Source organism: Adiantum capillus-veneris, chromosome 15 (genome assembly GCF_014529385.1).
Source record: "Adiantum capillus-veneris isolate H3 chromosome 15, ASM1452938v2, whole genome shotgun sequence".
Lineage (NCBI taxonomy): Eukaryota > Viridiplantae > Streptophyta > Polypodiopsida > Polypodiales > Pteridaceae > Adiantum > Adiantum capillus-veneris.
Window position 1 is genome coordinate 69,810,626 of NC_140945.1, and position 72,089 is coordinate 69,882,714.

The 72,089-nt window shown below is 42.6% G+C and overlaps 1 pseudogene; it reads right to left on the reverse strand.

The window, feature by feature from the left end:
• Positions 1–19,985: 19,985 nt before the first annotated feature.
• On the reverse strand, positions 19,986–21,238 carry LOC147440849 (uncharacterized; annotated as a pseudogene).
• Positions 21,239–72,089: the final 50,851 nt, after the last annotated feature.

Here is a 72,089-nt window from a genome sequence, read left to right on the forward strand (position 1 = left end):
GTCAAGAGATGAATGTGGCTAACACGCCTTGTCAGTCAGAGATGCCTATTGCCAGGGATATATATGTTGATGCATGCTCCGTAGAGCTAGCAGGGCCCACTAGCATTGCATCGGCATTCGCTGGTCTCATGAATGAGATGATGATCTTGAGACCGGATATCGCAGCTGCAGTGGGAGCATTTGCAGTTGGGGTCGTTAGTCGTTTGTTAACTGATGATGGCATAGTGCACGAGGGAGATATGCAGGTATTGTGTACATACTTGCAGTACGTGTGCGGTACGTCTTGTGGTGTATGGACTTACACGGGAGCAGGACAGCCGGATGCACACGATCATAGCCAGCCAGTGGGCATCGGTTGAGAGCGTTTTTCTCTCACCTTTTGTAGTCTTTAGACTAGGTTCTCTTGCTTAAAGGCACAGTGGCCTTTAAGTGGGAGGTTGTTGGGGTATAGGCGCCTGTGCCTTGCCCTGCCGCCCAGATTCTGGGCGCCCACTGACTTGTATATCTTATACATAGCATAAGTGTATAGGGGGCTACTCACTGATTGAGTCTCCCCACTCATATCTGGCTATCGTGTGTCTCCTTCTCTCTCTCTCTCTCTCTCTCTCTCTCTCTCTCTCTCTCTCTCTCTCTCTCTCTCTCTTCGTCTGTGGTGCTCCCCGATCCCCTTTAGTCTCATGAATTTAATGCATTTCTGGCTAGTCATGGGATCAAACACCAATGTACAGTGCCTTATACACCTCAGCAAAATGGTGTAGCTGAGAGGTAAAATAGGTCACTTACGGAAATGGCACAATGTATGGTCAAAAAAGTCAAGCTTTACTGCATTCTTTTTGGTTTGAGGCCATCATGTGTGCCACTTATGTACTTAACAGGTGTCCTACAAAAGCTTTGCAATCTATTACTCCATATGAACCATGGCATGATAGAAAGCCTTCTATTAAGCACATGCATGTTTTTGGCTATTTGGCATATGCTTTGGGCCACAAACACAACACGGAAAATTGGATGATGAGGCTGTCACATGTATTTTTGCTAGTTATAGTGTTGAAAGCAAAGGTTACACGTTGAATCATCCGCAAATAAAGCGTATTCTGGTTTCATGGGATGTAGTGTTTGTGGAAGATTTTGTTTAGCCCTTGCTATCATGTACTAGAGATAGGAATGTAAGCTCACATGACATTTATGACAGTTTGTTGCCTCTTTTCGGTGGTGGAAGTTCGAATGTAAATTCCAATGAGACAAATGTACAGCCTATGGGGGTTCCCAAAAATGTTACAAATCAGCCTATTACTGATGCAGATGCACATGATGTACTTGATGAGGAAAGGGCTGAAATGAGCAGGCTAGAGGTATGCCAAAATGGCTGGTGCATGTTGGGGTCAGCCCAACTTGGGCGGACCAATGTGTGAACACCTTGTAAATCCCATTATAAAGGCTTATGATAACCTAATGAAAGGTCTCTTTTCACTGTACAATTTTGTGTGTTTCTGTGTGTGTGTGTGTGTGTGTGTGTGCCATGTCTATACGCGACTTTGTCCTCTTCTGTGCCAAGCTCAACAAGTGGTATTAGAGCTTTTGGGAAATTTTGAGAGCATGTAGTTGAGGAGGTCAAGAAGGGGCTTGTGAAGGAGTTGAGAAGCAAGTGATTGGACGGTGCAAAGCTTGGTGCAGAGGTAGCCAACGGAATAGCCCCAGCAGGGCTTGGGAGGCCTAAGGCCAACAAGAAAGACAACTATCCGCATAAGGGGCCAGTAGGATGCCCTCATGTGCAAGGGACTATTGAGGAGCTGATTGAACTAGGTTTAGACACTGCCCCGACCTGTGAATGTGATCGGCGGTAAGACCTTTCCGATGTAAAGCCCCATTCCTTGTAAATCATCACTCATGAGGTTAACGGGTAAGCCTAAACTTGAGGTTAGCTAGAGTATACCAAAAACTCTAGGGTTTGAGAGTAAACCAAAAACCCCGCATGATGGTAGCTCAGAAGTAGCACCAGGGTGTGAGAAAACCTAAAACTCACGGTTTGCGAGTATACCAAAACCACATTGTGTCATGAGAGTGAAGAAGTAAGTTCAAGGGAGTATTATGCCCAATTTGGCTGAAGGGGGCGATTGTTGGGGTCAGTCCAACTTGAGCGGACCAATGTGCGAACACCTTGTAAATGACATTGTAAGGCTTATGATAACCTAATGAAAGGTCTCTTTTCATTGCTCAGTTTTGTGTGGCTCTCTCTCTCTCTCTCTCTCTCTCTCTCTCTCTCTCTCTCTGCCCTGTCTATACGGGACTATGTATGCTTTCGTGCCAAGCTCAACAGTGCATACATTGTGTGACAGTAAATTGGATGCACCTTTGTCTAGTCGTACTCCTTCAAGATCTTTCCATGCATCTTATGCATCAAATTGTTATGCTTTGGACGTGTCTATCTTACATGATGTTGAGGAACCTCTCTCTTTTGATGAAGCACATAATTCAAAAAATTGGATGGCTACCATACAATCAGAACATGATGCACTTATAGAAAATGACACGTGGACTTTATGTGATTTGCCTCCTAGAAAAAAGGCCATTGGTACAAGGTGGGCTTACAAGTTGAAACGCAAGCCGGATGGTGAGGTTGATCGCCATAAGGCTCAACTTATTGCAAAAGGCTATGTGCATAAAAAAGGCATAGATTATGAAGAAGCTTTTGCTCCCACTTGTTGTATGACTACTATTCATTTTCTATGTGCATTGGAAGCTCATTTGGTTGGGATGTACATCAATCCGACATTGTTACTGCTTTCTTGAATGGTGACATATTTGAGGAAGTTTATGTAACGCAGCCTCACGATTTTGTCATGAAAGGACAAGAGGACAAAGTGTGCAGATGTAAGAAGGCTTTGTATGGGTTTAAGAAATGTCCTCATGCTTGGTATGAGAAAGCTGACCCTCATTTGCTCAAACAAGGCTTTCATAATAGTTAAACAGAAAGCACATTGTATGTAAAGCGTGAGGGTGATGTACTCCTCATTGTGGTTCTTTATATAGATGAGTTGTTGATGAGACATATTGCTGAATCTAAGGCTGATTTTAATTCTGCTTTCAAGATGAAAGATTTTGGGACTATTGCATCATTACTTGGGTATACAGTTTGAGAAGTGTGATGGTGGTATTGCTTTGTGTCAGAAAAGTTACATATAGAGACATTGCTATGTAAATTTGGACTTGAGGATTGCGAACCTATTGCCACTCCCATGGAAACAGGTTTGAAATTGAGTCTTCAGGACGTTGGTGATCCTGTTGATGTCACTCTTTACCAAACTGCTATTGGATGCCTCATTTATGTATGCAACATGAGGCTGGATATTCAGTTCGCACTCTCAAAGGCTAGCAGATTTATGCATAGCCCAGGGTCTAAGCATTGGCATGCTGTCAAGAGGATTTTTCGCTACCTTAGTGGCACTTTATATCTTGGCTTATTTTATCCCAAGGGGGGATCATTGCCGCCAGACTTACATGATTTTTTGGACTCAGATTGGGCTGGTTGTTTTGACACGCAAGTGTCCACAAGTGGTTTTTGTTTCATGCTTGGCATTTCATGTATATCATGGTTGAGCAAGAAGCAACCTACTATTGCCACTTTGAGTTAGGAGGTTGAGTACATGGCAGTCTTCACAACTACGGTTGAGTGTGTATGCCTCAGATGCCTTATGGCTGGTTTGGGTGTTGGACAAGACACTGCGAACACTATCTACATTGACAGTCAGAGTGCATAGGCAGTTGTGAGGAACCCAATTTTTCATGCTCTCACAAAGCACATTGAGGTGCATTACCACTATGTCAGGGAGATGCTCTCAACAAGAGAGATCAACTTGGCTTATGTGCCAACACAGGACAACCTTGCAGATCTTTTCACAAAGGCATTGTCTTGTGAGAAGTTTGAAACTTTCCGCAAATATTTGGTCTTACTCCCCTTTGTGGACTAATCATGTCCTCAAAGCATGGCACTTCCCTTCACTCATGTGTCAGCTCTCTTTCACCGCATCACTCCAGGGGTGATTTGTTAACATATACATGTGGTAGTGATGTGTGTTAACACACTAGGACCACGGGGCATTTTTTTCCTTTTTAGGAGGTTTTTTCCCCCGTGCATTGTATATACGCCCATCACTCTAGGGCTATCTATCTTTCCATTGCACACTAAGTAATATACTCTCATTTGTGTGCCCTGAGCTTCCTTCGTCTTCTCCAAGCATGTGTTTTCTTGCAACCCTAATTCCAACATCACTACCATGTTAAAAGATTTTGATAAGAATAGTAGGATTTTTGTAGAATCTTTAACCAACAGATACTCTCTAGGATGTCTTAGAAAAGCCATCCATAAAGTTATAGACACACAAATACTCAAGTGTATATGAATCTCTAGCTGAGGAAGAAAAATACTTGTAAGAGAAGACTAATAGCAACAACAATATTTTCGTTTGTAATTATTTTCATTAGGCTGGATTACTTTATAAATGCAATATAAATTTGGTTTTTTGTTAAATGGTGTTGCATTGAGTGAGAGTATTTAATTTAGATTACTGGAGTTTCATATAGATTTGAGAAATATTGTTGACCTTTATAGATATTTTGATTTCTTGTAAGATGTTAAATATTTTGGTTTTTTGTTAAATGGTACGTGTTGCATTGAGTGAGTATTTAATTTAGATTACTGGAGTTTCATATAGATTTGAGAAATATTGTTGACCTTTATGGATATTTTGATTTCTTGTAAGATGTTTCAAGTCTCAAGTCTTCCACCATGAAGAAATTCAACCAATATTTTGATTTCAGTTCAATCATTAATGGTTATTCTTATTAAAGTGGATCATAGCCTTTGTCAAGGTGTCCTCATTTGGGGATGTTGAATATATATCATTGGCAACATTTCACAAGTTGAGAAAGCTAAATTCTTGCTTTCCAACATGTTATTGTTTCCATACTATGCCTATGCCAAGCTTGAATTAGAGAGATGACAACTTGAGATGGAGGTGTCGATGCATAGGGCTTACTTATTATTGATTTGTGCTTCAGCATACATATATTGTAAACCCTTTGAGTTTCCACCTTTTTGAGTAGCGTTGACAAGTTTTTGGTATCAAATCTTCGTAAATATCCCTATTCATTAGCTATTGGTAGCTATTTCTTTGGTATTGCTCAAGATGATACCAATAGCTATCACCTTGTGAACTTAACTGTTAGATTGCGGATTTGATTTTTACTATGTAGCTCATTTGGATAGAGAAATTGTAAACATAAATTATAGATACATGCATTGTTTTTTTTTTTAATAGCACAACTCACAATTGTGAGTGAATTATATTGAACATCCCAAAAAATTACAAGGTCTTGTCATGCTCTATAATTACATTGGCTATCAGGGCAGCCACCCCCACCAACCCGCCGCCTCCTCCTCGATACACACGATCCATAAAGTTTTCTTGACGGCCAATATTTTCCCCCATTCCATCTGCTGACAACAAGGCACAAGTAGTCCTAGACCAATCCTCCGAGTGTTGCTTGAACCCGAGCGTCCAAATTAGCACTTTTCTTTCTTGAGTAATTTCTGTGAAGCTTGCCACCTCCAAAACTCCTTCAAACACACGGCGGTTCCTTGTCTGTCATACATTATGTAAGAAGAAGTATCTAACGATTTGAGTGATGATGAGGAGTTCAGGACTTCCTGAATTCTTGCCTCCAAGGTATAGGTCAGTCTTGGAAAAACTAATTTTCCATGTTCTTTGGCCCCACTTGCATATTTTCCCTGCGGGGCCTTTAATAGTTGGGTAGTCCATGAATATGGTCCAGATCTTCTCTAGCCATCTGCACCCCAAGCATCGATCTGACCCAGTCCCTCTCTCCTGAATCTTCACCCCCATCGATAGAGCACCCCAAATTACCTTCCATAGAAAGACCTTCATGTGTTGCGGAACCTTTGGCTTCCATATGTCCTCCATTACTTGCTCCCACCTTTCCTCTGGCCATTGCTTTTTCCACAGCTTGTTTAGGGGGCTAGACCAATTCTTCTTATGCATCATTGTCTGATAAATGCTTTTAGGATGGGGTTTTCTCTAAGAGACTGCTTCCAAGCCATTTCTAGGCATTCCAGTCAAACACCGAATCACAAATTGGCATCACTAAATTGTCAAGCTCCTTCATCTCTTTATGGACAAGCAAGACTTCCAAGCTATTGAGTTGGTACTGAGTAACCAAAAGGTCAATGGTTTTCCAACTCTTGTTATTATTGTCCCAGAAGTGCCCAAGTCGCTTCAGACCCTTATTATTCAGTTTCTTGGCCGTCTCAATCCAATAGGGAGTTTGCGGCGGATCTACAACTTTGGACAGCTGGGGGGACCAATGCAAAAGGGAGTTCTTGAAGTATGTGACTTCTTCCCCCCCACTTTAAGAGTCCTGCTGCTCTCTTGCATTTTCTTATCAATTCTCATGAGCTGCCCCCCAATCTTAAGGTAGACCACTCCGGGGCTAACAGTTTGTCATGAACCTCCACCCCTCTCTACTTTCCACCATCCGAGCCAAGTTTAGCTACTTCTATTATATCACTGACCATGACTACCCAAACTTGATCCTGTTTAGCCAGGGAAACAACAAACTTGGTGCAACAAGCTTCTTCATGGGTCACAGGGTTGAGAATTCTGACGCCTCCTTGATTCACCGGTTGAGCAACTGATTCCCACCCGGCCCATTGCCATGGCCTGGAGGATTTCGTGTTGTTTTTCCAGTGACACTTAGCCATCTTGAGAAGAGGGCTAGTGAAGGCAATGTAAGGAATCATAAAGGCATTCATTACTTTTATCCGACTTAGGAATGGGAGAAGAACATACTCCCACCTACTCATTTTTATTTTGATTTTTTTAATTTTTGTGACAATCTTCCCCGAACAGACAGAAGGGTCAAATGAGTCATTTTTCGATAGGGAGATCAGCCTTGACTTCTCTATATTGCACTGAGACCCCGAAGCTGTTGATAATATTTGTACAATCTCCAAAGATTTTCTAATGACCTGGGGGCACGCCTTCAAGAAGAGGAGAGAATCTTCTGCAAAAAGTTTTGCTAGGAGTTGGCTATTTCGTGGCAAAGCAAGGCCTTGAAACTCCCCTCGTTCCGCACTAGCTTCGAGCGTCATGAATAAAGGATGTGATCCTATGGAAAAAAGTAGGGGGCTAGAGGGCATCCCTGCTTAATAGACCTTTTGACCTCAAAAGAGCCCACAATTCTATCATTGAACGGGAGATCTGACTAGATTCCAGCCCCCAGTACGCGTACCATCTAACATAGGCAAGGCCCAAAGTCAAGAGCTTCCATGACGGCTTCTATATATGTCCATGTTATTCTATCATAAGCCTTGTCCATGTCCAACTATAGCAGAATGCACTCCTGCTTTGTGAAAGTTGCGAATTCGATGCCCACCATTGTTGTCAAGATGTTATCGTAAATAGGCCTTCCTTTTATGAACCCATGTTGATGGGGAGATATGATCTTGGTTAATAAGGGGGCTAGTCTGAGGGCTACTGCTTTAGCTATAATTTTGTAGGCCACCGACATCATCGTTATAGGGCACCAATATTTTAGTTGAGAACAACAGATCTGTTTTGGGATGGGTTTGATGAGCCTTGTCTTAACACTTACCTCCAACGACCCTTCGACCATGGCTTTATTGGCCAATCTTGTGATTGGGGCCTTGAGATCACCCCAAAATTCTCTATAGAATTCCACCGTCATCCATCCCAACGAGGGGACTTTTCCTTGCCAACGGCTTGCAATGCTAGTGAACGTTCATCTTCGGAGAATGCCCGTTCCAAGCAATTAGCTTCTCAGTGGGGAATTTCCTTCTTGACTCTGCAGTAAGGTCCCTCTAGCTTCTTCCACTTCTTGGGATTGGATCTTTGGCCGTCCAATGATTTGACTAAGATAGCTCAACATCAGACCAGCCATCTCATCCTGGTTATGAATTGCTATCCCTTTCTCATCATAGAGCGAGCAGATGTGGCTCCGGCTCTTCTTGATTTTTAAAGCCCTAAAAAACTGCGTTTGATTGGAGATTTCAGGCTGAAGGAAAGTCTCCCTCAAGAGAAGCCTAGCCTTTCTGATATCTTCTAACTGCTCATTAGCAAGGTTAGATTTGCCTTCGAGCTATCGTTTGTGCTCCTCCTCAGTAGCATGCCCATTGGCTTTTATGGAGGTAAGTAGCTGGACCTCCGCTATAAGATGCAGAAGGTGTACCTCCCTAGCTTTCTTGAACCGGGGGCCCGAGGTTTTGATTGCTTTCTGGATGCTCCGAGCAAAGAGGTCCCACGCATTGTGTTTGTGGAGGTCGACATCTTTTTTGAGCTTACCCAGTGCTTTCTTGGTTAGATTCCTGAAAAGAGGGTCTTTGAATAGGTGTGCCCCTGTTACTAACAGTTTTTTCTCACCTCTTGGGGTCTCCTCCTCCCCTTTATTCTTCTTAAAACGTATGTGCAGAGGAATGTGATCCAAAAGGTTTTTTGTTGGGACTACCTTCATCTCCATCAACGACGGTATCCAGTCAGCTTCATGTGAACAATAGCATTTGTCCAGCCTTGAGGCAGTGCGGGCATACTGGAGGCTTGTGTAGGTGAACCTGGGCATGCTATTCCATGGGCTGACTTCCCATAAGTCGATCATCACCCACTTTTCGCACAAACTTTGCCATTTAGACCTTTCCGAGCCAGCCAACATACTGGAGGATCGTGTTCTATCCCTGCTCTTTTCTATCATATTGAAGTCGCCAACCAACAACCACTCACCTTTAATAGGAGTATCTCTAAGATGCATCCACAATTTAGCTCTTTCTTTTGCATTGCAAGGGCCATACACATTCACAACGGTGAAGGGATGCCCTTTCCATCTGATTCTAATCCCAAGATTCTGCTGGATGGGTGGTTAAGGACCAGCTTCGGCTCCAATTCTCTGTCCGCAATGCTGAGGACACAACTGAAACCATTACTTCTTTCTCCATAGAATACCAGTTTATTTCCTAGAACCTGTTTTCTCTTGCTATGGGCATCTAAGTGGTGTTCTTGGATGGCCCAACAGTTGACTTTCTTCTCCTTTTTTACTTCCTCCCAGAAAAGGGTACTCTTATTACGGGTTTTCAACCCCTTTACGTTCCAAGATTGGATAGTGAGAGACTCTATCATTAATGAGGGGTTCATTGGGATAGAGGAACAAATTCTTCAGCATCCAAATCATCCCCCCCCCCCCCCCCCCCCCCCCCCCCCCCCCCCCCCCCCCGTGGTCACAGGAGAATCCGGGGGTTCTAAGTCAGGGGATTTCTTTTCTTACAGTGTTGCAAATGGATTGTGCAGTGGAATAGTGAACCCCCCTCCTTTTGAAGGGGTGGAGGATGAATTAGATCCTTTCACCTCAAGTGTTCTCACGACTTGAAGCACTTTGGAGTCTCTTGCCACTGCCTTCACTGTTCTGGCTCTATTCAGACCAGGGACTTGGACAGCCGTCACTGTTGTCACTGTCATAAATTTGGGGGTAGCAACGGGAGTGCTGATCCTATTATTATTGCCTACACCTTCATAAGATCGTTGTATGGGAATCCATTCCTCCACAATCTTATCCTGCATCTTAATATCCATTTTGTCACATACCATAGCTCCTTTATCCTTCTCTGCATTTACCCCTTTGTTACTGCCTCCTTGCTTCTCCAGCCCTTCCATCGGGGAATCCATTTTACTGGGGGCCTGTGTTGCTAGAGCTGCAGTATCATTAGACTTCAAGGGGCAGTCCTTGGCAAAGTGTCCAAAGTTGTTGCATTGAAAACATGCTCCAAAGTATGTTCCAAAGTTTAGCGGAATAGTAATTTGCCCTGCTTTGACATTGATAAACATGCTCTTAGGTGGTGTTTTAGACACATCCCAGCCTATACAAACCCTGTTTGAGGTTTTTCCAAACCCTCTCTTGCTAGGTATAAGCAAGGGAATTCCCAATTGGCTAGCAAGCATCCTGAGATTTTCCCACAGCCAACTACGCAGATCACCCACAAGCTCAACCCAGACCGGATGAAACACTTGTAAAGATTCAGCTGGGTCGAACACTGGCTCCCAAGCCACCACACAAACCGTAGTCCTATTAAAGACTAGGGGCCCTTTGTCAAGGATCTTTTCCACATTGGAGGCCTCTTTGAATCTCACTGAATACAATCCTTTAGCTAGGTAAAAAGTACTTTCAACTACTCCTCCATGGCCAAGAATCTGAGGGCCTTGTAGCCATTGAATCATCTCAAACCTGTTCGGGATTCTTCCACTAAACCCAAATATAAGTGCTAGCTTAGATTTCCTGGCTAACTGTTTTTTTTTAAATTGTTGGTGGTATCACTACAGTAATAGCCTCGGCAACCTCCACCTATTGGGGCAAAGACTTTTTTAAAGCGGAAAAGACCCAATCTGCCAGCCCGTCTTCCACCAACCCATTGTAATCTGTTTGGGAGCTAGTTCTTTTGTTGTTGTTAGAGCCGGATTCAATAATTTTGTTGACTTCCTTAAGATCTTGCTGAATTCTAGCTCTTGTATTCTGCAGTTTTTTGATATCTCCTTCACTTGACAATCCTTTTGTTGAGCCTTTTCCACAATCCTTGGAGTTAGGCCCCTTGAGTATGCTAGCAAACAAAATGCCTAGCCTGTGAATTGTAGATGCACTTGATGCCTTAATTACATTCGTACAGATGGGACCCTGAGGAGCCCCATCTTTGAGGGTTTTAACCTCGAATTTGAACCCTTGAGCTGAGCCCATTTTCTCTCTTGGTTCCTCAGAAGGTGCTTTTCCAGTGGGTACAAATTTTGTCATCTTTCATGGTTAAAGTCTTTGGCAAATTGGGGCTTGACATTTCCGCATCATGTAACGTTTTTAAAACCGAGCCGTCACCTTCATCCATGGGCACTACTAACTCCATTTCGGATAATTTACCCGCCGCTAACATCTGTGAAAATTTTACAATATCTTCGCCTGCGACTAACGCGTCGGGTTCTATTACCAAGTGGCACACAAAAAGAGAGAGCAATAAACTCCCCTTCCAAAAGGGAGATCTTAAAAAAGGATAATATTCGCTTACACTCCCCACTAGGTGGTGGTGAAACATCTAGCGGGAAAATTAGTGGTAGATACATGCATTGTTAACATAGAAGATATGTACCACACGAGCCTATGTAAACTAATAATCAAGAAACCTTTGGTTAGATACTATAACAATAGGGTTCACACATGGTTTCAAATACCAAAGAAATGGCTTAACCAAAACATTCCCAAGAACACGATGTGGACACAAGGAAGTAAAAATTTGCTCCTTGTTTGGTTGATTTCTAGTGCTGAATGTTTAGTGCACAGGATTTGTGAAGCCTTTGACCTGAGGAGTTCACTAAAGTATACGTAGCATAACACATGTGTTCAACAGAAGGGATTTTATATTCTTGTAAAGTATAGAAACATGTGTATATAAGGCCTATAAGGGGTACTTTTAATCCATTCTGGTGAACGCACATGATATATGAAAATTTTACATAGTGAATGCTCTGGACCTTTGAACATAGAGAAAAAAAGGGGGGGGGGGGGGGGGGGGGGGGGGGGGGGGGGGGGGGGGGGGGGGGGGGGGGTTTGCTTTGAGTACATCAAACACTACCCCTCTATCTCATGGCCATGCATTCTAAAACATGCATTAAAGCCCTAGGGACCCTGTTTGGCCATTTTGTGTCTTTGTGGCTCCTCTTGTTGAGGGTCCCTAGGGCTTTCAAATGACAAATAGGGGCATATTTTAGTTGTTTGCCCATGCTTTTACCAAGACATTCCCAAGAACAGGGGGTGGACACAAGGAAGTAAAAAATGGCTCCTTGTTTGGTTGATTTAAAGGGGGATTTGTGAGGCCTTTGAACACATAGCAAAAATGGGGGGAGGGGGGGAGCTCTTGCTCTCTGTACATCTAGCATTACATCTTTTTCTCATGCTCATACACAATAATTTTGCAATTTTTTTCCATGTAAAGCCCCCAGAGCCCTCAGTAAGAGTGGCCACAAGGGCGCACGAAATACCCATCCAGGACTTTTGGATGGGCATTTCACGCGCCCTTGTGGCCACTCTTGCTGAGGACCCCAAAGGCCTTTACATGGAAAAATATTGCAAAATTATTGTGTATGAGCATGATACAAGGTTAACCTTCTAGGCTGTTTTCAACAGCTTCTAGCTCTCAATCGGCTTTGAATCTGTCCAGGCCTGTCTCGCATGAATTTATACATCTCGTCGCACTCTTCGACCATCGTGTGATGCAAAAAGATCATATCTTGTTCATATTCATAAAAAATCAACGTGTAAGTTGGCACTTTCTAAAAAAATGATGTAAAACAGACATTTCTTACTTTTTCCTTAATCTACGGGCTCCAACGAGTATTAAAACCATGGAATCTGAAAATACTCAAAGAACCAATGTTTTTCATTGGGTTAAGAACTGTATTTCCTACATACAAAACTTTCCCAAAATCTCACCCTAGCACCTTCAAAAGTGGCTTCCAAGGAGTGCCCTCGGTCAAAATTTGAAAATGAAGGAAGACAATCAGAATGAACTAGACTATGTACAAACTTTAAAATAACCAAAATTTCCTTCAAAAATGGTTATTGCTAAAAATTTGAAAATAGGCCCCCGTTGGACTTCCCACAAGACTAGAAATCAAAGGGTTCAAGGAGAGGTATGATGTCACAAGTGCATGGTAGGAATCTCATTGAGGTTTATTCCGTCAAGATCTCTTGTACTTTATCATGTATTCTCATGTACAATCTTACCAAACAAAAACAATTTACACTTTAAATGACTACAAATCTTATTTAACTTATCAAACAATCTAAAATATGGTAGACCTAGAGTACTCTTACACATCAACAAACAAAAAGTCTAAATTTCTTCTCATTAACTTTGATAAACATACATTCTTGAACAACTTCCAAGGGGTAGTGGGGTCATAGTTTTTAAATCCATTCCATGACATGGTATGCTCATGGAGTGACCTATCACATAAAAATATCTTTGGTGCCCTCATGTTAGGAAAGGGTGTGTTGCTGATGAAAAGTTGTTGTATTGTCCTACCAGGGATCTCTCCATGTTAGCATAATGATTTTTAGTGTAGTGGGAGGCACATTGATTGAGGAGAGCTTTGTGCCACTGTAAAAGCTTCATGTTATGCCAGTTCCTTGAGCCATTTTTGCAAACAACGCCACTCAACTAGCATAGTAAGAGGTCACTTTGTATCATGACATGTTAGAGACATGTTCTTCAAACAAAAACATGTAGAAATTCAACATTTGCAAGCTATATAATAAAGACACTTAATAAGTATATGATGTACAAATTTGTAAGTATTTCCATCCAACTAGAAATAAAAAATCCTAGCATATACATTAGGATGAGATTACCCACCTCTAATAAGCATGGATTTAAAGAACGTACCTGCAAGATGTAACAAAGAAGGTTGTTTTAGAGGAAAAGTGGTGACACTTGACCTCTCTAACCTACAGCCTTTCACTATTTGTGCACAAAAGCAACCTTTGTGCCAAACACTACAAAACAAGTAGAGGAAACACCTTAGACTTCAAAGTCTATGATAAGAAGAACACAATCAAAAGTAAGAAGTATATTGTTACCTTGTACCAAAGGGTGTTTCTTTTAAATATGTGATGGTATTAGCAAGCTTCATAATGTACAGATCATTTTCCTGCAATTGTTGTTGAAGAGTTCCAACCTCCCTCTTCAAAGAAGAGGAAATACTTTCTTGTAATGCCACTATTTTGAGCTGAAGAGCTTCACATTCGTGCATCCACGAATGCAAAGAATCACCTGCATCCATACACAACTATTTGCAATAAACTGACAAGCCTACTTCTCCCCTCCTAAGATATTAAAGAGCGATCAACATTTGTCTCACCAACGGTACTACATTCTTGGGATGACCTCTGTTCACCCTCACGTGCGGCCTTCGGTGCAAACAGCACGGACAAGCAAATATGTACACTTTTGTTGTGAGGAGTACTTGGTGGTGGAGGCATACAATTTGTGATGTCCGTGAGCACCATGGCAGCTATTGCGTGAAGAAGCAAAGGATGAAAAGAGAGAGGGGGGAGGGAGGAACATGGGAGGAGAGAAGGGGCAGGGGGGGAGAGGGAGAGAGAGGGGAGGAGGAGGAGAGACGGGGCAGGGAGGGAGAGAGGAGCGAGGAGGAGAAGAGAACAAAGGTTTTTTTTTAGGGGGGGATTTTTTTTTTAAAAGTGGACTTTCAATGCTTGTTTGTTTAAAGAAAGGTCAAAAGATGATTTTTTGATATGTATATATATGTTGGGGGGGAATTTTAAGTAAAAAATAAGTAAAAATAACTTTTTTGGAAAAAAATTCAAATTTTGGCTCTTAGTGACGTACGTTTTTGCTGATGTGGCCACACCCCTTTACTTCCAAAAGCTAGAGAGAGAAAGTGACCTCCTAGGTCCACTTTCAAAAGCTAGAGAGAGAAAGTGACCTCCTAGGTCCACATTCTGCATGTGTCTAAAAAAGAAAGCTAAAAAAGCCTACTCAAAGCTACCTTCTTGAATGCCTTTGTCCCCTTAACCCTACACAACATTACCCTTAATCCCTAAAAATTAGGATTCCTTACAAGGCCCATGCAAAGTCCATATTTCTCATAATGGGTGGAAAGTCAAAAGATTTGTTATGTGAATATAAATAGAGATGGTCAAATGCACCTTATACATTTTTGTTCTTCTTCTTGATTTCAAGCCATTAGAGCCACTAGTAAAACGGCACCGCCTTTGGCGGCGACATGGCCCTTCTTATCCGCAAACCCCTCACTCTATCCTCAAGACGTTAATATATCATATCATTTTATTTCATCTCTCTCTCTCTCTCTCTCTCTCTCTCTATATATATATATATATATATATATATATATATATATATTTATCTCTATCCTTGTATCTCTTCATCTCTCACTATATCACCATATCTCTCTCTCTCTCTCTCTCTCTCTCTCTCTCTCTCTCTCTCTCTCTCTCTCTCTTTGTCTCTGTGCGCTATCTGCCTATTTCGTCGAGGTTGCAAGGAACACAGCCGGATCAAGCCGCTCGTGACATGTGGTTGGGGGAGGGGCCGGAATTCCTCCCTGCATATATATAGTATAGATAGCGTGTTCCTTTCAAGAAACCCACTATCATATTGCCTTGGTGCAAATCCTTCTTCTTAGCATGTGTCTGTCTTGTTGTCATGCCGTGCCTTGGAGCCCAAGCTACAGACGTCTCATTGCAGATCTCCCCCTCTACCTTGCCATGTTTGCCTTCTAGATGAAAGTGAATGTGATTGCATCTAGAGCGACACCCTCGCTTCGCATCTGCCCAAAAAACACATAGAGATTCTTGGCCTTGCTCAAGTTGGACATATCCCACAATCAGTGCATTCCAAGAGATGACATCCCAAATAGGAAGCTCCTCGTGCACTTTTTGTGCTTTATGAAGTGCACCACATTTGCGATACATGTCGACCAAGGTAGTGCCAAGCACAAACCCCATCCTAACAATATCATTGTGAATTCTTTTGCCCATATCAACATCTTGGGTAAGGGCACAAGCCTTCAAGGTGCAAGTATACGTGATTGCGTTTGGAGAGATGCCCTCTCTCTGTAGCTGATGAAAACATCCAGGAGCTTCCTAACCTTGACCCTTGCCTTCCCTTCCCCCCGTTATAGAGCCCGAGCTACAAACGTCTCATCGCAACCCTTCACCTTGTCATGTTCTCTTTCAAGATGCAAGTGAATGTAATTGCATTTGGAGAGACACCCTCGCTTCTCATCTATCAAAAACATCACAAACCTTCTTGGCCCTATCCAAGTTATATATATCCCACAATCAGTGCATTCCAAGAGACGATGTTCCGTACATGAAGCTCCTTGCGCACTTTTTGTGCTTTGGGATACATGTCAAAAAAGGTAGTACCAAGCATGATGTATTTTTTTCAACAACCTCAATCTAGCAATATCATTGAATTCTTTTGCCGACAGCTACCAATATCTTGTGTAATGTTACATGTCTTCAAGGTGCAAGGATACATCATTGTGTTTGGAGAGATGCCCTCTCTCTACATTTGTTGAAAATAGCACATAGTTTCATGACCATGACCCTTGCCTTCCCTTCCGCCCATTATAGAGCTCGAGCTACAGACGTCTCATCGCAGCCCTTCGGCTTGCCATGTTTTCCTTCAAGATGCAAGCGAATGTGATTGCATCTGGAGAGAATCTCACTTCACATCTACCAAAAAATGCACAGAGCTTCTTGGTCCTACCCAAGTTGGACATATCCCGCAAATAGTGCATTCCAAGAGACGACATCTCGGATAGGAAGCTCCTCGTGCACTTTTTGTGCTTTATGAAGTGCACCACATTTGGGATATATGTTGACCAAGGCAGTGCCAAGCACGACACTTTCTTTCAACAACCCTAGTTTAGCAATATGATCGTGAAATCTTTTGCCCATATCAACAACTTGTGTAATGCCAGATGCCTTAAAGGCTCAAGTGTTAGTTAGCTGCTAATATTGATCTTCTCCAAATTGGATTACTATTATAAGTGCACATCTATAATATGGTATGATTGGAAGCATTGATAAGCGTGACTCTTGAAAAGCACCTCCTTTGAGGTGAACGCAATGTCACAATGTGAGTGTGCATAAACACCATAAGATATACTGCTCCTCTGTGTGTGAGAGAGTGCAATTCACTACGATGCGTATCCTTATGGTTGGAGGCATGGGGTTCGAATCTAATGTGTTGATGTGCGTGTGTTGGGACTCAGGTTCAAAGTTCAAATAGGCTCCAAATTCCAATGTTCCAAGCAGTGTCCGAGAAAAATCATTTTTTCAAACATACAAAATTCCTTCCCTTGAATTTGCCAAGAATTTTTTTAAAAATTTATGTTATTTTTCGTGTTTTTACACTATTTTTTTGAAATCGAAAAACAACACGGTATTATGCTGAGATACATTTTTCCCAAACACATAACTTCCAAGGCTCGCAGCCTTGCATGAGAGAGAGAGAGAGAGAGAGAGAGAGAGAGAGAGAGAGAGAGAGAGAGAGAGAGAGAGAGAGAGAGAGGAGCGTGGAGGGAGATGTTACGACTTCCATGCTGGCATGCACAATGTTCCGTTGGAGACTGCTCAGTGATGGCCGACTAGTGCAGTAGCTAGGAAGAGATTTAGAGAGAGAGAGAGAGAGAGAGAGAGAGAGAGAGAGAGAGAGAGAGAGAGAGAGAGAGAGAGAGAGAGAGAGAGAGAGAGAGAGAGAGAGAGAGAGAGAGAGAGAGAGTGCTCTTGGAGCCGAGCTCGGCCAACAACAGGAGCGGGAATCAGGACCATTGATCACTGGGATATGTAGACACGTGCAGGGCAGTTGCAAGCTGTGGAGAAAACGGTTGAGTGTTGAAAATCTCTCTCTCTCTATCTCTCTCTCTCTCTCTCTCTCTCTCTCTCTCTCAGTATTCATGCAAACACTGATGCCGCATTCTCTACATCTCTCTCTCACACACAATGTTCACGCAGAGAACATCGCTGCCTGAAGGCACTGGATAGAGCAGGTGTCTGTGTCGGGGGGGGGAAGCGAGGCCTCCCCTCGTTACTAATTGACACCTCCATTTGGAGGTGGGATCAATGGCTCACGATCACCGGTTGATCGTGACCGTTGGATTGCCTACGGAATGCAAAAGATTCCCACTTTGTCAGATCTACCCTCTCCCCCACGGGATTGACTCTAATCACTAGGCTAACGCGCGCTCGTTGAAAGGTGTGTATGGGATAAGTTTATAGATCACGACATCGCGGACAGGTTTACACCTAGTTCACACCGAGTTCGCACTGAGTTCACACCAAATTTGGTGTGGTGTGCAGGCCCTCCCCAGTTCACACCGTGTTCACGTCGAGTTCACACTGAGTTCAACACCAAATTTGGTGTGGTGCACATATCTCCGAGTTCACGCTTAGTTCACACCTAGTTTAATGTCGATCGGACGGCCCGTATTGCATCGGCCTCGCGACGCCTATTGTGGGCCATTGATCCCACCTCCCTGGGGAGGTGTCATTTAGTGACGAGGGAAGCCTCCCCCTTTTATAATAGGATAGATAGACCCAGGTGGGTTTTGTGGTTGTGAGTGATGAGTATAGATGAGGTGTAGGTGGCCCAAAATAGCGATGTGGTACTGCCCGTTGCTGCATGTGCTTGGGGGCTATTGTGGCAACTCGTGGAGCCCAGAGTTTGTGGCCATGGAGCAATTGAAAATAGCTATGTGGCACTACCTGTTGCTGTATGTACTTGGGGGACTATTATCCAAAATTCGCGGCCATGGAGCAATTGTGTATGGCTTGTCCCAAATGAGTTGTAGCCAGTGTTCGAGAAAAATGTGTCTTAGCTTAATATTGTGCCGTTTTTTATTTCAAAAATGCCGGTTGAGGGAAAGCTCAAAAGGAGAAATTTCCCCCTAATAAAGGAAAAAATAGTGTAAAATTTTGATAAAAGCTTCCTCGTGACAAATTCAAGAAAAGGAATTTTGTATGTTTGGGAAAATGTTTTTTCTCGAATACTGGTTGTAGCAAATGGGTGTTGCAAGGGAGCCTTGAAAGAAGGTCATAGACGGCTGCATGTAGAAGCTCAAAAGAGTAGGTGCAGGCGCTTGCAGCCATAGCCGTAGTAAGAATGACATAGACGGCTGAAAGGGTGCATCATGCAGTGTTGGGAAAAAACTTAGGTTTAGTGTAATCCCACCTACAAATTTTGAGATTTTACCTCTAAAAATTTGAAAAATTAGTGTATTTGGTGTAAAAACTTTCAAATTTAGTCAATTTACCCTAATGTTTCTCATATGCAGGTCTCAATTTATCTCTATTGTTTCTCATACGCTGTGCATGCAACCAATATTGAAGGCTGAAGAGAGAGAGATACAGAGAGAGGGGGGCGGGGTTGGAAAATTTGAAGGGCATTCAGGGAACTTATGACAAAATATTCGGGGTATCCTAGGAAATTTTCCAATTGATTTCTCCCAAACACTGGCATCCTCCCCTGCTGCTATCGGATCCCTCCCCCGACCCCCGGCCCCCCGCCCTGCTCTCCTCATCCACTGGTTCCGAGCTATTCGATTTTGGGTCAATTTTTTTATTGTGAATGAAAGAAGATGCTCTTGGTGGCTCATGCACGGAATTAAAGGGGGGGGGAGGGGACAGTTGGCAGGAGGAAACGATGTGGCAACATCCGACGGAGTAAACTTTAAACTTAAAAAAAAAAAAAAAAACTCACAATTGTGAGTGAAATATATTGAACAACCCAAAAATTTACAAGGTCTTGTCATGCTCTTGTTGAGCCATGACATCATTCGGGGACTATAATTACATCGGCTATTAGGGCAGCCACCCCCACCAACCCGACGCTTCCTCCTCGGTACACAAGGTCCAAAAACTTGTCCTTATGAAATCTTTTAGTAAACTTTAAACTTTAAAGTCTTGTGTTGAGTGTGGAGTTTCAAACTATCTCTTTGCAATTGGATTGGATATTGCAAAGTCCGAAAGTAAAGAAAAGCAACTTTCCAACTGAATGTTGAATGTTTGTTGTTGACCATGACACGAAGTGTATGATTGATGCAAATTATGTAAGGGAGAAGAGATAATCCATACCAAAGAAAGTCATGGTTGCCAAAGAGTTTGAGATTCCACACAACGTTTGAAAGTCATGGCCTCATCGACAATTCCTTTTCCTAACCAAACAAAATTTCTCTTTATGCGTTTCAAACTTCTTTTTGGCCTTGCTCTTTTCTGTTTTTTTTTTTAAAAATAAGGCAAAGAGAACAAAGGATTAGAAAGTGCATCCACAAGAGTTTGATCCTATGATGTGAAGTAGTGTCAACTGACATTACTTCACATCATACTGAGTCTGCGCACCCATACATTAATTTATTAGTGCCCCAGATTCCATGCCGAGAGTACCGCGAGAAGAAAAAGTGCAGCTTGTTGCGGTTCCCATGCGTTGGGCTCGTTGTCGATCGACGCGCTCCTGTCTGCGCCACCCTGGCAGCACTCACTGGAGGCAGCAAAACCCCACCAACCAACAATCGGTCTATTAGTACTCCCCGCTGGTCTGCGCACGACCACCAAGCAACACTCGCTGCATTACTACACCAAGCAACATGCTCCTCTTCTTCTTCCTCTGCTGTGAGCAATCGCCTGCGTGTCGTCAGCTCTACCTACACACGCCGGCCTATATTCACTGAGACACTACGCGTTGGCCACTCCAGCTCCGTCGCAGCTTGAGAGAGACAGAGAGAGGAGACCCTGTCCAGCACAGGTGCGCTGCAGGTCCGCAGAGAGCAACCGCCCCTCCCGTCCGCGCCTGTCGCCCTTCTGCCCGAAATGGGAAAAAAAAAATCACCTACACACCTGGAAAAAAAAATCAGGTCGTCTCACTCAGCTCCTACCACGCGGCTCTGTCCCCACCATTTTCTTAGGGGCACTCTCCTTTTGCTTTATCTTTTGCCCGGTATCTGAGCAGATACCCTCTAAAATGACCTGCTCGCAAGATCGCAACAACATACTTGGGTCCTTTCACCATTCATTAATTAATTAACTTTGAAGATTCTTTCCACCCTCCCATCTACAAAAGCAAAAGTTTTTAATCCGCCCATTCCCACGATGGTTTCTATGAGGCGCATAGCTATGCCGCCCGCCTCCCCTCTCTCTCACGTCCTCGCCTTTCGTGTATGCGCCCCTCTGTCTCAGAATCCTCAGACTCGCTCCCTTTGTTGCCTTGCGTAACACCATCAGACTCTCTCCCTTTGTTGCCTATAACGTGGACGCATTCTTGGCCTAGGATCTCCCTCTCTCTCCGAGTTCCAGTCGGAAAATGGCAGGCTTGCCTCCCTGCACACTCATGCCGAGAGCTACCTTGCACTCGATCTGCAGCCGCTCCATGCTCACCTCAACTACAACAAGCAGTGAGACTGGGTCATTCCGGCAGAGAGATGAGAGACCGACAGGGACTGAGGCCTTGAGTAGGACGCCCTTTCCAAATGGTTTCGTTGTAGTTGCACTCAATCTCCATCCGCTCCATGCTCACCTCAACTACGACTGGCAGTGACTGCGCTGCAACTGTACACCCTTGCACAGCAAGTGTAAACATCGCTGATGCTCCCTACTTCTACTGCAACATCCCCAAGCCCTCCAGATGTCGCTGACCCTGCATTCGAGTTACACCTGCGTGTCTCTCTCTCTCTCTCCACGCGCCATCATATCTGTATATCCTAAAACTATAATTTGAGTTGGTTATTTAGGCTTTGGAGACAACATCTTTGTTATTTTTAAACATAACTCACTCCCTCTCTTCTACGTGCCCGTATCCCCCCTTTTGACCTTCAAATGCCTAAGAGGATCTACTGAGATTCCTACAAAAAGAAATGGGAAAAAGATTGCAGGGACATTACGTAATGCCTTGATTTATTGAAATTGCCTTGATAATTTAATATATGAAAGAGTCCTTTTGTTAAACTAGTATGTGACACGCGCGTTGCTGCGGCTACATGTGCATCAGTTGAAGCAACCATTGTTCCCTTTCCCTTTATAGGGAGGGCAAATGTGGGCAAAGGCCTATGATTCTCATGTGAGCTTTTATAGCTCTTTAATACACTTGTACATCAATGACCACTATAACTACTTTCTAGATGACAATGTATGACAACACACAAGGTCTAAGTGCCCTCCACATTCACATCAACCAAGCACAAATCTATCTTTTGGTTCAACACTATGTCTACCTTTTCAAGTGTAAGATCGAACAACTAATAAAGTGTAACTACTCTCCACATTAATATTCTTGTGGATTGACCAAGGACAAATCTCCTTCCAGTTGGTCATGCCAAGCTCCAACATACTCCTCCTAATCATGACAAGTTTGTCCCTTCCCCCACCCCTCCTTCTCTCTATCTGTGTGTGTGTTTGTGTATTGAGTCAAGAATTATCAGGTCAATTTGAGGTCCCTTGGGAATGAGTTAAGTAATGGGCTCCCTTTGCAGGATGTCTTGTCTTAACATCCTATGTTTCTCTCTAAGGAGGCAACGAATTTGCGATTAGGCTAGAGTCGTCCCCCTCACACAACTGATATGGAACCCTGGTGAGTGGTAGTGGCCCTCTAAATAGACTAATAAAGAGATGGTATCCTTCTTTGGATATAGTGTTTGCATTGAACGACGAATTTTTTAGATGCATTAGCATCCCCTCTCACCATCCTTACCAATCAAGGCATTGGTCATGATAGCAACTCTCCCATGCTTTTCTCGTGTAGTTTTGGTCTTGCATTTGGGGCATCACAGTCAACTAAGTCATCAACTGCTATTTGTTGGCACTTAGAATGCATGTACCAGCCATGACCCAACATGCCAACATTACACGACATAGTTGTAGAAGAAACTTTGCCATTGGTATGCACAACTGATTTGGTGAGTAGTGTGTCGTTTGCTTCTCAAAGGTAGTATTCATGATGGTTGTGTGACCTGGGGGTGATTGCATAGCTATAGCAACTTTGTCTCTATATGTGGGTAAATTTCAAAATTTACACGCTGGATTCACTCAATCTAGCAAGCATGTACACTTGCATCTACCAAGACTTGTCACATGGATGTTGAGGTCTCTTGCAATTAACCATAAGCATGTTAGTAATATAAGTCGCATATTGTTTTTTGTGTACATTTGGGCACCATTGGCACCTTAAAATGTGAATGCAATGAAAGTTCTGTCATAATAACTAATATCTAATTCTCCTAAATGATTTTCTCATGTTAAACTGATCATTTAATATGGGAAAGTATCAGGGGAGAAAAAGCTAGATTATTAGTAAAGCTAGTAGACTGGTCACAGTAGGGGGCCCACAGTAGGGATCCAAAGGGGTACCATCTGCACAAGAGCAATGTGCAATGTGCAATGAATGGGCTCCAAAGACCTTAGGGTTCAGCCCATTAAAACTTCCAAAAGGTTAAGTTTCAAAATTTCAAAGTGTAAAGTCCAATCGTCAATTGTAAATGGAATTGGATGCTTTGTGTGTGTGCAAAAGGCCAATAAGCTAGAGGACAAAAGCAAAAACGTTTTGGGAAGATGACAAAGCTTAATAAGTGACTAGACACACACACACACACACTATACACCTAAGCTTACCCTTTCCACAAAGTAAAGAGGAAGCATGCAAAGAAACCCCCAATTCTTGCCTGAATCCTATTGGATGGGCACAGAGGTGGACCAATGAGAAGTTAGCTAGTGTAAACTAAAATTTTATTTTTATAAATGCTCAAAAAAATAACCAATAAGAAATAGTCTCCATTGGACAGTCAAAAGGTCCAATGATAATTAAGCAGTTCCTAAAATTGCTTAATTCCTATTGGCCAAAGGACTAAAAGGTCCAATAGCAAAGAAGATAATTAAATTAATTATTTGGTATTTACAAAATGGAAAAAAGGATGGACACTTGTCACAAGGCTCTTGACTGGGCCTCTCAAAGGCTATTGGCCAAATTATTTACGGGCCAATAGGAAGCCAACAAGAGTAAAACTCATACTCAAATACTATTGGCTAGGCTTTTCAAGGGCCAATAGTAATGCATCATGAGTAATTGGCAAGGGGGGTCAACCAAGAGGAGAGAGGGGGATGTTTTAAAGGGCATTATTCCACACACACTCACACAACTCATGTGTAGAGCAAGAAAATCATCTCCTTCTCCAAGCTTTAATGGAAAGCTCATCTTCTTCTCCAAGTTTGAGAACGGAGGCCTACACCAACAACTCTTGGATATGGAATGCAAATCCAACCAAGAGCTAAGCTTCAATGCCATGCTTCTCTCCTCTATTATCTAATTACTAAGCTAAGAAAAGCTACAAGAGTAATTAAGTGAGAAAATACTTCTTTCTCGTAATAATACTCCTTCTTCCTCTAGATCTACTCTCATACCCCGCTAGCTCTCACCATCTTCGAAGGTGTGTGAGGTCTTGGGTCTGAGACCAACAAGTAATTGATGTTATGTGTTATCACGTGTAAGTTTGGTGCATGAAACTTCCATCTTCATAGCACCGACGAGTTTTTACCAAGGAACACAAAGAATTGTATTGTACAAAGTCTCTCTTAATGGGAGAAGTTATAATACAAATGCCTAATGGAGGGGGGACTGGTCCATGTAAATCCGGTCCTCAATAGTTGTCAATTGTTCTATTTCTCTCCCTCTTTCAAGTATTGTTATGCCAAACTAATTAGGTGTTATGCTAATGTTGTTATCTCCAACCAAGCACTCTTGTATGCTCATTAAGAATTTGCTCTTAATGAAATGCTCACTATGTTAAGTTATTTTCCGGTATTTACAAGCTTTATAGACCAGTAATTATAACATTGGTATCAGAGCTATCGGTTTCTCTTTTCTTGCTCGAGAAGAGAGGTCCTGAAGCTTGTTACAAACGGTTGGAATTATTAATTGCATGAGGGTAAGGAGAACAGGGATTTATTATCCTTAAGGTGCGCCTGCTTCATGCAGTTAACGAGGTATCACCGTCGAGAGCTATGGTCTAATAATGGAGTCCCAAGGGGCTTGCCTACGGCTTAACCATTATTGAGCTATTAGAAGCTTGACAGGAACCGGTGCCGACTGGGCTATGATAAACCCTCTCTTCTATTCCTTGCAATTAATGATATTCCGAGCCACGGGTATAGATGCTTGAGTGCTTATCTTTGAAAGTAAAGAGGAGTAGCAACTAGGGCTTGAAGTGCCAAAGTACAAGTAAAAATTTACACCTAAAACTTAGTTATAATAGCTGACAATAGTAGAGAAAGTGAAATTAATGTTGATGGCTTTGATTTTGGTAATGGTCAAGCTACTAATGATGCCCCTATGCTTGTGAACTATCTTGTTACTAGGCTTCAACAAGCCATGGGCAACCCATCCCTCCAAGGTGAAGTACAATAGCAATTACTCATCCATGGGATTCTCCAATCTCCTCACCTAGAAGAGGGAGTGCCTATGAAAGCTCCTAGTGAGATTTCTAAAAGAGGGCTCTCTACGATGAAAGAAGAGGAGGACCCATACGAAGGACCCAAAAGCTTACAAGTTGATGGGGCAACTCCCTCACCAAGGAGAGCCCAAATCTCAACAGTAGAGCCCCCACCGAAAGAACGAGAAAGAAGTGAATCTCCTGCCACCTCGGCGGAGATGGCACCACGAAGAAGGCGGGCAAAACGCTCTCCAACACCCCCTAAACGGAGAAGACCATCGGATAGTCCTTCTCACTGTAATTCAAAGAAGGAAGAAAGGAAGTATGAGAAGAAAAAGGTGAGAAAGAGGTCACCCTCTTCTCCATCTTCATCATCCTCCTCCTCTTCTGAAGGAAGTGATGGTGCGGCTCCCAAAGAATTCAAAAGGAGAGGCCATAGGAAATCCTATGCCGCTTGGAAGAGGTCGTCCAAGCTCAAACAGTTCAAGGAGGGAGGAAAGAGTATCTCTTTTCTTACCTACGATGGCACCTTTGGTGCTACGGACAAAGTCTTGGCCTTTATTCAACAATTTGATGCGGCATTTGGAGATGAGAGCTTCACGGACTCCTCTAAGATACGTCATGTAGCCATGCATCTCCAAAAGTCTGCCAGGCAATGGTGGTCTAGCCTACGAGCAAATGGTGAAGCTCCATGAACATGGAAAGCTTTAAGAGCTTCCATTATGAAGGAGTTTTTGGCTAGCGATGCCAAAGACAAAGTGCTCACCGAATGGCGAAGCTTGAAGCTCTCTCCCTACGAATCTATTCACAAATACGTAGACAAGTTTTGGGATTTACATCTCAAAGCCACTGTCTACAAAAAGATAGATTTTGGAGAGCGAAAACAACAATTTTGTGCGGGTTTATCTGAAGATATGGCGGAGTATGTCAACTCCCAAAGGCCTCGCACTATTTTAGCGGTCATACACCATACTATGGTGGCTTCACGAATCCACTTCCAACAAGGGGCTAAGAAAAATCTTAAACCCATGGAAAGCAAAGATCGTTATGAGCCTAAGGGGAAGGACCATGTTCAAAAGTTTCCCAAGGGCAACTTCAACAACAACAAAGCTAAGGAGAAGGGAGTCTACAAAGGCAAAAATAAACTCTCTCCTAAAGAGCTAGAGTGTTATCGCAAGGATAACCGTTGTTTCAAATGTGGGGAGCAAGGGCATGCTTATCGTGCTTGCCCACAGAAGAACACACGCAATGAACCTCCTAGAGATTCCATAATTGAAGTTAAAGAAGAAGATGCTCATCACAAAGGATCTCCTATATGCCATGCTTGGGGGAAGGTGAGAGAACATGATGCTTTCATTCTCTTCGACAATGGCTCTACTCACAATTTCATATCCACAGAGTTGGCCACTAAGCTAGGCATCCAAGCCTTTGAGATGGGAAATCCCCTACCAGCCGATAATGCTTTCAAGGGAGAAGAAGTCCCAGTTAATCCCTTGATTGGGAAATTGAGGCTTCATGTCCAAAGTTATGTGGACAAAGAGGATTTCTTCATCTCTCCCCTTAAGCATGAGGATGTAATCCTAGGGGCACCATGGTTTGATCGCATGGCGGCCAACATCAAGTTTCCTGAAAGGCAAATTTACTTTAAATACAGGGACAAAGACATGTACATATATGCTAATGAGTCAGGTAACACTATACCTCTTGTACATAAGCAAGATTTTGATAAGTCAATAAAGAGCTCTATTTCCGTGTACATGATATTTGTAAAAGACTCTCAAAATGAACCTAATGTTCTGTCAAATAAAAATAAAGGGAATAAAAAAGAATTAGGGTTATCTAATTTCCTTAATGAATTCCAAGATGTTTTTATTGACGACATTCCTAATGAATTGCCTCCAAAACAAGGGGATGATGACCATGCAATCGAGCTTCTTCCAGGAAGCTCACTGCCTAACAAACCTCCTTATCGAGTTTCTCAAGCTCAACAAGAGGAAATTATGCGGCAAGTGCATGAGTTGGTTGAGAAAGGAATGGTTAGGCCTAGTTCATCTCCATTTTGTTCACTAGTTTTATTAGTGCAAAAGAAAGATGGCACATATCATATGTGTGTCGACTACAGAGCACTAAATAGGATCACTATCAAAAATAGGTTTCCCGTTCCGCGGTAGAAGACCTATTTGATAAGCTACAAGGATCGACCTACTTCAGTAGGATTGACCTAAAAAGTGGCTATCACCAAATAAGGATTGTTGATCAAGACATTGTAAAGACCGCATTTCGCACTACGTTTGGTCTCTACGAATTCATTGTCATGCCTTTTGGCTTGACCAATGCACCAGCTACATTCAACCGCATGATGGAGAAGCTCTTTAGGCCTCACCGCAGTTACACTGGAGTGTTCTTTGATGATATAATCATCTACTCCAATTCCTTGGACGAACACAAACAACACCTCCAGGTAATTTTTCAAGTTTTGCGAGAGAATAAGCTTTATATAAATCAAAAGAAAAGTGAATTTTTCTTACAAGAGATTCAGTATTTAGGTCATATTATCTCTAAAGATGGCATCCAAATGGATCCATCAAAGTTAGAAGTAATAAAAGCATGGCCTAACCCAAAGAATCTGCATGAATTAAGAAGCTTTATAGGTATGTGTGCATACTATAGACGCTTCATAGAAAAATTCTCACTCATAGCAGGACCACTGCATGACCTAACAAAAAAGAACGTTAAGTATGCATGGACTACCAAGGAGAACACTGCTTTTGAAAAGCTTAAAGAGAAGCTTATCTCTCAACCTGTGCTTACACTATCGGATCTCTCAAAGCCATTTGAGGTCCAATGCGATGCTTGTGGTGATTGTCTTGGAGCCGTGCTGCTCCAAGAAGGGCACGCCATAGCATATGAAAGTCGAAGGCTCGACCCAATTGAGCAAGCTCTAGGCATATATGAAAAGGAACTCCTCGCAGCTCTACATGCCTTAGACAGGTGGAAGCACTACTTATTGGGGACTCCTTTCATTTTGCGGACGGATAACCAAAGCCTCAAGTACTTCATGACGCATACCAAGCTCTCCGACAAACAAATGAGGTGGGCAAATTTCCTTTCGCAATTTCATTTTCATATTGCTCACATTGCTGGCAAGCATAATCAAGTAGCTGATGCACTCTCAAGACGACCGAGAGTGAATGCGGTTTCCATAGCAACTCACAATGATCTATCTTCTATGATAGATGAGTACGCTATCGATTCCGATTTTAAAGATGTGATGTCAGCCCTTGCACTAGGGAAGAAAGAGGAACCATTTACCTTACAAGATGGTTATCTTCTCTATGGTAATAGGCTATGTGTTACTAACTTACTACGTGAGAAAGTAATGTATGAATCTCATGCTCCTCCATATGCGGGGCATAGAGGGATTCAAGCTACCCTAAGAGGGATAGAAATGTACTTCTATTGGCCTACCATGAAAGCGAACATACAAGAGTATGTTTCAAAATGTGTGGTTTGCCAAAAGACAAAGTTTGATAGAGGGAAGCAACCTGGTTTGCTTCAACCTTTGCCAATCCCTAATTCACCCTGGGAGAGCATATCCATGGATTTTATCTTTGGATTGCCTAAGTCTATCCATGGGAATATGGGATTATGGACAATAGTAGACAGGTTCAGCAAACAAGCGCATTTCATACCTGTCAAAAAGACTATTAAGGCCCATCAAATGGCAACCCTCTTTATATCACAAATCTTTAAGTACCACGGCTTGCCAATGTCAATAGTGTCGGATAGAGATCCTAGAATGACCAGCAATTTCTGGAAGGTTCTCTTTGAGAATTTAGGTACAAGGCTAAATTTCTCTTCGGCCTATCACCCGCTAACGGATGGTCAAAGTGAGATAGCTAACCTAACAATTCTTGATCTACTCAAAGCTTATGTCACTGAAGTAGATCAAAGATCCCAATGGGAGAAGTACTTACCTTTAGTGGAGTATGCTTACAATAACACAGTACATACATCCACGGGAAAAGCACCTTTTGAGGTAATTGAGGGAAGATAAAAAAGTCCCCTACTACTTAAGGTACATGGGAAGATCTTCGCTGCAGATGAATATAGCCGCGACCTACAAGAATCTTTCCAAAAGATTAAAGATGCTATATCCATCTCACAGCAAAGGCAAAAGTCTGCTGCTAACAAGCATAGAAGAGCCCTGAACTTTAAAGAAAATGATTGGGTCTTGCTTAAATTTCCAAGGCTCGATTAAGGCACACGACGGGCAAGAATCCTACGGGACACCAAAAATACTATGCTAAACTAGCAAAAAGGTACTATGGCCCCTTTCAGATTCTTAAGCCAATCAATGAGACGGCTTATCAGCTCAAGTTGCCCAACCACTGGCTCATACACAATGCTTTTCATGTGAGCCTGTTAAAGCCTTACCAAGGAGAGCCACCCCAAGAAGCAACCATAGAAGACCCACCGGAGATTGAAGACCAAGAAGAGGTACTGCAGCCAGAGTCCATTCTCCGACACGAAGACAAGGTATTGAGAGGTGGTAAGATTATCCGACGGTATCTTATTAAGTTTAAGAATTATCCTTTTGAAGATGCTAGATGGATGCAAAGCATACAATTAAAGGATAACCTAAACCTTGTCAATGCTTACAATGATTCCCTAGAGTAAGCAAATGTAAATATGTTTTAAATGATCAATGTTTTTGTCTTATGAGACTCTTTTTTTCTTTATTGTGCACAAATGTTAAGAAGTATGCATGCTTAGGATCAAGTTTGTGGAGACGACGTCTCCCAAACACCAAGTAGAGCTTATCACTCTACTATGGAAGATTGATAGGACCAATGGGCAGACATGCTTGCGGCAGCTTCAGCTCTCAAGCGCCAAATGGATTAGTCATCCATTGTGGAACAGTGTCGTAGGGTAAAATAGGGATCCTATACCCGCTAAGAAAAGGACTAATGACTATGCTTTATCATCTCTACCTCATAGTCGAGGACGACTATGATTTCAAGAGAGAGGTAATGTCATAATAACTAATATCTAATTCTCCTAAATGATTTTCTCATGTTAAACTGATCATTTAATATGGGAAAGTACCAGGGGAGAAAAAGCTAGATTATTAGTAAAGCTAGCAGACTGGTCACAGTAGGGGGCCCACAATAGGGATCCAAAGGGTACCATCTGCACAAGAGCAATGTGCAATGTGCAATGAATGGGCTCCAAAGACCTTAGGGTTCAGCCCATTAAGACTTCCAAAAGGTTAAGTTCCAAAATTTCAAAGTGTAAAGTCCAATGGTCAATTGTAAATGGAATTGGCTGCTTTGTGTGTGTGCAAAAGGCCAATAAGCTAGAGGACAAAAGCAAAAACGTTTTGGGAAGATGACAAAGCTTAATAAGTGACTAGACACACACACACACACACACACACACACACACACACACATACACACACACACACACACACACACACACTATACACCTAAGCTTACCCTTTCCACAAAGTAAAGAGGAAGCATGCAAAGAAACCCCCAATTCTTGCCTGAATCCTATTGGATGGGCACAGAGGTGGACCAATGAGAAGTTAGCTAGTGTAAACTAAAATTTTATTTTTATAAATGCTCAAAAAAATAACCAATAAGAAATAGTCTCCATTGGACAGTCAAAAGGTCCAATGATAATTAAGCAGTTCCTAAAATTGCTTAATTCCTATTGGCCAAAGGACTAAAAGGTCCAATAGCAAAGAAGATAATTAAATTAATTATTTGGTATTTACAAAATGGAAAAAAGGATGGACACTTGTCACAAGGCTCTTGACTGGGCCTCTCAAAGGCTATTGGCCAAATTATTTACGAGCCAATAGGAAGCCAGCAAGAGTAAAACTCATACTCAAATACTATTGGCTAGGCTTTTCAAGGGCCAATAGGGATCCATCATGAGTAATTGGCAAGGGGGGTCAACCAAGAGGAGAGAGGGGGCTGTTTTAAAGGGCATTATTCCACACACACTCACACAACTCATGTGTAGAGCAAGAAAATCATCTCCTTCTTCAAGCTTTAATGGAAATCTCATCTTCTTCTCCAAGTTTGAGAATGGAGGCGTACACCAACAACTCTTGGATATGGAATGCAAATCCAACCAAGAGCTAAGCTTCAATGCCATGCTTCTCTCCTCTATTATCTAATTACTAAGCTAAGCAAAGCTACAAGAGTAATTAAGTGAGGAAATACTTCTTTCTCGTAAGAATACTCCTTCTTCCTCTAGATCTTTTCTCATACCCCGCTAGCTCTCACCATCTTCAAAGGTGTGTGAGGTCTTGGGTCTGAGACCAACGAGTAATTGATGTTATGTATTATCACGTGTAAGTTTGGTGCATGAAGCTTCCATCTTCATAGCACCGACGAGTTTTTACCAAGGAACACAAAGAATTGTATTGTACAAAGTCTCTCTTAATGGGAGAAGTTATAATACAAATGCCTAATGGAGGGGGGACCGGCCCATGTAAATCCGGTCCTCAATAGTTGTCAATTGTTTTATTTCTCTCCCTCTTTCACGTATTGTTATCCCAAACTAATTAGGTGTTATGCTAATGTTGTTATCTCCAACCAAGCACTCTTATATGCTCATTAGGAATTTGCTCTTAATGAAATGCTCACTATGTTAAGTTATTTTCCGCTATTTACAAGCTTTATAGACCAGTAATTGTAACAAGTTTACTCAATCATTTCTCTTTGCAAGAGTTTTGGGCATCATGGTCAAAGAAAGGGCATGATGCAAAATACACGCACATACACACACACACACACACACACACACACACGAAAACAAACAAACATACACACATGCATGTTCTTCTTTGAGAGAGCAGAATGTATTCAACCATTCACATGGTTGCCCTTACCCATATTTTATACCATAGTAGCCAATTGGCTTAGCCCCCACTCCCTTAAATGTGAGACAGAGCATTGAGGCCCTACATGGAGGAGAGTCTCTTTTTGTAGGCGAATTATATCCCTTAACAATTTGAGAGTGCAATCATCATACCCTACATGACTGCTAAGATTTTGATCACATCAAACTTGCTTTACCCACATTTTAGCCCATACCATGGCCTACATACCTTTCTCTCCTAGCCACACTTGTCAGTGGCCACCCTTATATCCATAGTCTTTGGGCATGTTCCATGTTGTACTTGGTCCCATAGGTCAATCTGATCTTTAGGGATGGTCTCTCTCTCTCTCTCTCTCTCTCTCTCTCTCTCTCTCTCTCTCTCTCTCTCTCTCTCTCTCTCTCTCTCTCGTTTGTAGTATTAAAATGAAGCATGTGAGAGGTGAAGAACCTGATTGTGTGTACCAGCGAGCCTACTTTCTGCACGATCACGAGCCAACTCTTTTCTCTCTTCCTATCTAATTGTGGTGGTTAAGAGCCTCGAAACGGGCATAGCCTTTCACATGGTCGACTTTTGAGGCCCTCTCGGTTAGCAAGAACCTGCTCAAAATCTGTCTCATCACTCAATCAAATCAAGCATTTATCTTCGAAAAGCCACCAATTTTCTTGACTTGCAAACAAAGCTGGAAGGCTATTTAGCCATTTCAAAGTGACGAGGCTCTAAATGTAAGCAAAATGACATGGAGGGAGTCACAATGGAGGCAGCCCTACAATAAGAGACCGGAGTCATCATTTCTAGGGGGAGGCCACATTAGGTATGTAACACCAAGGAGGATCCAAATGAGCAAACGATTGCTAACTCCAAGACCAAGGCCAATACCCTCGACTGGTAACGATAATCCTCCAATGCAATCACTTCAGTGTTATGGAAAAATTATTTTTTCAAACGTACAAAATTGCTTTCCTTTAATTTTCCAAGAGAAAATTTAGAAAATTAGGTTTATTTTGTAGGTTTTTACACTATTTTTCTCTATTTTGGGGCGGGAATTCTCCTTTTGGCCTTGCCCTCAACCGGGATTTTTGAAATTGAAAACGGCATGATATTAAGCTGAGACACATTTTTCCCAAACATTGAATGGAAGACCCACCTTGCACGACCGTTTCCGTGAGCACTGCTGCAGCAAGCAATGCCACTTGTCCCCTTTGCAGAACCCCTTTTTTCTTGCCTATGTCAGGAGTTCAAGATGTGAAAACTTTGGAAAGCTAAAAAGCCTAGATGGTCACGTTGGAGCTCTGAACATTGTAGCATCCACTGACTGGCCGAAAAAAGATGAAGAAAGTGTGGAGACGAATGTGGGACTCTCTCTCTCTCTCTCTCTTGGTGTGGAGGGTCGCAGCTAGGCAAAAAAGGAGCTCGTCGGGATCAAGGGTGGCAGACAGGCAATAGTAGAGGAGTAGGTGGCTCAGCAAGCGCTTGTGGCAAGTGGGACATGTATTGGATCTAGAGTCTTAGCGTCCCAGCGGGAGCAGAGGATTGAAGTTGTATAAGGGTGTGGGGCTCGTGGCCGACCAGTTGTTGGCAACCAGGGATGTTGATAGAGGAGACTATATGAGGCCTACTGTGGCAACATTTGAGAAGTTATACATGAAGTAAATGGCGGGTTATGTTCATGATCGAGTTTTAAGGGGGGGGGGGGGGGGGGGGGGGGGGGGGGCATTCTTTGTCAAGCACCAAGGCCAATCAATGGTCACTCTCTCTCTCTCTCTCTTTCGAACCAAAATAGACATACACACTCCTCACAGGACTAAATGGGATTGCACCCCCCCCCCCCCCCCCCCCCCCCCCCCCCCTCTCCTCTCTCTCTCTCTCTCTCTCAAACCTGCGACACACACGATTACTACCGTAGAAAATAAAACATAATCTCTCTCTCTCTCTCTCTCCTCTCTCTCTCTCCTCTCTCTCTCTCTCTCTCTCTCAGACCTGCGATGTGTCGCATCTCTCTCTCTCTCTCTCTCTCTCTCTCTCTCTCTCTCAGACCTGCGATGTGTCGCATCTCTCTCGCATCTCTCTCTCTCTCTCTCTCTCTCTCCTCTCTCTCTCTCTCTCTCTCTCTCTCTCTTCTCATACACACACACGTACGCGTACACGCACACGCACGTTCGAGGTAGACCAACTTATCGACGTTGGAGAGGGGGAACGGAGAACACACCCGACACACACGCAATGGCCCCTATATAGCTCAAGGTATTCACATCATCCCTGTCCTCTCGAAAACACCTTCAAAAAAGTAACTCACACTAGTAGGGCCTCGCCTGCACTTCGCCCAACGCACACACGCTCTGCACAATCCTCGGATAGCGATCACACCGATATTGCCCTCTTCCAGCTCTTCCACAACTCAACACCTCTCTCTCTTTCTCTCTCACACACACAGGGGGGCCGGGGGACGCACACGCTCACACACACCGGCACCACACACCCTGGAGACGAGCAAAGAAGAAAGGGGGGAAGGGGGGAAAGACGACGCCAAAATCGACAATGACAGCTTGTCCTTTAAACAAAAAACACATGTACAAAATCCATATGGCCTGCTCTGGGTTGCAACATGGCCATCACCTGCTTCATACAGAGGGGCACACACCTCCCTCCAAACTCGTATCTTGGATAGCGATCACACCGATATTGCCCTCTTCCAGCTCTTCCACAACTCAACACCTCTCTCTCTTTCTCTCTCACACACACAGGGGGCTCGGGGGACGCACACGCTCACACACATCGGCACCACACACCCTGGAGACGAGCAAAGAAGAAAGGGGGGAAAGACGACGCCAAAATCGACAATGACAGCTTGTCCTTTAAACAAAAAACACATGTACAAAATCCATATGGCCTGCTCTGGGTTGCAACATGGCCATCACCTGCTTCATACAGAAGGACACACACCTCCCTCCAAACTCGCATCCGTCGGCACGCGCCTCGACGTGAATTTCACCATCCGCTTCACTTCGACAATAACCTTTCCCTCTTGCTAGCCTTCGCTGGCTGCCTCTCCTACAAGGTCTTCGCCCTTTCAAGCCGCATAACGACGATCCACCATCGGGTGCAGCTTCGACTCCTCGAGCGCACAAAAAAACCTCTTTTCTCGCCATTCTTTTCCTTCCTCCCTCCACATCTCCCTTTCCCTGTCTTTCCCTAAGCTTAAAAGCTCAAGCAGCCGAAAAAAACCAGTCGAAGAGGTTCCCCTTCTTTCCTTTTTCTTTGTTTCTTTTTTTCAAGGCAAAAATAGACCAACCAAGCTTTCTTTTTTTGGCGCCACTGCTCCTCTTAGCCTTCTCCAACAAAAACCATTTTAACCCTCTTTCCTTAAGTTAACTTTTAGAACACCTTTTCTTTTTCACCTTGGAGTCCAGCCACTCTTTTTTTTTTCCAACTCCAGCCACTACTTAACTTTTGAATTTACAACCAAAGTTGTTGGTAGGTTCATTTCTCACGTCGTCGGTGCTTCAAGGTGCACAAATTTGTTCCTCCAAGCCACACCTCTCGAGACCTTTTTCCACATTCGGAACATTTCATATCCTTCCACCGCAAGTCGCACAGTTGGAAAAAAATCAAGCTTGCCCCCTTCTTCTACTGTGATTGTCTATCCACTTGAAGTGGGTGCATCTCGATGTCTCTGACTCTGATCGGCCATCTGCCAATTTTGGCTGACCCCCCACGTTGCATGCGATTTTCCAGGACCCGAACGAGCTCAAAGATATCTTTTTCATCATGCCTATCGACGTGGCCCGGTGAGCACGTACCCGACCCCCCGACAAATATTCCTCAGGCCATAACTTGCCTGTTTGAGCTTCGAATGGCGAACCGAAAAGACCGGCATGCTCCACAGCTTGAGCTTTACGCACATATCCAATGATACCAGTTTTCGCCACCTGTCTGTACCTGCTCTGCCCGTCGAGACCTGCGGAGCCTTCCATCTTCGGACAATCATAACTTTCACACCGGGACTCTGTTTGGCGAGCCGTCTGGACGAGCTTCTAGAGTATCTTGAATACCACACTTCGAGGCACATTCCCAGCATCTCGGACACTTTGACCTGCTGTCCCAATTGGCCCACTTTGAAGGCCCCCTTGGCCTAAAAAACCCCTTTAAGCATACATTTCCGCTGCCATTCTCCTGCCCAAGGCCTTCATACCTGCTTTAGCCCTTTGCCATCACTATGAGAGATCGTGGTGTTTACTGTGGACCATTACCACAAAACAAGAGAGAGGAATTCAAAATGAGGAGAGAGAATCCTTTTGATGCTGAAGCGGCACTTTACTGCAAATATTACCGCGTAAATTTCCGCGATTATTGCCGCTCACATTACCGCTAAGACAGGATGGACCCCCTTCCCCCTCCTTCTCCCGCGGGTTCCATTTAAATCCAATACAACTCCTACACTCTCCAGAATGCTTGCTCACTTCACTTAATCTCTCTTTCACTCTAAAAATTCTATACATAAATCATTGAACTCACAACAAAACCATTACAAATACTATTCATAAGCACATAACGAAACATTTGCAAATTAATCATATACTACACCAAGTGAAAGAATGGAGAGCTTTATTAATTCTCATCTTGTATAAGATCTCTACAAGCACTAGGATCCATATTTAGACCCATAGTATTCAAATCAATAAACAATTTTAGAGATTCTTCCTCCTCTCCATTGCTTTCTCCCTCTTCCTCCTCCTCAAGATGACTATTTGCAAGGCTTGGCTGACCTTCTTCAACTTCTACTACATCTTCCTCTGCATCTTGTGGTGATGGTATGATGGGATCAATTACTAGCTCAATGTCCGTCTCTGCAAAGATAGATCTACCCCGCGGCGTGACTGGAATGACATACCAAAGTCTTCTTTGATATATACATGGCACATAAAAGACCTGTACGTCACACACTAAGAATAAGCTGATATACATAACTTAAATTTTTAATTTAAGTTAATTGCACATAGCCTAAATTACCTGCTCGCAACTACTAGGATACACCAAGTTGTCAGTTTTTCCCCGATGGAATTGGGTGGAATCCACCATAATGAGCCCATTTTCATGTCTTTTGACCTCACTTGCAAACCATCGACACTCAAAGAGGAATTTGTGAAAAGATCTGAAATCCACTTTGATTATTCTCTCTATAGTACCACAATATCTGACCTCATCTGTTGTTGTGTCAAAGTTTCCCATCACGCCACAATCATTAGTGGTCCGACGCTCATCTATCTTGCGGGTGCGATAATGTCGGCCTTCGGACCAAATGGAGTTGAAAATGAGACCCTACAATCACAATGCATAAGAGGTTACATCGCATTTCATTAAGTGATTTGCATACATGCATACATAACATATACACACTCACCTTGTGCAAGCATCCTCGCGCATACTCCCATTCTTTAGGGCTTATTTGTTCTCCTTGTGCTTTGGCATTGGTCATGGCATTATAGATCCACTCTACTTGAATCAAGTCAGGATATTTTGCAAGCTCTTTAGGAAAAGGAGGAGCAAGTCTACCTCCATGGGACCTCTTCCATGCATCTCTATCCCTTTCTCTAGCTGCGCGGGCTTCCAACTACATATTGACCCATTTGGTCATGATAGTGGCATTGAGTAAAGAGTAGTTGTTGACTATGGCATGAAACTCTCTATCCATGACCAAGAGTGAGCCTTTTCCACTGGGAATGGTTGAATGCTTCCTAGGATCCTCTTCTTCACTCCACAGACGAGGCAATGATGGATCCACTGTGATGAGATACTGTGAGACATACACAAATGCCTCTTGCACCACCCAACCTTCTGCCATGCTCGCCTGAAAACATTAAAACCACATATTTTTATTAGTAACTCCATAGCGTATAAATGCTATCTATATTGTATTTATTTTGCATACCTCCGGTTGTGACCTCAATCTAACAAAATCCTTTAAAGTCTTCAAGAATCTCTCCAAGAAGAACATCCATCTAGAGTGAACCACCCCACAAATGACAATCTCCTCAACAAGGTGAAGCAATAGGTGTATTTGGCTAACAAGGATTGTACGTGGGAATGTATCCTCAATAGCACACACTGCCTCTACTGCTAGCTGATGACTGGTATGGCTTCTACCTCTATCTCCTTGGAGCTCACAAATCTACAAGGCAAATGTTATATAGTAGATGAAAAAAAATTCCAAAGTTCATGCATGCACAACATGATATAGTACTTGAAAAAAACCCATTACCTCACAATCTCACCCACTTTGAATATTGCAGCCTTCACCTTAGTGTCCCCATAACCACTAATAGCTATGGGAAATACAAACTACAAGCAATAAAACATCTTAGTGAATGTCAACCTATATATAAGGACACATAGACACCACAAACTGTTCTACTCTTACCTGAAGGATTTTATGCCAATCATGGGATTTCAATCCATACAATTGAGTGGAGCCACCCTTTTTGGTTTTTGTCAAAGAACCTTTGAGTGACCGCATATATCCCATTGGAGTTCTGATGGATGCAATAACTTTCTTTGTCCGCTCTTGGTTTGCCTTTGACATTATCCACGATGCTTTTGGGAGAATCATTTTTCCCCGCTCCCCCATGCGAGGCGTGGCTGAAGGGGGGAGACGTCTAATGGCTCTTAAATCTTCCCTAGCACCCAATGAATCTTTCTTGCCAATTATGTGATCCCATATAGCTTGCCCAACATTTTTGAAACATGCATAGGGTCCAATAATTGCTGAATTTTCAACGAAGCCCAATAGGGGAGCAACAAGAAGATTGAGTATCTCGACATACCCTTTGGCAACCCATTGGGAGGTGGTGAGGTACCATGATGCTCCTCCCAATGCTTCACCCAATCAGCCATGTTCCAATGGAACGGCTGCACTCCATTGATAGGGAGAGCATATCTACGATGTGAAGGAGGTAGGAAGCGATGGTTGTTGGGATAGATCACCTTCCCAAGAAGAGGAGGTCTCTCTATCATAAGGGAAGGGCCACAAGTGGGACACGCACTATGTCCAGATGTTGCCAATCCTGCCAAGACGTAAACAAACGTTACACATGAAACAATAAACCTAAAGCAAAGAGTACAATTAACATGGGCATACTTACCAGATACCTCTCCAAATCCTGGGTAACCATGCATGGTCCACATGAGGATGCACTTGATGACGGCTTTGCGGTCTCGTGGTGGCCGTGAAATGTCAATGACATCTATGCCTCTACATAGTTCTTGAAGCTCATCAATAAGAAGCTGCAGATATACATCCATGTTTTTTACCTTGTGCTTTCCTGGAATGAGAAGTGATAGTAAAATGTTTCCCTTTTTTGTTGCCTCCCAAGGTGGAATATTGTAGTTTACAACAACGACCGACCAAGTGCTCCATGAAGTAGAGCGGTGCCCAAATGGATTCACTCTATCACTAGCTAACCCAATCCTCAAGTGACGAGGCTCATCCCTGAACTCTGGCCATGTGTCCTCTATGTGCTTCCACGCTGGTGAGTCAGCTGGCACTCTCATAATACCATCTGTGGAGCGATTTTTTGCATGCCAACTCAAAAGCTCGCTCGTACCCTTCGATCTAAACATGTGTTGGATGTGAGGGATGAGTGGAAAATGCCTCAAAACTTTACGTGGAATTCTGTTGCTCTGCATTCCTTCTTTGAACCTAGGCTCCCCGCACGATGGACATGTGTCACAATCAGCATGCTCATTACGAAAGAGCACACAATCGTTCACGCAAGCATGAATGCGATCATAATCCATCCCTAATGCAGTCACTACTTCGCGGGCTTTTCGTCTGTTCTCTGGCATGTGATTGCCAGCTGGCAGCATCTTTCCTAGCAATCTATCACAAGAAGAAAGTACATTAGAAGCTAATTTATGCACTCCACAAGCATCCTTCACAATCTGTATACATACCTCAAAAATGCGTCGACACTAGCATTGCTCCATCCAAACATCGCCTGAAGGTTAAGGACTTCGAGAGATGCCCTTAAAATGGAGTAAGAGCATCTATCATATAGTGCAGTGTGTGCCGAATCGAGTAGCTCACTCCTCGTTCGCTCGAAAGCTTCTTCGCATGCACACTCTGGTTCATGCTCCTCCTCTCGTGCAAAGAGATCCTCAACCATTCTATGCAAATGGTCGTCTTCTGCATCCACGTAAGGAGATGGGATGTGGTCACTCGAATAAGAGGGAGCAGCAGTACTTGGCTGATTTGATGTGCTTCCTCCCTCTCTAATGGATTCTTGGCACATGCGTTCTTCCACCCTCTTTTCCCCTCCTCCACCAACCACACGCCAATGAGGGGTGACGTCAAAAGGCGCTACAATTCGCGGATCATTTGTTTCCATCCGTACACGCTTGCGAGGATCGTCCCATAGTCCATAATCTTCTACATGGCTCAAGCATATCCGTCGAAGTCGAGCAATGGCGCATTTGCACCGCACGCATGGGCATGGTAATCGCTCGGCCAACCACCGTGATCTATCCGGTTCAGTGAACGGGCCAAAATCATCCCAAGCAACCTACATTAATAAATTACATACACTAATTAAAATTTAATTACCAAAGAATGTTAATAAAATATCAGTAAAAAGTAAAAATTAAACTTTTAGGTAAAAATGTCATTTTCAAAGTACTAGGAATACTTTCATTTTATATATATTTTATAAAAAACATAGTACCAATAGATTTTGAGGATCAATAGTAATAATGTCAGAACGTGGCCATCTGTTTATATGGCCCGAATTTGCGCCGCGATAATAGGTGCGGTAATCAGTGCGGTAAGACACGCGATAATGCTCGCGGTAATAGGAGCAGAAAAACAAATTTTAAATTTTTTTTTAAATAGGGGCACCCGCGTGCCCCGCGAAGTTCAAAGCCCTAAAATTCGAATTTCATCGTCTTCTCCACAAAAGTCGAGAGCGCGAACCTCACAACCTTGAGCTCTACCTCCATCTCTACTCTTCTACTTTCCACCATCTCTACTCTTCCACTCTCCTACCCTCTCCCAACAAGCGCTTCAATTCCATGTAAGTTTTGTTGTTATGTTTTTTGAGTTTTTCACACGCATATACACACATGCATACACACACACACGCATACACACACACACACACACGCATACACACATGCATACACTCATACACACGCATGCACACACACGCACACACACACTAATTAGTGCACGTGTACGTTCTTTACACACTAATTAGTGCATGTGTTCTTTACACACACTAATTAGTGTGTGTATTATTCTAATGCACACACTAATTAGTGTAAGTAAAGACACACCAAAACTTAAATTTGTTAATTATTAGTTACTTGCAAAATCTAAACTTGTTAGATTTATCAAATTTGTTTAATTTATTACTTGCATAACCTAATATGTTAAATTTGGGATTGGCCATGCACACACTAATTAGTGTGTGCATTGGCCAATGTGATTGGTCAATGTACACACTAATTAGTGTGTGCATTGGTCAATGGGATTGGCCAATTCACACACTAGTTAGTATGTGTTAACGCACACTAATTAGTTTGTGATTAGTGTGTGCATTGGCCAATGTGATTGGCCAATGTGATTGGTCAATGCACACATTAATTAGTTTGGGATTAGTGTGTGCATTGGTCAATTGGATTGGCCAATACACACATTATTTAGTGTGTGATTAGTGTGTGTACAAGCCAATTGGATTGGCCAATACACACACTATTTAGTGTGTGATTAGTGTGTGCATTGACCAATGAAATTAGCAAATGCACACACTAATTAGTGTGTGATTAGTCCAATTACACAAGCCAATGCACACATTAATTAGTGTGTGCACACACTAATTAGTGTGTGCACAAGCCAATTACACAAGCCAATGCACACACTAATTAGTGTATGTTAACACACACTAATTATTGTGTGCACAAGCCAATTAAACAAGCCAACACTAAAACACACACTAATTATGTTAAATTAAACAACAATCAACACAAAAACAGAAACATATCTCCATGATTAAGTCGTAGGTGACGTATTAGGCTCCAATGACCGTTCAAGTGATCGTGCAATCGGTCACACTAATCATAAACACACTAATCAGCCAACCACCGTGATCTGTCCGGTTCAGTGGACGGGCCAAAATCATCCCAAGCAACCTACACTAATAAATCACATACACTAATTAAAATCAAATTACCAAAGAATGTTAATAAAATATCAGTAAAAAGTAAAAATTAAACTTTTAGGTAAAAATGTCATTTTCAAAGTACTAGGAATACTTTCATTTTATATATATTTTATAAAAACATAGTACCAACAGATTTTGAGGATCAATAGTAATAATGTCAGAACGTGGCCATCTGTTTTTATGGCCCGAATTTGCGCCACGGTAATAGGTGCGGTAATCAGTGCGGTAAGACACGCGGTAATGCTCGCGGTAATAGGAGCGGAAAAACAAATTTTAAATTTTTTTATAAATAGGGGCACCCGCGTGCCCCACGAAGTTCAAAGCCCTAAAATTCGAATTTCATCGTCTTCTCTACAGAAGCCAAGAGCGCGAACCTCACAACCTTGAGCTCTACGTCCATCTCTACTCTTCTACTCTCCACCATCTCTACTCTTCCACTCTCCTACCCTCTCCCAACAAGCGCTTCAATTTCATGTAAGTTTTGTTGTTATGTTTTTTGAGTTTTTCACACGCATACACACACATGCATACACACACACACACACACGCATACACACATGCATACACTCATACACACGCATGCACACACATGCATACACACACACACACTAAACACACACTAATTAGTGCACGTGTACGTTCTTTACACACTAATTAGTGTGTGCATTATTCTAATGCACACACTAATTAGTGTAAGTAAAGACACACCAAAACTTAAATTTGTTAATTATTAGTTACTTACAAAATCTAAACTTGTTAGATTTATTAAATTTGTTAAATTTATTACTTGCATAACCTAATATGTTAAATTTGGGATTGGCCATGCACACACTAATTAGTGTGTGATTAGTGTGTGCATTGGCCAATGTGATTGGTCAATGTACACATTAATTAGTGTGTGATTAGTGTGTGCATTGGTCAATGGGATTGGCCAATTCACACACTAATTAGTATGTGTTAACACACACTAATTAGTTTGTGATTAGTGTGTGCATTGGCCAATGTGATTGGTCAATGCACACATTCATTAGTTTGGGATTAGTGTGTGCATTGGTCAATTGGATTGGCCAATACACACATTATTTAGTGTGTGATTAGTGTGTGTACAAGCCAATTGGATTGGCCAATACACACACTATTTAGTGTGTGATTAGTGTGTGCATTGACCAATGGAATTGGCCAATGCACACACTAATTAGTGTGTGATTAGTCCAATTACACAAGCCAATGCACACATTAATTAGTGTATGTTAACACACACTAATTAGTGTGTGCACAAGCCAATTACACAAGCCAATGCACACACTAATTAGCGTATGTTAACACACACTAATTAGTGTGTGCACAAGCCAATTACACAAGCCAATGCACACACTAATTAGTGTATGTTAACACACACTAATTAGTGTGTGCATGCACTAATGCACACACTAATTAGTGTATGTTAAAACACACTAATTAGTGTGTGCACAAGCCAATTACACAAGCCAATGCACACACTAATTAGTGTATGTTAACACACACTAATTAGTGTATGTTAACACACGCTAATTAGTGTGTACACAAGCCAATTAAACAAGCCAACACTAAAACACACACTAATTATGTTAAATTAAACAACAATCAACACAAAAACAGAAACATACCTCCATGATTAAGTCGTAGGTGACGTATTAGGCCCCAATGATCGTCCAAGTGATCGCGCAATCGATCACACTAATTATAAACACAATAATCTCTTATTAGTCAATACACACACTAATATCTTATTAGCACTCAAGGCTTTGCAAGACTCTTTTATAGGTTGTAGACACACATTGGATTCTTTCCACATTGAATTCTTTCAACATTGGATACTATAGAGAATCCAATGTTTGAAAAAAATCAATGTGTAAATTTTTAATCATATATTCAAATTTTATACCCTAGTTTAATCTTTGTCGTAATAAATGCAGACCATGTCTTCTTCTTCCACACCACGCTTTCGCAGCATTGAGGATTTCATGGCAGACGGGATGTCATATCCCGATGCTCTCTCTGCCTATCATTCACAGCCGTCGCCTCAGTAGTCATCATCAGGGTTTGGCTGGTTTCGGGACGCTCTAGGTGAATCCACTGCCGTACCTGTGAACGATCCAGATGTGGAGAGGGCATTGCGTCTTCGGGCTGAGTGGTTAGGTTCACAACAGACCCTTACGCAATGCTATTCACCGACGCAGCTAGCAGCTTTTGGATTATCAGAGGTCTCTACTCCGACTGGTGGCACTCCATACCTGTAGAGTTTTCCAGCTACAGCTCCAGGTTCAACTTTTCCTTCACAGGGTCCAATGCCCCAAGGTCCAACGCCGTTGGGTGCGACGCCATAGGGTCCGACGCCACAGGCGTCCACCTATCCATCACCTATCCAACCTTCTACCCCAGATTCACGTCGGCGCCCTCTTCTGGCAGTCAGCGTCAGGGCAGCTCATGCGCTAGCGTCGGTCGATCTCGACGAGGGAGCGGAGCTAGTTGTTGTTTTGGGGGGGGGGAGTACTACAGATTCTCCTCCACAGTCACCGCTCCCTGCTCCAACAGAAGATGAGGACCATGACATGCCTTCACCAGATGCTCGCGGGTTATACTACCAGGTTCATAGAGGAGGTATGGTGGATCTCGGGACAGCGCAGGGCAGGAGATTCCGCACACACGTCAACCAATTAATCCACTCCACATATATCAATTGTTTTCTCAAATTTGATCGGCAAGATCCCTACAACCTCACATATATAGAGACAACCATGCACATGCATTTCCCTAACCCTGAGGGGCAACAATTCTCAAGGCAATGGTTGCAAGAGCATGTGAAAACATTTGTGAAGAACAAAAAATCTAGTGTGAGGAGAGCGGCAAAGAAGACAATGGAGTCTCCAGAGCATAGCTATCGGCCAAGAAATGTCCATGATGTGGAGTGGGAGACCGCTATGGGCGAGAAAGAGGACGAAAGGGCAACGGGTGCGAGGATGTATACGTGTCAAGTTGAGGCCAGATCCCATCAGACTCCTACGCATTATGGTTCTGGAGGAAAAACGGCTTGGAAAGACAAATATGTAAGTAAAAATATTAGTTTTATTGTAAAAAATCTAATGTTTTTCATTTAATTAATTGGTTGCTATTTTTTGTCAGTATAACATTACCATGAGTCGCCCGACCAGAGATGTGCAGAGATATAGAGAGAACCATACCGAGTATCAAACTTGGTGTTGGTTGTTTGAAAATCAAATGATCTCTCGAGAGGAGTTCGAAAATGCGGGCGGAAGTCTGCAACATGTAAGTTTAATCTTATCTAAATAATCAAATTGTTGATTTTATATCAAATATTAAATAACAAAGTGTTAATTGTTTCTTTTTTATGGTTTTGCAGAGTCAAGGAGTTCCACGTGAAATGCCGCCAACTCCTCCATGAGCATCCTCTATTTTGTATACGCGGGCCCCGTTTGCCCTATCCCACATGACCATACTCTATTTTGTACACGCGGGCTTTTTTTACCCTTTATGTAAATGCAATACCTTTGGCTCAATACCTCCCCCAATTATAATTCCACTTATGTAAATGAAATTATCAATCTTTTTTTGGCTCAATGTATTGTCCAATTGTGATATTTTGTTGTAATTAATAATAATTTTATAAAATAACTAAAATAAATAAAAAAATAGATGACCTTTTGGATGGTCCTACAAAGGACAATCCAAACGGTCATCTGTTTTTTTATAATAAATCCCGCCGCGGTAATGCTCGTGATAATTCAGTCGCGGTAACGTTTGCGGGTATCTGTGCAGCAAAAGACGCGGTAATGTTCGCAAAAATATTACCGCAGCCATTACCGCGGAAGTTACCGCTAGACCATTACCGCAAACTTTGCCGCAATATTTTCCGCGTACGAAAATTTTTATATTTCAAGTTTGTTTGTTTTTTTACGGTAATGTGAGTGATAATACCGCGCATATGTTATAGTGCATGCGCATTCTAGCACCCTTTGCACTGCATAGCACACTTTACAGCACGGACGAACTTTGGTTGCACCAACGTGTGACCAGCTCGTTGCTCATTATTTTCCCAAGCTGTGAAGTAGAGCCACCCTTTACAAAAACAAAAGTAATCACCCTTCAAAATTGAAGACTCGAGTGAAACTTTCACTCCATGGCCTTGCTAAAGACTTAAAATGATATAAAAATATTTATACTACTAAGTATTGTGAATTTTTGAGCGAAGAAGTCAAAACTAAGTCTTTTCATTTTCTACCATCTCTGTACTCCTACTTACGCTTCACTTTTACATTTCAAACCAAATGTTTCTTGAAGTAAGTTCTTGAAATGAAGTAATTAGTGACACATGAATGCCCTCTCTTTCCTTGAAAATTTTAAGCTCAGTTATATATAGTATAATTTTAGTCAGTGTTATGGAAAGATCATTTTTTCAAACATACATAATTGCTTTCCTTTAGTTTTCCAAGAGAAAATTTAGAGAATTAGGTTTATTTTACAGGTTTTTACATGATTTTTCTCTATTTTGGGGTGGGATTTCTCCTTTTCCCCTTGCCCTCAACCGGCATTTTTGAAATTGAAAACGGCATGATATTAACCTGAGACACATTCTTCCCAAACATTGAATGGAAGACTCGCCTTGCACGACAATTGCCGTGAGCACTATTGCAGCAAGCAATGCCACTTGTCCCCTTTGCAGAACCCCTTTTTTCTTGCCTATGTCAAGAGTTTGAGATGTGAAAACTTGAGAAAGCTAAAAAGCCTAGATGGTCACGTGGAGCTCTCAACATTGTAGCATGCGCTAACTGGCCAAGAAAAGACGAAGAAAGTGTGGAGACGAATGTGGGACTCTCTCTCTCTCTCTCTCTCTCGTGGTGTGGAGGGTCGCAGCTAGGCAAAAATGGAGCTCGTCGGGATCAAGCGTGGCGGACAGGCAACGGTAGAGGAGTATGTGGCTCAGCAAGCGCTTGTGGTGAGTGGGACATGTATTGGATCCAGAGTCTTGGCGTCTCGGAGAGCAGAGGATTGAGGTTGTATAAGGGTGTGGGGATCGTGGCGGATCATCTTCGGCAACCAGGGGTGTTGATAAAGGAGACTGTATGAGGCCTATTGCGGCAATATTTGAGAAGTTATACATGAAGTAAATGGTGGGTTGTGTTCATGATCGAGTTTAAGGCGGGGGAGGGGGGAGCATTCTTTGTCAAGCACCAAGGCCAATCAATGGCACTCTCTCTCTCTCTTTCGAACAGAAATAGACATATACACTCCTCAGCAAGACTAAATGGGATTGGCCCTCTCTCTCTCTCTCTCTCTCTCTCTCTCTCACACACACACACACACACACACACACAGCTATAATAAATAATGAATATCTCTCTCTCTCTCTCTCTCTCTCACACACACACACACACACACACACACACACACAGACCTGCGACACACAGGATAGTGTCCTAGAAAATAAAAACTTCTCTTAGACCTGCGATGTGCTCTCTCTCTCTCTCTCTCTCTCTCTCTCTCTCTCTCTCTCACACACACACACACACACACACACATACACACACACGTACACATGCGCACACACGCACATGCATGTTCGAGGAGGATCAACTTATCGACGTGTGACATAGCTCGTTGCTCGTTATTTTCCCAAGCTGCGAAGTAGAGCCACCCTTTACAAAAACAAAAGTAATCACCCTTTAAAATTGAAAGCTGGAGTGAAAGTCCATGGCCTTGCTAAAGACTTTAAATATATAAAAATATATAGTACTAAGTATTGTGACTTTTTGACAGAAGAAGTCAAAATTAAATCTTTTCATTTTCTATCATAGTGTACTTGCTACTTATCCTTCACTTTTACATTTCAAACCAAATGATCTCTGATTTACCCTTCACTTTTACATTTCAAACCAAATGTTTCTTAAAGTAAGTTCTTGAAACGAAAGAGAGAGTGACACATGGATGCCTTCTCTTTCCTTGAAAATTTTAAACTCAATTATATATAGTATAGACTTACCTTTCACTTTTACATTTCAAACCAAATGATCTTTGATTTACCTTTCACTTTTACATTTCAAACCAAATGTTTCTTAAAGTAAGTTCTTGAAATGAAGGAGAGAGTGACACATGGATGCCCTCTCTTTCCTTGAAAATTTTAAGCTCAATTATATATAGTATAGAAATATAGAAGACCTTGTCCAATCCATTTGATTGAATTGTTTTATTATTTTGTATGTTTATTAGATCTACATTTTCTTATTATAGATACACTAAAATATTTGTTTTCTTTAGGTTTACCAATGGATCCTTTTTTTTTAATAGGCCTGCTCATATTTAATGGCTCTTCTAAAGTGGCCCCAACTATCTTCTTAAATACTCGGTCTATCTTGATCCCATTCATTAATTATCCCTTCAAATTCCTAGGGAATCTACAAAATCCGAGAATTAAAAAAGAAGCCTCTATTCCTATCGCCATCATCACCCCACACTCGCCATCACTTGCTCCATGTAGACTTCCGCCAGATTTCCTTCCCTCTATTGCTATATCTCGACTCGTTTGCTTCTGGACACAGAATACAACCCATGTTCTTGCCAAACAGCTTTTGTGCCTCAATGGACTCCGGGCTCGCCATCGTCGCTTTGCACAATGCATTCCCATCACCGTCAAGGTCCGGGGTCGGGGACAGTAAATCATAACCGTCCAAATGGCTAGCTTTCCCTGGCGGAATTGGGAGCTACAATCGACGGATGGCAACCAGCTGAGCCTGCGTAAGGAAAAAACGTCGTTGTCGTCTTGCTCTTCATCAACATGCTCCACATCAGCAGGCGGAATTTATGCCACCACAACAGTCGGAAAGTCGTCCAACCAACTGCAATCAAACCCCAATAGGTCAGCACACGGATTCTCTAGTAATTTTATAGGCGGGTGGTAAGTAACGCTCCATCACAGCAGCCTTGATGTCTTCCCATGACTGGGAAGATCCCTTGATATCCAAGTCCCTGCAATGTTGTTTCTACCAGATCTTGGCATCACCAGACAAGCGGAACATTGCAAGCATGGTTTGGTTCTCGGGTTGAGTTCTCGCAGCTTCGAAATAGTCATCCATAGCCTCCATCCATACTTATGCATCTCTTTCCACATTTGCCCCTTCGCCTTTAAAGGTTGGAGGCTGAGCTTGTTTAAGGAGGAGCTTCTTCTCTTGCGCTGCCGAGTAGAGAGCAGCAGGCGGTGCCTATCCAATGGTATAAAACTCATTACTATAGCACTCTTCTCAAATGAACCTAGGATTTTCCATACTCAAGAAGAAATTTAACTTTTGGGCTTAACCAGCCTACCTAATCTGTACATCTATCACAAAGAATTTTAACCATTCCACCATTTAAATTCCATTGAATACATCCAAAATTGTCCGATAAATAATGGTAAAAACTTTACTCGAGAGCTTTGATCCATACTTATAACTTTATGTGCATCAACAGGCTACCTGCCCGTAGCACTAGTCGCACCAATGACTTCTCAAAAAAAAACATCATGTGGAACCCACTGAATCCCGACAAGCTCAACAAGTAAAACTCTTTAACATCACTCAGGAGACAATCCACTAGACAAATCCAATGTCATTATTCTGGGAAACATCATGCTCAAGCTTTGAGTACGAGCTATCCTACAATCCCTTAGTTTTTAAAATTTCAAACAACATCATTTTCCAGTTCGTAAACCTATAGCTCTGATACCAGGTGTGAGGTCCCCACCCCGTCATATCGGACAACGGATCTGATGGTAAACCTGGTGGCCACTAGATCTATAGCGGAAGCAAACAAAATGGTTCAGGGTTCAACTAGCGAACGATCTCTCATCACAAAGTGAGTCGAGTTCAAGCCTACTAGCAACGAGATCTAGCTCCACCTCGCAGGGGAAGCGTACTTAACTATCTAGCAATCCTAAGACCCACCTTCCAAGAGGAGAGAAACCCCGAGTGCCTTTTTTCCCATGTTTCAGAGGCACGTACACTCGAGATTTCACCGCTCTAGGGGCAATGAGTATTACTAATATCGAAGTAAGCACAATGGGGACAGAGAGTTCCCGACCAATCGGGACCACCCATCTTGTAGGCATTGGTAACCTGAGCCAAGCCCCCACTTTCCACCCGCACACTCACACTTCCTTGTGTGACCTAATTACTACCACAAAGGTTGTTCAACATAAAGATTCCTTGTTTAATTCCGAATCACATTGTTCGTTAATATAGCCCTTCAACCAGTATTGCAAACAACACCAAGACAGAATTCTAGTAAAAATTCTACTCAAACTTATTCATGAAAATTCCAATGTTCTGGAGGTACAACATCCCCCCTCCAGCGAGAGTTTACTCCTCCCGTTGTCTCCTAGCTGCCCATACAACTAGGTATGTCCCTGCATAGAAAGCACGACATGGACATTCCCACCGCATAGAAAGCAAGACGTGGGTTCCCACCGCTTAACCAGCAGTCGTGGGTATCCACCGCTTAACCAGCAGTCGTGGATTCAAGAGCCCTTAACGAGGAACTCTGCCCCTGTGATCAGGAGGGGGTTCATGACTAATGCAACATTGGAAATGGAATGAACATGCCGAGCTAAATTTTCCCTAGCAGACATTCTTTCCTATTGCAAACAGCATTCCCATCAATCATTTCCTTCCTACTTTAGAACTTAATGTACAATGCTTTCAATGCCGAGGTTTCCGTCGGATTTCTCCAACATGTTTGGGGATATGAGCATTCCTAACTAGCGTATTCAATGTTAGTTTAAACAACTTGAATAAAAATATGATCTACCTCTTCCCCTTCTTCATCGATAGCCCGTGAGATGGCCGGTATTTGTTCCTCCATGGGAGCCTTCCCCTTCCCGTTGACATTGCTCGTTCCTGCCTCGCGATCGTGGGCACCACCGAAGCGAGTCCTCTTAGCCGGGGCCATTTTTCTCACTACTTAAATGATAGACTTGAAAAAAAAGAGCTAAGGTCCGAGAGTAACATGACAAACCAATCGGCATATTAGATTTATTAAAGACTCCTCCTTATGCACGAGGTTAGATTTTTCCCTTTTTGCCCTAGCAATTTTTAAGGGTAATTTTGTATCCACCCTATGGGAAACGACTCTAAGATTAATTACTTGGCTTAGATGATTAAGAAATTCAGAGTTTTTCTAATTGATTCACGAAAGATATGAAGTAAGCAAGCTCATTCATTTTCCTAGAGCAATACGAAGGTGCAGAGTGACCGCAGGCATGTGTGATGGAAAAACCTTCTTCTTATTGGACTAATGACGGATTAATTTTCAGCCTTAATCGCATCTAAATGTGGGAGAAGATTAAGTATAATTTAATTACAACTCTATTGAGTAGTGAAAGATTGAATTCTGACAAATCTACACTATTACTAGCTGACAATTTATTGACTATACCGCCTAGAGAGAGAATCTTTCCTAATCACCCACCCGTATCCTCTCATCCCCCCTCTCTCTCTACACCCTCTCCCTCTCTCCTCGCGCTCGCGCTCGCGCTCTACCAGCAGCCTGCCTCTCCACACTCGCGCTCTCCTTCCCCCTTCGCAGCCTGCACAGGCGCCGCAACCCGAGCACTGCAACACACACACACACACACACACACACACACACACACACACACACACACACACACACACACACACACAACCCTTGACACACCCCCTCGTCTTGCTCACGTCCTCTACCCTTGCTCCATCGCCCTGAGCCGTCGGAGGTCTGCAGAAAAAAAAAAGAGATTTTCAATATATATATATATCTATATCTATATATATATATATAAACCCTCATTCACACGCACACTCTTTTGTTCACACACCCTCACCCACACGGCACACCCTCCCGCCCACGCACGCTCGCACACACACATACATATACATATACACACACACTCACACATGCGCACCCACATCTATATATATACACACATGCTCACTCATGCACCCATACGTACACACGCACGCACAAACGCACACACATGATAAAATTCAAAAAAAAGGGGATTTTACGACATTGGCGAACTCGACAAAAGAAGAAGAACACCCAAAGCACGCGCAGCCAACAACAAAAAAGGAGAAATGCGTCGAAGGCATGCCCCGGCCGACCCCAAAAAGAAGTACGCGCTACACCGACGCACCGGCAACACACCATTCGCCGGCATCACGCACCCACAACACCATTCTCAATAATTTGTAGGTTATGTTCGTCATTTCTTTAGTTTTCACCCAAGCAAGAGATTCTCATTTTTTAATAACCTCTCAAAACAAAGCAAGGGTCAACCACACCGGGCCCACCACTTGCTTTGTCTTTCCGATTAGCTTACCCTAATCACACCGGGATTACCATAATCCAAGCAGCCAACACCTATAAATTGGCACTGAGAGGTCACTATCGGGGGGAGGGGGGACTGAATCCCGACAAGCTCAACAAGTAAAACTCTTTAACATCACTCAGGAGACAATCCACTAGACAAATCCAATGTCATTATTCTCGGAAACATCATACAATGCTTTCAATGCCGAGGTTTCCGTCGGATTTCTCCAACATGTTTGGGGATACGAGCATTCCTAACTAGCGTATGCAATGTTAGTTTAAACAACTTGAATAAAAATATGATCTACCTCTTCCCCTTCTTCATCGATAGCCCGTGAGCTGGCCGGTATTTGTTCCTCCATGGGAGCCTTCCCCTTCCCGTTGACATTGCTCGTTCCTGCCTCGCGATCGTGGGCACCACCGAAGCGAGTCCTCTTAACCGGGGCCATTTTTCTCACTACTTAAATGATAGACTTGAAAAAAAAGAGCTAAGGTCCGAGAGTAACATGACAAACCAATCGGCAGATTAGATTTATTAAAGACTCCTCCTTATGCACGAGGTTAGATTTTTCCCTTTTTGCCCTAGCAATTTTTAAGGGTAATTTTCTATCCACCCTATGGGAAACGACTCTAAGATTAATTACTTGGCTTAGATGATTCAGAAATTCAGAGTTTTTCTAATTGATTCACGAAAGATATGAAGTAAGCAAGCTCATTCATTTTCCTAGAGCAATACGAAGGTGCAGAGTGACCGCAGGCATGTGTGATGGAAAAACCTTCTTCTTATTGGACTAATGACGGATTAATTTTCAGCCTTAATCGCATCTAAATGTGGGAGAAGATAAAGTATAATTTAATTACAACTCTATTGAGTAGTGAAAGATTGAATTCTGACAAATCTACACTATTACTAGCTGACAATTTATTGACTATACCGCCTAGAGAGAGAATCTTTCCTAATCATGCATTAATCCTTGATTAAGGATGATGAATGGCTGAATAAATTAACTTAATGAATGATAATTATGTAATGATGTACAACTATGAAAAGTTAGAGACCGGCTATAGAGAATTATAGCTAAAAGTAGGCATAGTTAACAAGAATTATGAGTGGGTAATGATGAGATTAAGAAGAGCAGTAATTAAACCGTAATTACCGTGATTAGGGGCTGAGAATCCTCTTAAATTTCTGATGCAATGAATCCTCGAGATGGGAATTTCGGCAGCACCTCCCTCCTTGCTTCTCCTTCAAAAGTTGTGTGTGTGCCGGCATCACCTTCCCAGTGTGTAGGTGTGTGAGTATGCAATGTGTGTGTGAGCATATATGTCTGTGTGTGTGTGTGTGTGTAGGCCTTTAAATAGGCTCCTACAGGCTGAAAATCGATTTGTGTTGCTAATTGCATCTGGATGAGCACTCAGTCCTTGCATGGCAAGTCCAGTTGCCTACCCACCAAGTGTCCAGTTGGCTCAGTAAACTGACTCTCACACTGAGTTGCAGGCTTGGCAGTTTCCCGAAGACTCCCACAAAGCAAGAGGGCGCCCCCTAGCTGCTAAAGTAGGTGTGGAGTGGGTTGGGACCTGTTCCCACACAGCCTCGGGCCCCCGGTGCTTCCCGGACAATTGGTTTTAGGCTAAAACGGGTCATACGAGTCGGATTTTGATGCCGAAAATTGCTATACGAAGTTCTAACTAAGACGTATTGGCCCGAGTACCTGCCATATTTAGCAGCCCCCGGGGTCCGAAAATGCATTTTTTTCAAATTCGGGGTACAGGTGCAAATTTTCGAGACGGTCAGAACTAAACGGGTCGGGTGACCAAAAACTTACTATATTTGGAAAATTTTCACAAAAATTATTTTAATTCACATTTCGAAGCTTTATGATATTTTAAACATCATGGCACTGACAAAATTCGGAAAACTGCTAAAAATAGTAACTTTTTTTCATTATGATCATTTCATGGTACCAGGGTGCTCTTTTTTGGTTGGGGTCAGAGACCTTACAACCTCCCCAACGTGAAAAATTTAAGATGTCCTCATCTCAAGAATACATACCGATAAACTCTATGCTAACTACTTAGGTACATATATCCTTTGTCTAAAGTAAAGATATCCTTTCATAATAGAGTAGTCTTTAGCTTTATGCGTCTTATTCTGCTGAACTTTGATGAGATTCTGGTGCTTGATTTATTGCTCACTAGGATTAGTAGTTGCATCATACATTGCTGCTCTCTCATCAGCTTCATCACCCACAGTTGGTTGTCTCACTGCGGCATTAGCGAAAGCTCTACTTCCTTGTCCTATGTTTCCTCTTCCTCGGCCTCCTCTTCCGTTTGGCTGACCTCGCCCGTTGGCGTTCAGAGATACATTATTAGCACCGGATGTTTGGGAAATCCTTTTTGGACATCGACTTTTGTAATGTCCATACTCCTGACACTCAAAGCATCTTATATTGGGAAACTCGGTAGCTGTCGTGGTAGCTACTACCGGACGATGGTTGTATGCAGGGTTGATTGGTCTGTTACTCCAGTTGTCTGTCCTGGCCCTCTTTGACAAATAGTATTCACTATCTTGGGTAGTCCTCTGAATCTCTTTACCTAACGGTTTGGCCCTTAGCAAGGCATCTTGCAAAGTTACTGGCCTGAGAGATTCTAGTCGGTTGTTTAGGGGGTCAATGAGTCCTTGGCAGAACCGTGCTACCTGTTGTTCCAATGTCATCTTAGGAGCATATCTCCGAAGAGTGACAAACTTTGAATAATATTCTTCGACAGATGAAGTCCGCTGCCGAAGGGAAAAGAACTCGTTCATCTTGAAGGTTTTATAGGCGGGTGGTAAGTAACGCTCCATCACAGCAGCCTTGATGTCTTCCCATGACTGGGAAGATCCCTTGATATCGAAGTCCCTGCAATGTTGTTTCCACCAGATCTTGGCATCACCAGACAAGCGGAACATTGCAAGCATGGTTTGGTTCTTGGGTTGAGTTCGCGCAGCTTCGAAATAGTCATCCATAGCCTCCATCCATACTTCTGCATCTCTTTCCACATTTGCCCCTTCGCCTTTAAAGGTTGGAGGCTGAGCTTGTTTAAGGAGGAGCTTCTTCTCTTGCACTGTCGAGTAGAGAGCAGCAGGCGGTGCCTATCCAATGGTATAAAACTCATTACTATAGCCCTCTTCTCAAATGAACCTAAGCTTTTCCATACTCAAGAAGAAATTTAACTTTTGGGCTTAACCAGACTACCTAATCTGTACATCTATCACAAAGAATTTTAACCATTCCACAATTTAAATTCCATTGAATACATCCAAAATTGTCCGATAAATAATGATAAAAACTTTACTCGAGAGCTTTGATCCATACTTATAACTTTATGTGCATCAACAGGCTACCTGCCCGCAGCACTAGTCGCACCAACGACTTCTCAAAAAAAAACATCATGTGGAACCCACTGAATCCCGACAAGCTCAACGAGTAAAACTCTTTAACATCACTCAGGAGACAATCCACTAGACAAATCCAATGTCATTATTCTGGGAAACATCATGCTCAAGCTTTGAGTATGAGCTATCCTACAATCCCTTCGTTTTTAAAATTTCAAACAACATCATTTTCCAGTTCGTAAACCTATAGCTCTGATAGCAGGTGTGAGGTCCCCACCCCGTCATATCGGACAACGGATCTGATGGTAAACCTGGTGGCCACTAGATCTATAGCGGAAGCAAACAAAATGGTTCAGGGTTCAACTAGCGAACGATCTCTCATCACAAAGTGAGTCGAGTTTGAGCCTACTAGCAACGAGATCTAGCTCCGCCTCGCAGGGGAAGCGTACTTAACTATCAAGCGATCCTAAGACCCACCTTCCAAGAGGAGAGAAACCCCGAGTGCCTTTTTCCCCATGTTTCAGAGGCACGTACACTCGAGATTTCACCGCTCTAGGGGCAATGAGTATTACTAATATCAAAGTAAGCACAATGGGGACAGAGAGTTCCCGACCAATCGGGACCACCCATCTTGTAGGCATTGGCAACCTGAGCCAAGCCCCCACTTTCCACCCCCACACTCACACTTCCTTGTGTGACCTAATTACTACCACAAAGGTTGTTCAACATAAAGATTCCTTGTTTAATTCCGAATCACATTGTTCGTTAATACAGCCCTTCAACCAGTATTGCAAACAACACCAAGACAGAATTCTAGTAAAAATTCTACTCAAACTTATTCATGAAAATTCCAATGTTCTGGAGGTACAACATCCCCCCTCCAGCGAGAGTTTACTCCTCCCGTTGTCGCCTAGCTGCCCATACAACTAGGTATGTCCACCGCATAGAAAGCACGACATGAACATTCCCACCGCATAGAAAGCAAGACGTGGGTTCCCACTGCTTAACCAGGAGTCGTGGGTATCCACCGCTTAACCAGCAGTCGTGGATTCAAGAGCCCTTAACCAGGAACTCTGCCCCTGTGATCAGGAGGGGGGTTCATGACTAATTCAACATTGGAAATGGAATGAACATGCCGAGCTAAATTTTCCCTAGCAGACATTCTTTCCTATTGCAAACAGCATTCCCATCAATCATTTCCTTCCTACTTTAGAACTTAATGTACAATGCTTTCAATGCCGAGGTTTCCGTCGGATTTCTCCAACATGTTTGGGGATGTGAGCATTCCTAACTAGCGTATGCAATGTTAGTTTAAACAACTTGAATAAAAATATGATCTACCTCTTCCCCTTCTTCATCGATAGCCCGTGAGCTGGCCGGTATTTGTTCCTCCATGGGAGCCTTCCCCTTCCCGTTGACATTGCTCGTTCCTGCCTCGCGATCGTGGGCACCACCGAAGCGAGTCCTCTTAGCCGGGGCCATTTTTCTCACTACTTAAATGATAGACTTGAAAAAAAAGAGCTAAGGTCCGAGAGTAACATGACAAACCAATCGGCAGATTACATTTATTAAAGACTCCTCCTTATGCACGAGGTTAGATTTTTCCCTTTTTGCCCTAGCAATTTTTAAGGGTAATTTTGTATCCACCCTATGGGAAACGACTCTAAGATTAATTACTTGGCTTAGATGATTAAGAAATTCAGAGTTTTTCTAATTGATTCACGAAAGACATGAAGTAAGCAAGCTCATTCATTTTCCTAGAGCAATACGAAGGTGCAAAGTGACCGCAGGCATGTGTGATGGAAAAACCTTCTTCTTATTGGACTAATGACGGATTAATTTTCAGCCTTAATCGCATCTAAATGTGGGAGAAGATTAAGTATAATTTAATTACAACTCTATTGAGTAGTGAAAGATTGAATTCTGACAAATCTACACTATTACTAGCTGACAATTTATTGACTATACCGCCTAGAGAGAGAATCTTTTCTAATCATGCATTAATCCTTGATTAAGGATGATGAATGGCTGAATAAATTAACTAAATGAATGATAATTATGTAATGAAGTACAACTATGAAAACTTAGAGAGAAGCTATAGAGAATTATAGCTAAAAGTAGGCATAGTAGACAAGAATTATGAGTGGGTAATGATGAGATTAAGAAGAGCAGTAATTAAACCATAATTACCGTAATTAGGGGCTGAGAATCCTCTCAAATTTCTGATGCAATGAATCCTCGAGATGGGAATTTCGGCAGCACCTCCCTCCTTGCTTCTCCTTCAAAAGCTGTGTGTGTGCCGGCAGCACCTTCCCAGTGTGTAGGTGTGTGAGTATGCAATGTGTGTGTGAGCATATATGTCTGTGTGTGTGTGTGTGTGTGTGTGTGTGTGTGTGTGTGTGTAGGCCTTTAAATAGGCTCCTACAGGCTGAAAATCGATTTGTGTTGCTAATTGCATCTGGATGAGCACTCAGTCCTTGCATGGCAAGTCCAGTTGCCTACCCACCAAGTGTCCAGTTGGCTCAGTAAACTGACTGTCACACTGAGTTGTAGGCTTGGCAGTTTCCCGAAGACTCCCACAAAGCAAGAGGGCGCCCCATAGTTGCTAAAGCAGGTGTGGAGTGGGTTGGGAACTGTTCCCACACAGCCTCGGGCCCCCGGTGCTTCCCGGACAATTGGTTTTAGGCTAAAACGGGTCATACGAGTCGGATTTTGATGCCGAAAATTGCTATACGAAGTTCTAACTAAGACGTATTGGCCCGAGTACCTGCCATATTTAGCAGCCCCCGGGGTCCGAAAATGCATTTTTTTCAAATTCGGGGTACAGGTGCAAATTTTCGAGACGGTCAGAACTAGACGGGTCGGGTGACCAAAAACTTACTATATTTGGAAAATTTTCACAAAAATTATTTTAATTCACATTTCGAAGCTTTATGACATTTTAAACATCATGGCACTGACAAAATTCGGAAAACTGCTAAAAATAGTAACTTTTTTCCATTATGATCATTTCATGGTACAAGGGTGCTCGTTTTTGGTTGGGGTCAGAGACCTTACAACCTCCCCAACGTGAAAAATTTAAGATGTCCTCATCTCAAGAATACATACCGATAAACTCTATTCTAACTACTTAGGTACATATATCCTTTGTCTAAAGTAAAGATATCCTTTCATAATAGAGTAGTCTTTAGCTTTATGCGTCTTATTCTGCTGAACTTTGATGAGATTCTGGTGCTTGATTTATTGCTCACTAGGATTAGTAGTTGCATCATACATTGCTGCTCTCTCATCAGCTTCATCACCCACAGTTGGTTGTCTCACTGCGGCATTAGCGAAAGCTCTACTTCCTTGTCCTATGTTTCCTCTTCCTCGGCCTCCTCTTCCGTTTGGCTGACCTCGCCCGTTGGCGTTCAGAGATACATTATTAGCACCGGATGTTTGGGAAATCCTTTTTGGACATCGACTTTTGTAATGTCCATACTCCTGACACTCAAAGCATCTTATATTGGGAAACTCGGTAGCTGTCGTGGTAGCTACTACCGGACGATGGTTGTATGCAGGGTTGATTGGTCTGTTACTCCAGTTGTCTGTCCTGGCCCTCTTTGACAAATAGTATTCACTATCTTGGGTAGTCCTCTGAATCTCTTTACCTAACGGTTTGGCCCTTAGCAAGGCATCTTGCAAAATTACTGGCCTGAGAGCTTCTAGTCGGTTGTTTAGGGGGTCGATGAGTCCTTGGCAGAACCGTGCTACTTGTTGTTCCAATGTCATCTTAGGAGCATATCTCCGAAGAGTGACAAACTTTGAATAATATTCTTCGACAGATCAAGGCAGTTGCCGAAGGGAAAAGAACTCGTTCATCTTCAAGGTTTTATAGGCGGGTGGTAAGTAACGCTCCATCACAGCAGCCTTGATGTCTTCCCATGACTGGGAAGATCCCTTGATATCCAAGTCCCTGCAATGTTGTTTCCACCAGGTCTTGGCATCACTAGACAAGCGGAACATTGCAAGCATGGTTTGGTTCTCGGGTTGAGTTCTCGTAGCTTCGAAATAGTCATCCATAGCCTCCATCCATACTTCTGCATCTCTTTCCACATTTGCCCCTTCGCCCTTAAAGGTTGGAGGCTGAGCTTGTTTAAGGAGGAGCTTCTTCTCTTGCGCTGCCGAGTAGAGAGCAGTAGGCGGTGCCTATCCAATGGTATAAAACTCATTACTATAGCACTCTTCTCAAATGAACCTAAGATTTTCCATACTCAAGAAGAAATTTAACTTTTGGGCTTAACCAGCCTACCTAATCTATACATCTATCACAAAGAATTTTAACCATTCCACCATTTAAATTCCATTGAATACATCCAAAATTGTCCGATAAATAATGGTAAAAACTTTACTCGAGAGCTTTGATCCATACTTATAACTTTATGTGCATCAACAGGCTACCTGCCCGCAGCACTAGTCGCACCAACGACTTCTTAAAAAAAAACATCATGTGGAACCCACTGAATCCCGACAAGCTCAACGAGTAAAACTCTTTAACATCACTCAGGAGACAATCCACTAGACAAATCCAATGTCATTATTCTGGGAAACATCATGCTCAAGCTTTGAGTATGAGCTATCCTACAATCCCTTAGTTTTTAAAATTTCAAACAACATCATTTTCCAGTTCGTAAACCTATAGCTCTGATAGCAGGTGTGAGGTCCCCACCCCGTCATATCGGACAACGGATCTGATGGTAAACCTGGTGGCCACTAGATTTATAGCGGAAGCAAACAAAATGGTTCAGGGTTCAACTAGCGGACGATCTCTCATCACAAAGTGAGTCGAGTTCGAGCCTACTAGCAACGAGATCTAGCTCCACCTCGCAGGGGAAGCGTACTTAACTATCAAGCGATCCTAAGACCCACCTTCCAACAGGAGAAAAACCCCGAGTGCCTTTTTCCCCATGTTTCAGAGGCACGTACACTCGAGATTTCACCGCTCTAGGGGCAATGAGTATTACTAATATCGAAGTAAGCACAATGGGGACAGAGAGTTCCCTACCAATCGGGACCACCCATCTTGTAGGCATTGGCAACCTGAGCCAAGCCCCCACTTTCCACCCCCACACTCACACTTCCTTGTGTGACCTAATTACTACCACAAAGGTTGTTCAACATAAAGATTGCTTGTTTAATTCCGAATCACATTGTTCGTTAATACAGCCCTTCAACCAGTATTGCAAACAACACCAAGACAGAATTCTAGTAAAAATTCTACTCAAACTTATTCATGAAAATTCCAATGTTCTGGAGGTACAACATCCCCCCTCCAGCGAGAGTTTACTCCTCCCGTTGTCTCCTAGCTGCCCATACAACTAGGTATGTCCCTGCATAGAAAGCACGACATGGACATTCCCACCGCATAGAAAGCAAGACGTGGGTTCCCACCGCTTAACCAGCAGTCGTGGGTATCCACCGCTTAACCAGCAGTCGTGGATTCAAGAGCCCTTAACGAGGAACTCTGCCCCTGTGATCAGGAGGGGGTTCATGACTAATGCAACATTGGAAATGGAATGAACATGCCGAGCTAAATTTTCCCTAGCAGACATTCTTTCCTCTTGCAAACAGCATTCCAATCAATCATTTTCTTCCTACTTTAGAACTTAATGTACAATGCTTTCAATGCCGAGGTTTCCGTCGGATTTCTCCAACATGTTTGGGGATATGAGCATTCCTAACTAGCGTATGCAATGTTAGTTTAAACAACTTGAATAAAAATATGATCTACCTCTTCCCCTTCTTCATCGATAGCCCGTGAGATGGCCGGTATTTGTTCCTCCATGGGAGCCTTCCCCTTCCCGTTGACATTGCTCGTTCCTGCCTCGCGATTGTGGGCACCACCGAAGCGAGTCCTCTTAACCGGGGCCATTTTTCTCACTACTTAAATGATAGACTTGAAAAAAAAGAGCTAAGGTCCGAGAGTAACATGACAAACCAATCGACAGATTAGATTTATTAAAGACTCCTCCTTATGCACGAGGTTAGATTTTTCCCTTTTTGCCCTAGCAATTTTTAAGGGTAATTTTGTATCCACCCTATGGGAAACGACTCTAAGATTAATTACTTGGCTTAGATGATTAAGAAATTCAGAGTTTTTCTAATTGATTCACGAAAGATATGAAGTAAGCAAGCTCATTCATTTTCCTAGAGCAATACGAAGGTGCAGAGTGACCGCAGGCATGTGTGATGGAAAAACCTTCTTCTTATTGGACTAATGACGCCGGATTAATTTTCAGCCTTAATCGCATCTAAATGTGGGAGAAGATTAAGTATAATTTAATTACAACTCTATTGAGTAGTTAAAGATTGAATTTTGACAAATCTACACTATTACTAGCTGACAATTTATTGACTATATCGCCTAGAGAGAGAATCTTTCCTAATCATGCATTAATCCTTGATTAAGGATGATGAATGGCTGAATAAATTAACTAAATGAATGATAATTATGTAATGAAGTACAGCTATGAAAACTTAGAGAGAAGCTATAGAGAATTATAGCTAAAAGTAGGCATAGTAGACAAGAATTATGAGTGGGTAATGATGACATTAAGAAGAGCAGTAATTAAACCATAATTACCGTGATTAGGGGCTGAGAATCCTCTTAAATTTCTGATGCAATGAATCCTCGAGATGGGAGTTTCGGCAGCAGCTCCCTCCTTGCTTCTCCTTCAAAAGCTGTGTGTGTGCCGGCAGCACCTTCCCAGTGTGTAGGTGTGTGAGTATGCAATGTGTGTGTGAGCATATATGTCTGTGTGTGTGTGTGTGTGTAGGCCTTTAAATAGGCTCCTACATGCTGAAAATCGATTTGTGTTGCTAATTGCATCTTGATGAGCACTCAGTCCTTGCATGGCAAGTCCAGTTGCCTACCCACCAAGTGTCCAGTTGGCTCAGTAAACTGACTCTCACACTGAGTTGCAGGATTGGCAGTTTCCCCAAGATGCCCACAAAGCATGAGGGCGCCCCCTAGCTGCTAAAGCAGGTCTGGAGTGGGCTGGGACCTGTTCCCACACAGCTTCGGGCTCCCGGTGCTTCCCGGACAATTGGTTTTAGGCTAAAATGGGTCATACGAGTCGGATTTTGATGCCGAAAATTGCTATACGAAGCTCTAACTAGGACGTACTGGCCCGAGTACCTGCCATATTTAGCAGCCCCCGGGGTCCGAAAATGCATTTTTTTCAAATTCGGGGTACAGGTGCAGATTTTCGAGACGGTCAAAACTAGACGGGTCGGGTGACCAAAAACTTACTATATTTGGAAAATTTTCACAAAAATTATTTTAATTCACATTTCGAAGCTTTATGACATTTTAAACATCATGGCACTGACAGAATTCGGAAAACTGCTAAAAATAGTAACTTTTTTCCATTATGATCATTTCATGGTAGAAGGGTGCTCTTTTTTGGTTGGGGTCAGAGACCTTACACAAAAATCACCAAAGCTAGTCGCTCATCGACAAACAAATCACAACGACTATATCATGAAATGATATCCAAACGTTACAAAACTTCTAGGATATGTTTATGAGACCTAAGTACACATGCTTATGGACTCAAATCTCACTTTAGGATAGTGAAAAAATTGCGATTATTAACAGCAATGAGTTTTTGACCTAGTCATTTTCGATCCAAAATGCATCTAAATGCTTAGCAATGATGCCCCAATACTTCGCCTATACTTAGTTTATGATTTTGAAGCTTAAATTCCTACGTATGATGAAATTAGGCCGCGGGTCGGCAACGTCAAAAGCTATGGATTACCATGCAATACTTACATCAATGCGTAGAGCTCTTACCTACGGTTGCAACACAACAGACGACGCTGCAATGTAACAACCGGGGAGGGAGTAGGAAGCGCGAGAAGGAGAGAAGTGAGCGCTATTAGCTCACACTGTGTTACTATTATCCAAAAACTTTTAAAAATATTTACAAAAAATGGCTTTTATACCTTAGCAAAGGTTTTTGTGGTCAAAGCTAATAATTTGGCAGCTCTAACTGAAGACAGATTTGTCAGGACAAGGGTCCTGTACCCTAAGAACTAGGATAGTCATAGACTACGGCCAAGGGTCAGACTAGGCAGTGTGGACAAGGGATCCGTCTAGGGCAAGGGGCTAGGAGCTCGCCTATATAAAGGGAGGTTGGGAGGAGGATCTTTAGGTCTAGTTTTCCTAGTTCTTACACTGGTAGCAGAGCTTAGGAGTCTCTCTTCCACTCTCTCTCTCTAGGTGTGGTCACTTTAGGTTCCTAAAAGTAGGGTCTTTAGGTGAGAACCGTGGCCTTTGTGAGGCTTTTCCAAAAATAGCATTTTTTCTTTCCACTTTGGGCTTCCTTTCCCGTTTGGAAACCATTGTGTGGTGCATGCTTTCGCGAGCGCTTGGGCTTGAAGGAAGTGCCATGGGGAGGTAGGAGCTTTGCCACGACCTCGCGGCCGTTACCGGCAAGGGCAAGCACACACACACACCATCTTCTTGCTTGCGCTGAGCCCGGCATGCTGTCTACATTTTTTGGCTTTAAAAAAAATGCGATTTTGCACATTGAAGGGCCAATTGGCCATTAGTTTTGAGCCTTGGCCATAGTTAGTGGCCCTTCCCATAGGCAAGGCAGCACAAGGACGAGCCTTTGTGTGCGGCAAACTACAAGCCGTCGAGCTTTTTCCCTCGAGCTTCACGGCTTAAGGTTCAACTCAGATTTTGCAAAAAATTCTAGCAACCTGCGTATTTTTTACGATTGCGACGGCTTCAAGTGGCGTTCAAGCAACATAATAGCTGAAGCTTTCAATAATTAAGCTTCTTCACAATGGTGCCGCTTCAACCATCTACATTGCACAATTTCAGTCATCTTTGAAACCACGGGCGATTGTGCGGAGTTCGATTTGTACGCCGCTGGTGCAAATTCTTCTTTATTCAACGGTCAAGTGCTACGACGCACAAGGGGAGTTAGCTATACTTGGCAAGTGCTACCACAATCAGGTATTTTTTTCTGAGTACTTCTTTCACTGCACTGTGTAGCCATGGATTCGGATATCAACATGACATTTGATTTTCAACAAAGTACTCCCGATCCCGCCAATGACGGCTCGCGGCCGGATCCTCTCAAGGAGAGTACCCGCGGCGCTACGGTAGGATAAGATACTTATGAATTGGTTGATATTCAAGAATTTCGTGCACTTCAGACACGCATGAAGTCATGGATGAAAATTTTAAGGTTTTAAATGAAAATGTTACTAAACTTTCCACATTAGCCATTCAATTACTACAACAGCAGCCTAAGAGTACTACTGACACCCACATGGATGAGCACGTTGGAACACAAGGGCAAGGCCCAATTAATGAAACACTGCATACTCTCACTGCCAAAGAGGTAGATGATTTGTTAAAGAACTTTAAACCACCAGTTTTTAAGGGTGAAGACCGGGACCGCAATAAGGATAAGATACTTATGAATTGCTCGATATTCAAGAATTTCGTACACTTTAGACACGTATGAAGTCATGGATGAAAATTTTAAGGTTTTAAATGAAAATGTTACTAAACTTTCCACATTAGTCATTCAATTACTGCAATAGCAGCCTAAGAGTACTGTTGACACCCACATGGATGAGCACGTTGGAACACAAGGGCAAGGCCCAATTAATGAAACACTGCATACTCTCACTGCCAAAGAGGTAGATGATTTGTTAAAGAACTTTAAACCACCAGTTTTTAAGGGCAAAGACCGGGACCGCAATAAGGATAAGATACTTATGAATTGCTTGATATTCAAGAATTTCGTACACTTTAGACACGTATGAAGTCATGGATGAAAATTTTAAGGTTTTAAATGAAAATGTTACTAAACTTTCCACATTAGTCATTCAATTACTGCAATAGCAGCCTAAGAGTACTGTTGACACCCACATGGATGAGCACGTTGGAACACAAGGGCAAGGCCCAATTAATGAAACACTGTATACTCTCACTACCAAAGAGGTAGATGATTTGTTAAAGAACTTTAAACCACCAGTTTTTAAGGGCGAAGACCGGGACCGCAATAAGGATGCAGTGAACATCTTTCTCAGTAAATGGGATGAAATTCACGTCTACGGCGTACTCCGGATGCAGTAAGAGCTCTGCAAACGAGCTTAACTCTGGAAGGCAAGGCCTACAAATGGTGGATGTCTCTCAAGGAGAAGAACATCATACCACAGAGTTGGGCAGCCTTTGAATCAATGTTTAGCAAGGAATTTTTGCCTACAAACGAGGCCGATCGAAATTGGACCGCTTGGGACACGTGTTCCATGCACCCATATCCATCACTCTATATCTCTCACTATAGAGATGTCATCATCAAGTTGGAAGGCTTGGATACCTTTCAACAAGTACGAGGATTCATACGAGGTTTGACACCAGAACTTAAGAAGTATGTCAAGTACCAGGACCCTAAAACACTTGAGGAAGCCATAGTGAAAGTACATATTCATGATGACTCTGATGATAAGAAAACACATAATAGTAACGTGCCTGCTAGTATACCTAGTAATACACGCACTCAGTACGGGCACAATAAACGAAAATTTATAGTTGCTAATTCAAATGCATCTAAAAAACCCAAGGGGTCCTGGGGTCCTCTCTCTCCTAAGGATTTTGATAAAGCCAAGAAAGAGAAGCTATGTTTTCAATGCTTAGGAAGAGGCCATGGAAAAAAGGATTGTCCCAAGGGGAAATCTGTTGCTCAGGGGAAGGAGAAAGCAGTGCACACGGTGCAACTACTGCCTCTCGAGTCTTCCTCAAAATTCTCCCCAGTGGAAATAACACACATTGAGGTGGTGCATGAATGCTGTCTCACAGCTTCCATGTGGCAACAAACCTTTGGACCACATGAGTTAGTACGTATGCACGGATATCTGCACGGGCACAAGGTGAGCATCTTGGTAGATGACGATGCTACACAAAATTTCATCAATTATGGATTGGTATAAAAGCTCAAACTGCCTCAAACTCCGAGTACCTACCGCTACAAGGTAGCAATGATGAATGGACATGATAGTGAAATATGGGATACTCAATGCCGAGCTATTCCATTGGAAGTACAAGGGTACTCTACTTGTTTGGATTTTCAAGTTATGAACATGGAAAGGGCTGATGTGGTTCTTGGTAGGGAGTGGTTGCATAGCATAGGACCATCACTGAAGCGTAGCAATGAGCACAATAGTTTGATGTTTGATTCCCATGGCACACATGTGTTGTTGTTAGGAGAAAAGGATATACCATCATCACCATTGATTTGTATTGCCGAGCTTATGCAGCTCGTTTGTGATAATGAAATAGAACAGATTTTTTTGTGTTACTCACTGTCTCATTTTCTTTCTAACATTGAGTCTGTTGAACATTCCTCAACGCCGCATGCTTCTCTATCCTCTATTCCACCAATTTCTAATTCTACACAAGCAAACGTTGCTAATCTGTTACAAAAATTGTTAAAGGAATTTCAAGATGTCTTTCCTAATGATTTGCCATTAGGTTTACCGCCGACACGCTCAGTGCAACATGGCATTGACGTGGCTGCAGGCTGTAAACCTGTTAGTAAACCACCTTACCGTATGAGTTACTTAAAGGCTGCTGAGGTGGAACGTTAGCTTGCTGACTACCTTAGCAGAGGGTTTATACAACCCATTTATTCACCATGGGCTTCGCCTATCCTTTTGGTGAAGAAAAAAGACGGCAGTATGTGCATGTGCGTAGACTACCGGGGTTTAAATGCGGTTACAATTAAGAACAAATACCCATTGCCAAGGGTAGATGAGTTATTTGATAAGCTAACACATGCTCGAATTTTTATGAAAATCGACTTGCAGTCAGGATATCACTAAGTTCGTATTCGGCTTGCCGATATACCTAAGACTGCATTCCGAACACGGTTTGGACATTACGAGTTTTTGGTGATGCCCTTTGGGTTAACCAATGTGCCCACAACACTCATGACACTTATGGATAGTGTCTTGAAGCCGTTTTTGGGCAAATTTGTCATTGTGTTCCTCGATGACATTCTAGTTTGTAGTGCTTCTGAAGAAGAGCACTTACAACATCTCCGACAGGTGTTTGAGTTGTTACGCGCAAACAAGTTATATGCCAAGGAATCTAAATGTGATTTTCTCAAGGAGGAAATTCATTATTTAGGGCATGTTATTTCAGCTAATGGATTATACATAGATCAATCCAAAGTGGATACCATCCGGAAATAGCCACCTCCAAAAAATCTGGAAGAATTACAGATCTTTTTAGGCTTTGCAGGTTTTTACCGTAGGTTCGTTAAAAACTATGCTCACATTGTTGTACCTATGACGGACCAAATAAAAGGCAAAGGTAAGGCTTTTTAGTGGGGTTCCGCTCAATAGCACAGTTTTGAAACACTCAAAGATGCCTTTGCTAGAGCTCCTATAGTGGCTATTGTAGATCCTTTGAAACCATTCGTTCTGGAAACGGATGCCAGTGACCATGCTATTGAAGCAGTCCTGTTACAAGACGGATGGCCAATTGCCTTTGAAAGTAAGAAGTTGATGCAGCTCAGCAGAATTATTCTGCTTACGAACATGGACTCTATGCAATAGTGTCTGCCTTAAAGACATGGTGGCACTATCTGTATGGTGCTCAGTTCGAGATTGTGTTTGACCATGAAATCATCAAATGGTTTACACAACAAGCGTATTTAAAGGGTCGGAAAGCCAGGTGGGCCGAGATCCTTCAGGAATATGACTTCAAGTTAAGGTATCGCAAAGGCTGCTACAATGTAGTGGCAAACGCTCTTAGTCGAATGCCAGAGATCAATTTGCTCTTGTTCACGGAACTTCGTAGTGAATTTTTGGATTCTCTCAAGGGCAAATACGAGCAAGATGAAACATATTCAAAAGTGTGGAGCCATGTTCAAAGGAGGGATCCTTCTCACTCTAATGCAGGTAGTGTACAGCTAACCTCCACACCTAGTTCTCCTTTATCAAGTGATGAACTACAGTGATGGAAGCATTTTACCATCGACAATGGGTACCTACTCCACAAGGGGAGAGTTTGTGTACCGACAGACACAGACATTCGACGCCAAATTCTTTATGAATGTCATGACAGTCCAAGTGCAGGGCACCCGGGGATTAGAAAAACTTATTCTCTTGTACGACGATAGTTTTACTGGCCAGGTCTACATGGCTTTGTTCAAGCTTATGTCTTGCATTGCCAAAAATGTCAAGTTAACAAAGCAAAGCGCCTGAAAGCAGGAGGACTCTTACATCTTTTGGAAATTCCCAATGAAAATGGGAAAGTATCTCCATGGATTTCATTGTAGATTTACCAACCACTATACGAGGTCATGACTCAGTATGGGTGGTCGTAGACAGGTTGACTAAACAATGCAAGTTTATCCCAACCAAATCCACGGTTAAGACACCGGAACTAGAAAAGTTATTTGTGGACAATCTATACAAATTGTATGGGTTGCCAAGTAACATTGTTAGTGACCGTGATCCCAAGTTTAACAGCCACTTCTGGCGAGTTGTATTTAAATGATTGGGTACACAACTCAACCTCAGTACAGCTGATCATCCAGAAACGGATGGTCAAATGGAACGGGTTAACCAGGTGCTAGAGGATATGCTAAGAGCATACGTCAACAAAAAACAGACAAATTGGGAAGAATACTTACCTATTCTTGAGTTTGCCTACAATAGTTCTATGCATGTCACAACAGGTTTTAGTCCTTTCTGTTCATGTACGGGTTTCAACCTAGGTCACCAGTTACGGTGGGGTTGGCAACCGAAAAACTCCAACAGGTTAAGGATTTTCTCCAAGACCACATGGATATGCTGAAACTTGCTCGTTAGAATGTCCAACAAGCACAGGATCGGTATAAGAAATACGCTGATGAGAAACGTCAGCAACTTACCTTCAAAGAAGGGGAGGAAGTATTTTTACGTGTGCCAGAACATTCAGAAAGTCTCAAAACTAGACCGACACCCAAATGATCTCTCCGATATTGTGGGCCTTTCAAAATACTCAAGCGAGTTGGTGATCGTGACTACAAACTATTACTACCATCACATTCTCACATTCATCCGGTGTTTCGTGTAAGTTGTCTACGAAAGCGGTTACATGGGGACGACAACGTCATTGACCAACAGGTTTTGGTTGATTACATTGAACCTCCTACCTTACTGCATAAACCTGACCGTGTTCTGGATTATCATGAGTTGCGTACACGACACCACGTACGACAATAAGCCTTAATCAAGTGGAAAGACCGACTTGAAGAAGGTGCCACTTGGGAAAACATTAGTGTTCTTAAGAAGAAGTTTCCCACTTTTGTTTTTGAGGACGAAAACTCTTCTTTAAGGGGGGAGTAATGTTAGGACAAGGGTCGTGTACCCTAAGAACTAGGATAGTCATGGACTACAGCCAAGGGTTGGACTAGGCAGTGTGGACAGGGGATCCGTCTAGGGCAAGGGGCTAGGAGCTCGCCTATATAAAGGGAGGCTGGGAGGAGGATCTCTAGGTCTAGTTTCCCTAGTTCTTACAAGATTGATAAAATCTGGAAGCTTGTAGCCCCGGCTCATCAATTACATTGTTTATTTGGAAACTAGGAGTTACAACATTCCCGATTCATCAAAATAATAAGTGTCTTTACAATAAAAGCTCCAAAAAATGTTATCCGATTTAGCTTGTTGCCAACATGCTATATCTGAATATGGCTGAGTGGTTGTGAATATGTTAAGAAGGGTTGTGGCCGAATATGGTTGTGGTTGTGGTTATGGTTGCCAAGTATGGTTGCGCATGGTACCTTATGGCTGCTTATATGGCCGAATATGGTGTTTATTGCATCTTATGTAATGGGTATTGATAAAACCCCCCTGGGCATATGGAACAACTAGGGAATCTGGAATGTCTCACTGTTATGCATTTATGGTTAAAGGGATTTGAGCATTCATACTTACTATCTTTTATATGGTTTTTTTGGACTCCATCTAGGTAGAGAGTAGTACACACTCACTAACATCTCTTTGTGTGTAATGTCTAATGGTTCTCTTACAAACTGGTAGATGACCCTATTTTAGGTAGGTATTGGCTACCTTTGCGTTTAAGTCATGCGACATGGGAATGCTTTGTTGGGCAGCTACTGCAGTTATATTTTTGATGTAGTGCCTCTAGGGTTTTGGTATTAATCTTACCTATCTTACTCAGGTACGGTATGCACTTGTTGATCGTAGTGTGACAGATCATTGTCAAAGCTACTCTTGTGGCCAAATACTTTTAAGATGGTTGTGACCAAATATGATTATGATTATGGTTGTAAAAGGTATGAAATGTGGCAAATATGTTATGCATGGTACCTTATGGCTACCCATGTGGCCGAATATGGTTGCTACTTTTGGATATGACTGCTCATATGGTCGAGTGGCTGTGAATATGGTAAGAATGGTTGTGGCCGAATTTGGTTGTGGATATGGTTACCAAGTATGGTGTGCATGGTACTGTATGGCTGCTTATATGGCCGAATATGGTTGTTTATTGCATATTATGTGATGGACATTGGTAACATACTCCCTTGGCTTATGGAAAAACTAGGGGACTTTGAAACGTCTCAAACTTTTGTATATTTTATGGTTAAAAAGGAATTGAGCATTCATACTTACTATCTTTTGTTGTTTTTTTGACTCCATCTAGGTAGGAGTAGTACACGCTTACTAACATCTCTTTATGTTACAAGTGACTCCAAAGTATAGACTGACTGCACGTATGAGCACTATTACTAACCCAAAAAAAAATAGTGGCACTTAATGCCAAACTTTTGAAAGTTAAGAAATATCTATATATAGCCCACTTTGGGGCTAAAAAACCTCATAAAACTCGTCTTCGGCCATATCTTATGAGAGCTTGCAAAGTAAAAAAGTCCCCATTTGGTTTCCCTACAAGCCCCCTTGTAAATGAAACCATCTCTTAATATATGTTATAGTTTTTTACTATTTATCTTTGAAAGCAATCTAGTTGGGTGACATCTATAACACGTGGGATACCCATACATCACCTACATATGGTGCCAAGGCTAGCTAAATGTTGTGTTGTTTCCATGGGTGCAGGTGAGGGTTACCTT